The sequence below is a fragment of the Cupressus sempervirens genome, chromosome 3 (assembly GCF_028749045.1).
Source record: "Cupressus sempervirens isolate cs-2001-9-10 chromosome 3, ASM2874904v1, whole genome shotgun sequence".
Classification (NCBI taxonomy): domain Eukaryota; kingdom Viridiplantae; phylum Streptophyta; class Pinopsida; order Cupressales; family Cupressaceae; genus Cupressus; species Cupressus sempervirens.
Window position 1 is genome coordinate 1114224375 of NC_143120.1, and position 72089 is coordinate 1114296463.

General features: G+C 35.4%; 1 protein-coding gene across 1 annotated transcript; it reads right to left on the reverse strand.

Annotated features, from left to right (window-relative positions):
• Nucleotides 1-13853: 13853 nt before the first annotated feature.
• On the reverse strand, nt 13854-54473 carry LOC149570686 (pyruvate dehydrogenase E1 component subunit alpha-3, chloroplastic-like). The gene is made up of 3 exons (XM_089823230.1): nt 54206-54473; nt 14666-15446; nt 13854-14274 (listed from the first exon to the last, which is right to left on the reverse strand). Exons 1-3 carry the CDS (start codon nt 54452-54454, stop codon nt 13997-13999), a joined length of 1308 nt encoding a protein of 435 aa, XP_089679356.1. The 5' UTR covers nt 54455-54473; the 3' UTR covers nt 13854-13996.
• Nucleotides 54474-72089: the final 17616 nt, after the last annotated feature.

The window sequence follows — 72089 nt, forward strand, 5'->3', positions numbered from 1 at the left end:
CAAATGCATTACATGAGTTTGTCATTGTATACAAAAATTGGAAACTCACCCAAGGCATCATCATGGAAGATGACCAAGATGACAGGGTAGGGACTAGTATGTTTGTTTAATTAATCTTTATAGTTTTCTTATGACAATTTTTAGGCTCTGAGAGAAGATGTCCTCCAAACAATGTTTAGTTTATTTAATTGTTTCTCTAAATGTCAGGAGGTCGAGTTTTTAGGGAAACCTCCTAGCTATCTCAAACTATATATGTTGGCACATAAACTTAAGTAAAGGTTAGAAATCTAGATAAAGACAATATAGATAGATAGTAGTAAGTTTTCTTTTTTGGTTTTGGGATGGAAATGGAATCAATAATATGCTCTAAAACAATATCTATGTCTTTGAACATTGATAGTAGAAATTATAGTTCAGAAGTAATTTGTATCTATTGTGTTCAAATTCATGAAGTTGGTGTTTCTTATGGAATACTAAGTTTAAATCATGCAAAATTTCATTTGATTCGGAGTATGTTGTCATTCTATCTTTAAATGCTTTCCTAATAATTTATAAATTTGATTTGGTTCATAAGAAGTGAAGCACTTTACTTTTTAGTTATTATTGTCATATTTGCATTCTCATTGAAATAAGCCCCTTATCCAAGAATAAGGCAAGCGACCTTAAGTACTTTCAGCTTAAAAGTACCCATGTGTATATAATTTAGGTAAGATTCATTGAACATCTTAGAAGGGAGTGTACATTTTTTATTTAGAGAGAAGTGAACATTAATACTTACCCAATTGTTGTGGACTCTTCATCTCTAAAAAAGGGTTAAAGGGTCAACCTTCTTAGCATTCATAAAGGAAACAAATTTGTTCACCAACAATCTGTTGCAAAAGAATTTTTTCCTGGAATTACAAGGGGCAGTCTCATTGGTTGAGAAGTGGTAGGTCCCAATTACCAGTAAACATCATAAGAAGTCGTCTCCTCATTTTGACATGAAGCTTCACTCCTAGAAGAAAGGAGGAAAAAGAAAATCTTAGAGTTTCCCTTGTTTGTCTTGGTTGAGGGTTTCTTTCCCTCGAGGCGGATTGGGACTTCATTCTTTTATTTTTTATTTGCCAATCTCATTTGGTCTTGTTTTATGGTGTTCCTTTTTGGTACCTATTTCAAGTTGTTACAATCTCTTGGCAGTTGATCTAGTTGTTTGTGCTTAGTTGAAAATTTTCTGGTTGAGAAGTTGTAAAGGGTTTCAAGTTCCCTTAAATTTTGTTTTTACCTAAATCGAAAACATTGAGATTAAGACGCATGAACAATTATATTAAATTCCAATCCTAATGTATGAATATTGAAAATCAATCAAATCTTGTAATAGGTTTTGAGACATCCATGTTATTGGCAAATTTTTTGTTATGATATTGCCACTAGGATTCAACTGTGTCAATGAGTTTAACTTGAAAACTACACATATCAAAATCATAATTTGACTTCTAAAATGTATATCTAGCTTTTGTTTTATTATCAATTCTCTATATTAACAATAAATGTTAGTTGCAATGGTATTCATAACAAGGGAAGCATATATGTTGGCAATATCAAACTCTTTTGAGGTCATTTACAGTACTTGTCAAACAGTGTGTTATTTTAACTCTTGTTTCCTACACATTTATGAGTCTTTGATCAATAGTTGAGTTTTTGTTTACAATGTTTCTCAAAAACATTTAGCAATGTCAAATTATCATAGTTTGTCCACCTTTATTTATTCTTATATGCTTTCGCATAACCATATGATAGTGAATATAATGTATCCAAGTAAACCAGCTTTACTGTTATATTTGTTCACATTATTGTATAACAATTAATCTATTGTATTGAGTAAAATCAAATTTGCATACTTTTAAGGAGTTCACAATTGTAGTAGTGTAACATTTTTCTAACAATCTCTACATGTATTCATCATTATTTCTTCATTGATTGCACACTGTGTAATAATTTAGCAATTTAACAAGCTATGTGTAATTAATCTACACTTATCTAATGTATTCGGGTAAATCAGCTTTATTGATATATATGTTCACATAATTGTATAACAATTAATCTATTGTATTGAGTAAAATCAAACTTGCATACTTTAAGGAGCTCACAATCGTAGTGTAACATTTTCAAACAATCTCTACATGTATTCATCATTATTTCTTCATTGACTGTACCATGTGTAATAATTTGGCAATTTGACAAGCTATGTGTTTTTCTTTAAGGAATATGCATTTATCCATTGTAAAGGGACCCACATTTGCTCTCACACCATTCTCCCTTTTATGTGAAGGCTGCCTCATTAAAGATTTTAAGATGTTATTCTATTATTAAGGATTTTTTATTGTTATTCTATTTTTCCACCATTTGGAAGGGGTATTTCCAATGGGCTTAAATATTCTCTTGTTTTAGGGTGAACATATTGGACATGGGTATCTAACCACATATGAATCAATACTCATTTTTCATTTCATATAAGTTACACTTATTGGTTGGTCTTGATGTAGTACTCATACATCACCTTAAATGTGTATTTAGGTGTGATATCACAACTATTTAATAATTTTACTTGAAATATTTCGAATATTCAATTCCCCCTATCTAGCTAATATTGGTGTACACACCTTATGGTACAGAAGTGCTAGTAATATATCATTAATGCTTGATTGATGGCAATCAAGTGCCACCTTTGATCTGTCAGTCTCCTCTAAAACACTTATTTTTCTTAAGGGCTCGTTTGGTTGTTGGAATACAACCAGAATAGGAATTTAAAATCAAAATATTTTGTATTCTACATTTGGTGCGCCAAATTGGAATTGGGAATAGGAATGTGTATTCCTATTTTGGCCTGAAAATGAGCATGTGTCCATTCCCAAAAAATCCTATTATTGGAATAGGTTATTTCTATTCTTAATCTGTCTTTCCCAAATTGTATACCGTTTTCGAGTTTTTGGATGGGTGTTAGGAGGGTCAATTCCATCAATAGTGTAGTCTATGCAGACCATCGATATTCCCAAATGAATTTAACCTCGCTATCTAGTTAACATTGGTCGCAGTTACATTACAGCATGCAACGTTTCTCGTATCCCCTTCTTTTCCAAGACCTTTAAAGAAGAAGTCATTTGTATAACCCATTTTGGAGTCCTTGCAAGATAAGTCATTCACCAAAATTGCCCATGTTCATATTCATATTTGTTTAAACATGTTCATACAAAAGATTGAAAAAACAACTCAAACTCAATGCATCAAACTTTACCTTGCCCTTGCTTGTCTACGACACAAAAATCTTGCATGGACTTAGGATCTCCCATCACCCGCTCACTGCAACACCATATCAACATGGAAAAAAAAAACTAATCTCAAGTGCAAGCAACCTATCATTTTTGCAAAGAAGAGTATATCAACTAAGAGAACACAAAGAAGTGAGAATGTGATTGAATTGCAAACCAAGATTGAGCATTATATAGTTTAGATGATGTCGGCAATGACGTGTAGAGAATTCTATTATTAAACAAGGGTATATGATAACCCATTCAAACCCCATAGGAGGATGCAACAAATGAAGATAAGAAATCAAGAGATGACTACATTCATAAAGGAAAATAAAATGAGAAAAGAAACACAAATAGCATAGTCTTCTTAAATATAAAAAAAAATATTGATATAGAGATAATGGTTATCCACGAGAACATGAAATGTCCCTTTCTCTGATTTTATATGATATTTCATGCTTCTAATCAGATTTTCAAAATCAAACAACTAATATCACAAAGATCTACCAAATTTCTTAAGAAACCCCAAATCGGGTATGTCGAAAATAGTGCCAAAAGCTTCATAGCTTCACCTATTATTAATAAATCTGAAAGTGGACATTTCTACAGAAATTTGAGCTACATAACAGCCTATAAAATGACATTTCCAGATCTGTATAACATGCACACTATAGCTCCCAAACGGAGGACAAAAACAATGCTCATCGGGCTCCCGAAAATAGCACAAAATAGCCCAGAATCACCACAAAAACTTAATAATCTATCACAGAAGTATAATCATATCTAAATACATATTTTCAGCTATATTTTAACATTTAAAAGTCTGATATACAGCAGCAACCCAAACTGATATGAAATACTCAACTGGAAACACCAAACTCTTACAAAATATATACTCGAAAACCCACAAATCTGTACTGTTCAGCACAAAGGCAAACTCTGCATGAGCATGCACATGGAATGGCTTCAAATTCTTATCCTTAGCCTTCCTTGAAACCTACAAACTCCCATTCTTGGGTCTCCTTGGAAACCTGCAAACTCTCGTTCTTGGGTCTCCTTCTCCACAAGTTTGGCAGCCTCTGAAGAATAACAAAAAAATGAGCAAAAATCAAGTTCTGCAATCAGCCCAAAATGCCTCCAAACCCCTTAACAAAGGGCATAACCCTAACTCACGTCCAAGAGGGGTTAATAAAACATATTTTAATAATAATCTTCATTTATTAGTCCATTAGCTTCCAAAGATTATCCCCTTTTTCCAAAACTTCACCTTTTTGGGCCTGCTTGCCTTAGCAAAGATTATTATTTTTAATCATTTGAAAAGGGGACATGACAAGTCCTCCCCTCCCAAACATTGCTTGTCCTCAAGCAATGGCTGAACAATAAAGCAATCAATCCACCTGGATCCCAAATGTAGTCATGAACTATACTACTACCAATTAACACAGGCTCCTGCAATATTCTCTGCAATATGACCAAGAGGAATCCATAATCAAACTGACAATTATAGCTCAACCAAACTCCAAAATCACAACTTCCACAGTCAAAAACCCACGAGACACAAACTCTTAGAACATCAAAACCCAAGTAGAGTGGACTACCAACATAGTAAATACCATCAATGCATTCCACTGGCCTATACGGAATGTACAAATCCAACTCTGCAACAATGGTGAATGCTCCTGAATGAAACTGTACCAAGTATGGAGAATCCACACACTATACAACGCCTGCAATCAACACAACTCTGTAGATCACCGACCACTATCTCATAACCATAACTACCATGCACCCCTGATGGTGAAAAGCCATCACAAGATAAACAGCAAGAATTGGAACTCAAACCAAATTTTTCTGCCATCAACTCCTCAACACAAGGATCAAATGCTAACTGATGTACATACCTTGCAATATAATGTTGATAAAAAAAACCAACCTCAGTCAACAACTCACCATGAACAAGTGATACAACCCACTGTGACTGATCACCAGCTAAGTCAGGAGATGTCATAGCCAAAGGAGTAGAATCAATAACAACACCCACTGAAGCATCACTCTGAAACTCCTGCTCTAAGTCATGTATTATCAAGTTGTCAATTGTAGAACCTATCGCCATGTCGTGCCCATCACAACTCTCATCCTGAGGCGTTAAACTATCCCATAACTGATGATAAGCACTAGGAACCAAAGTACATCTCTGTATCATCATCTCATCAACATGGTCATCAAAGGTAAATTGATGAGCATACCTTACAATGTAATGCTGATAGAATGTGCCAATCTCAGTGAGTGGCTCAGACTGCAATCCAGATGTAACTAACTGCAATCGATCACTAACCAAGTTGAAACTGACTACTACCTCCAAAGACATCACCAAGGGAGTAGTATTACTAGCAGGAACCATGCCAACTATCGGCTCACCAACATCACACATGGTCTTTGATACAACATCTCTAGTCTTCATGCCATTAGTGCTAGAGGTCACCACCATGTCAACCATACCACAACAATCTTCTGCATCACCCAACTCAATTGAACCTGACTCTAGTGGGGATGAACCCGATATGCCAATGTTAGTATCAAGGATGGATGCATCCCCATCTCCACTATCTTTGACAATCTCGACCATGGACATCCTCGGATCATCGGACACCATAGCTTGTGACTGTACAGAATCTAGTAAAGACTGTAGTTGCTCTAACTCCATGGTCACCTCAGCCAAATGAAACTGTGACTCCTTGAAAGCCAACTGTGTACTCTCAAGAATCTCAGAAGTCACCTCAAGCTGCTGAGTAAGCTCACTCACCTCATCTTCCTTGGCCAACAATGCATCATATGTTGTACTGCCCCACTCCATAAGATAATCTCTATCGGCTACCAACTGCATATAATCCTGTCTCAGAATCCGGATAGCCTCCCATAAAGAGTGGAACTCTGTCAAGGAAAGATATTTGTCTCCCTGCTCATCACTAGTAGGAGAACCCCATCCATAAACGGCTAACAACTGACGAGCAGCATCAAAATGCTGGCAAGCGATAGCAATGTCTCGCTCACTAACTCTCAACTGATTAGACACATGATGGCACTAGCTTGATTGTCTCCTACAAACCTCCTTTGATGCACTGTCTAAAGGAGTATCCTCAGAGTTACTAGTCTCTAGAGTATTACCATCCATATCCTGTGAATCAACTCTAAAGCTCATATTAACATACGGAGTATCAAAAACTGTAGCACTACTGTCCAACTCCTCTGTACCCAAGGAAACTAAGTCTTCAAAACTGCCCACTGCATCCTCTTGGATGTCATCAATGCCAATATGATCCTGGGACTCATATGTACACACTCCCAAATATGAAAGATCATCAACACATTCCAGCAAGTATGGTCGACTGGATATATGAACAAAGCCCAACACCGGTGTATAAAAACTAATACCAACATCGAACAAGCTACTAGCACAAGAAAAGACAACACCGTGCAATCTGCTAATCAAATCCATGATAGCACCCAAACAAACACTGCTACCAAAAAGTGTTAAAGATCTCCAGTCAACTGAATCCCAAATGCCAATATAACAATCTCGAGGCCATATCTATAAACTAGAATCAGCTGGTAACTCAAGCAAAATCCTCACTTGAGTAATATGACCAATACCAACTAACTTCACATACCTGTCTGACACTGTCCCTGTATCCTGGATGTGAATGCAAGATGAACTCGCAACATTATCAACGACCACATATGATCTATCGTTCGCAGAAAGCTGAGTATCAGGAGTGCAAGATGAAACTAAACTCAACTCCATGTCATGCTTATCCCCATGTCTCTCCCAGTCTTGTAATGCCAATGGAGTATTCACCAAAGAAGCTCGAGTGTCCTCAAGCCTGTGAGAAAGCTTGTCAGCTTCCTCCTCCTTCATCCTCAAGGCATCTGAATAGTCTCCGACAAGGCTAAGAAGATGGTCACGATCTGATAGAAGATGTAAATAACTCAACTTCATCGTTCCCATTCCTTCCCTAATCACTTGTAACTCAACACAAAAAGACTTTTCCTGAACTCCCTTATGTCTACCCTGTAACTGAATCATCTGAATGTGATCCTCTATCATATCCCGCATCCTATCATGATGAGATAATGAAGTCACAATACTATATTTGTTCATCTTTAGCTGGCTGGACAAATCATGTGAAGTACTACCTGCCTCAACCTCATGTGACGAAGCATCTAATTGTGTCCGGTACTCTTTCTCAACAAAGTCATGAATGCTCAATGTCTGCTCATCTCTACCAGGTATCTCACCATCATGCACAACAACATCTTCATAATCATCATTTGAACCCACTACGCTGTAGTCACTACCTGTTGTAACTATACCACCCTGAATACCTGTGACATCACCCTTTGATGAGTTGTATACAATTGTCTCAATTTGAGTATCAAGTTGACCATTACTATCAATCTGCGTAATATCCTTTCTCACTACCTCCTATGGCGGAGTAGAATCTGAGACCTCAGCCTGGCTATAAGCTAGTTTCTCAAACTCCTCATGCAAGTTCTTGGTAATTGTGTCATCTGCCCTGTGAGAAAATCTGCCAAATAGAAATCTAGTCAACTTATCCACCTTAGCTGGGTCGGACAACATGTCATTCATTATACGGTGGTGCTCAACCAACTGTTCAGACATGTCATGGCTTATTTTCTTAAGTTTATCTCGAATGTCTAAATAACCATCCTTTCTACTGTTCTGACTCTGGATATCAATTGTCCAAGATCGTGTCCTCTGAGACTCTGTACTATACCTGTCCATTCTGGATAAAGTAGAGTGTAACTCCAATAGGTTATAACTTCTTCAAACACCAAGAATTAACATGCAATTGATTAGAAGTAGCATGCAACCATAGATTTCGACATGCAACTGATTAGAAGCAACATGCAACCACCAAATTCACCAAGAACTAACATGCAAATGATTAGAAGTAGCATGCAACCATAAATTTTGACATGCAACTGATTAGAAGCAACATGCAACCATAAATTATGACATGCAAGATCTGGGTAGTTGTCAAAACTGACATACAAACTTCTACAAACCCTCGGGCTGGCAAGATCATGGCTCTGATACCACTGAAATGTTTCTTTATCTGATTTTATATGATATTTCATGCCTCTAATCAAATTTTTAAAATCAAACAACTAATATCACAAAGATCCACCAAATTTCTTAAGAAACCCCAAATCGGGTATGCCTAACATAGTGCCAAAAGCTTCATAGCTTCACCTATTATTAATAAATCTGAAAGTGGACATTTCTACAAAAATTTGAGCTGCATAACAGCCTATAAAATGACATTTCCAGATCTGTATAACATGCACACAATAGCTCCCAAACGGAGGACAAAAACAATGCTCATCGGGCTCTCGAAAATAACACAAAATAGCCCAGAATCACCACAAAAACTTAATAATCTATCACAGAAGTATAATAATATCCAAATACATATTTTCAGCTCTATTTTAACATTTAAAAGTCTGATATACAGCAACAACCCAAACTGATATGAAATACTCAACTGGAAACACCAAACTCTTACAAAATATATACCCGAAAATCCACAAAACTGTACTGTTCAGCACAAAGGCAAACTCTGCATGAGCATGCACATGGAATGGCTTCAAACTCCCGTCCTTAGCCTTCCTAGAAACCTGCAAACTCTCATTCTTGGGTCTCCTTGGAAACCTGCAAACTCTCGTTCTTGGGTCTCCTTCTCCACAGGTTTGGCAACCTCTAAAGAATAACAAAGAAATGAGCAAAAATCAAGTTCTGCAATCAGCCCAAAATGCCTCCAAACCCCTTAAAAGAGGGCATAACCCTAACTCACGTCCAAGAGAGGTTAATAAAACATATTTTAATAATAATCTTCATTTATTAGTCCATTAGCTTCCAAAGATTATCCCCTTTTTCCAAAACTTCACCTTTTTGGGCCTGCCTGCCTTAGCAAAGATTATTATTTTTAATTATTTGAAAAGGGGACATGACAGAACAATTGGAGAGTCTTCAACCCTAAGAAAAATCTAAAAGGAGGCCCAAAAAGAAATGAAAGAAAAACAAACGAAAAAAAATGAACCAAAGTGAATAAGACAAACAAGGCCACTTGCTTAAGTTGGCCCAAAAAATATATAAAATTAACCTTATTCCAATTCTTGATTTGTATAACCAAACACAGGATTAACATATTCCCAATCAAATTACAGGTAAATAAAAAGTCTAAAATTACAATTTTCAATTCCCATTCACAATCCCCATTCTCATTCTCATTCCCAATTCTAATTTCCAATTCCTATGCCAGCAACCAAATGAGCCCTAAAAGAAGATGCATTATCCTCTATAAAAGGACCTACTATAGCTCTCATCATGTGGCATTTTGAATCTACAATATCTCTCTTCACATTGATTTATGTCACTCAGGTGCCACCTTTGATTTGTTAGTCACGTCTAAACCACATTTTTCTCAATAGAAGATGCACTATCCACTATAAAGATACCCACTATTGCTCTCACCATGTAGCATTTCACACCTACATTCTGTCTTTTGTGTGAAGGTAACCTTATATGCAAGGATTTTAAGATGTTAAAATATTTTTCCTCTTTGGGAAGTGTATTTGCAATGGACTTCAGCATTCTCTCCTTTTAGGAGCACATATTGGACATGGCTATTCAAGATGGCCACATATGCATCAATATTAATTTTTCATTTCACCTAAGTTGCACTTATTGATTGGTGTTGATGTAGCCTTCATACTTTGCACATTTAAGTGTAATGTTACACCTATATAACAATTTTATTTGAAATATTTGAAATATTCAATTCACCTTATCTAACAAGTAGTTGATATTGGTGCGAGTACCTAGTAATATGCCATCAATCCTTGATTGATGTCCAATCAAGTACCACTTATCTAATAAATAGCTGATATTGGTGTGAGTACCTAGCAATATGTCATCAATCCTTGGTTGATGTCCAATCAAGTGCCAACTTTGAATTGTCAATCGCACCATTGTGTTGCCTCTATTAAATAGAAAACACCTTTGCCTTCAAGAATTTGACCAACTGATCTACTAATCATCTGTTTTAACTCTTGACCTTTAATTGAACTAAATTAAGTCACCACTTGAGTTTGAATGAATGAGAGAAACTGTCAACTAATTCATTTAAATGCTATGTAAAGTTTTGATCTCTTACCTGAAATTAAGTTACCTCTTGATTGGGAGCAACTAAGAATTGAACTCGTGACCTCTTGGATTTGTTGCTAAATTCAAGCATCCAATAGTCATCCACCTATTTGGTTGATTTTAATCTTTTTCACATCCTCTATAATGAGCTGTTATTTATATTTTGCATCATTCATTTGTTTGTACTTGTAGATTCTATTACTCGTTTCTTATCTGCCAAATCTGAGTTGTGTTTGGACTATCGTTGAATCTTTAGACCAATACTTTCCTCTATTACACGTATTGTTTTTTCGTTATATCTTAGGGTGCAGTTTCTTGAACAGTTTGTAATCTGTTTCATTACAATTAGATCAGATTGAAAAGGTTAAAATTTACACCTGTCAAATCCCAAAAGATTAATAATTATTATACCAAAAAACAAAGATTATCACCAGTTCAATTAGACCCGTCAAATCTCTCGGGGCAGGAGAGCACTTTTGCTCTTGCTCCCTCTGCTGCTGCATTGCACCATAGTTCTACTGACATGCTCAGCTGCTACAGCAATCTGGCCGCTATGCTGACACTTGCCCTGGAGTATCCTTCGTTGGGGAGCCTAAAGATAGTATTGCCTAGACAGCTAAGGCATAGAAAGAACTCCCCCCTCTTCTCTTGGAGTGTGAGTTTCACCCTCTTAGTTGGGCATTTGCCTCTGTTTTATTTTGTATTGCTCAGCTTTGTATTTATTGTCAGCACTTGCTCTGCTGACTATGCCCTGTTAATGGCTTGCTAATCTTTGGTGGACCTTGCTTTCGTAATGGGTCAACCCCTTGTTATTGGCTGCTTTAATATCAAAAATATTTAATAATAATATACACAAGTCATTTAACCACAAAATTCAAGGTATATGAGAGCACTATTGAAAGCAAGGATGGTATAGCAACAAGACGAATTAAAGCACCAGAGAGGATATATGGGGACCTCCAAACTGAATTATTTATGTTGCCCCTAGAGGTGATCCAAGTTTGGTAAGGGATTTGTTCATAGGAGTTGGATTTTTTGTGTATAGAGTTCTCTGTTCCTAGAAATAAAATCTAACAACAATACAGAATGGGAAACATTATTAGCTACTTTGGTAATTGTCACCTCTCTAAGGGAGCCCGAGATTGATGTGGGCTGTGTCTCAATGACAGTGATTCAAACCTCTAAAGAAAGTTTGAATTGAAAACTTTCAGGTATGTGGAAGAAATGTAGGCTATAAAATCTTGTTTTTTGGAAACCAAATTATACTAGTTAAAAAAAATGTTATTTTTCCCTAATACTCTCACCAAACATATTTAATATGTGCAATATCACACTTTAAGAAAGAGACGATCTAAGGTGAAGTAAACATTATGCCAACATAAAAAAATGGTTTATAGGACTAGTTCAATATTTTCTTTTGTGTTTTTGTATTCATTCTTGCTGTCTTAGCAACAGATGGTACTACAAGCATCCTAAGTATCATTCCGAAGGAACCCCTGTTTGCCCAACACAAGCAGCCCATGCCTATCGGTAACAGAGTTTCCAGGCAGTACCCACAACAGAATCAAGGCCCAAGGTTCGACTTTGGAGAATACCTGGGATATACAGCTTCCTGCAAGTGATATAATGAAGAGAACTAATTACACCCCTGCAAAAGCAGCATAAAGATTTGATTAGTCACATTTTCTTTAGTTATGAATTCCATTTGGTTTCCTTCAATTATGGCTATAGGATTTGTTCATATATGGTCTCTCAGCTAGTTAATTTCAAACCATAACCAATGCCCTTATTTTCCAGATTGATGGCCATCATGGGCTTGTGTAGCCCGTCTGGATTTATTGGTTATGGATCTTAAAACTCTGACCCAACCCTAAAAGAGATACAGATCTAGGTATTAACACAACTGCTTTTACCTCTTCCTTTTGTTTTTTAAACCTCACTTAAATAAAATCTGTCAATCAAACTGTACTGTTTTTTTATGGCTTTTCCTCTCTGGAAATTGAATTCAGAATGACTTTCACAACTTTCGAGTGGTTAATGATTTTCCTTTCATGTGCACCTTAATTTTTTCATATCTGAGCTAATGTTTCGCAATCAGTTCAAGCCATTTAACGAACTTCTGGATACGTGTAAGCTCCACTTGAATTTCCCTGGATAACATAGCTTGCTTGGCATTTTGAGTATTAAATACATTAAAGTAAAATTTCTGTAATCTTCAGTCTCTTGTTTGAGTTGGCTTGATGGTGGATCATAGAGCAGGATTCAAAATGTTGATGTAAAAATCTGTTATATGGTTTTCTTCATACAGTTTCCTCTTTAACCATAAAAATCAACAATTATATCTCTGCAACCCAATCAAGCAATCCTCGATCTCTTGTTAAGTTAGCTTGACGATGGATCATAAAGTATGATTCAAGACGTAAATATTTGTTAAGACAGTTTTCTTGAAAAAAAAGTATTTACAACTGAATCAGCAAAATTGATATTGTTTCCTCTTTACCCATAAATTTGACAATTATAATATATATACAATGCAATCCAATCAAGCCAGAAGCATGAAGTAGTTCAAATCTTACAAAAAATCACATCATTTATGACAATAGAAAGTTACTTCAGTTCAAAGTCATGAAAATAACTTGTAAGCTACAGAAAATTAAGAGGGGTACAATTTACAGCTAGTGTAACAGTAAACCGTGCAAAGCTAACAATGGTTGAAAACAAACACTCTTAACTAGACATTCAATCTGAAAACTGAGACAAGCATACATTTTATACCAACATTATATGCTTATTAACATGTCACTTGAAGCCCAGAAGCATCTTAGGGAAAAAGATATCCACATTGACTATTGTGTGAAGGACTGTTAAAATTATAGTAACACGGGGATGCATCTCCCTCCTTTTTGCCCCACGTCCCGGAGACTTCAATGCACCGGGGACTTGGGGACTCTGTCCCCCCATCCTCAACGGCGCCACTAGATTCCGCCACCTCCACTAAGATGGGGGACATCCCAATGTTGACTGTTTGCAGATTCAACTATTTATGTTTAATGTTTGATGTTCCAATTCAATGCAATGTTCAAGTATTTACTCTTTTACATCTTGATATCTTATATTGCAATACATATTTTCATCACTAGCATTTTAAGTACCATATGCATATATATATACCCCCCTTCTATCCCCCGTCGCCGTCCCCCTGTCCCCCCCAAATTAAGGCCCCTCTGTCCCCCCGTCCCGGAAACTTGTCCCCCCGTTCCACCATCCCCCCAACCCCCAGGGCGGTGTAACTATGGTTAAAAATTAGTCAGAGTGAGACCAACAAATTTACAAGTTAATAGGTAAAGAATACATCAAATAAAATGAATCTTAAGTAAATAGAATGTTACAGTGATCTTGTTATCTTGTGGATTTGGGTGTCTGAGAAGCTTCCAGATTACCTTCAAAATTTGAAGAAAGAAAGGAATATCTAATTGCAATTTTAAACTTGCACTGTGCCAGCAGTAAATCCAGGATCTTCACATCTGTATCTACCATCCGGTCCTATTCCAAAGCCTTTTGGATCTGCAAACACATTCTCAAGAAGCTGACCACGTTGTGGAAGAGGGCTTGCATCTGCAAATTCCACTGCATCTTCAACAATCTCATCAATCTTCTTTTCAATCGCTTTCAAATCTAATTCATTGACCAGATTATTCTCTACAAGGTATTTTCTTAAAGATACTATTGGATCCCTTGCCGCATAGTGAGCCTTCTCCGCTGCAATAGCAAAGGAAAACATGTCACATATGCATAACCAGCTACATATCAATAACTGTAGGGTGCCTCCTCTTGCTGACTTGAAAATAAAAAACAGTGGATGGTTACAGTTAAGTATCACTAAGGATGTTCGAGAGCACAGTAATCTGCTATTTGATTACTTAAGAGACTAATGCAGTAAATCTGCAAAAAAATAAGACTCAAATTGGATATGTAATTTTGTCATGCCATAGTTTCTGCTGTGATTGCCATGGATATCAGTAAGAGAATCTGTTTTGTTAATAAAACAAATGTTAAAAGGAAAAGTTCTAGTGTAAATCTACAAGGTGCATATTCCATTTATTGTAGCAAAGGCACAGTTGAAAATTGAAATAGACCAAACCAATCATACCAGGATCACGAAGTTCATCCGGGTCAGCCAATGAGTGACCTCTAAATCTGTATGTCTCACATTCAACAAGTGTTGGACCATCACCACTCCTTGCTCTGGCAATAGCTTCCTTAGCCACTTCTCTTACCTTCAACACATCCATCCCATCAACATGAACACCTGGCATCCCAAAAGCAGGTCCTTTCTTCCAAATCTCCGGAACTGAAGTTGCCCTAACGTGGGACATTCCAATAGCCCACAAATTGTTCTCCACAACAAAAATAATTGGAAGTTTCCAAAGAGCAGCCATGTTCAGGCATTCAAAGAACTGTCCATTATTGCAAGTCCCATCTCCAAAGAAGGCAACTGTAACTGCATCAGCATTGTCATCCTTGAGCACTTCACGCTTATATTTGGTGCTGAAAGCAGCTCCAGTAGCAACAGGAATTCCTTCTCCAATAAATGCAAAGCCACCAAGAAGGCCATGTTCTTTAGAAAACATGTGCATAGAACCTCCTTGACCTCTACAACACCCTGTTGTCTTTCCAAAGAGTTCACTCATGACAGCACGTGCAGGCACACCCTTGCTGAGTGCATGGACATGGTCTCTGTAAGTGCTGCAAACATAATCCTTAGCCTTTAGGAGCTTGATAAATCCTGATGAAACAGCCTCCTGCCCATTATACAAATGCACAAACCCAAACATTTTCCCCCTGTAATACATCTGGGCACACATGTCTTCAAAAGATCTTCCCAGCACCATGTCTTCATATAGTTCCAAACCCTCCTCCCGGGTGACCAGCTGGAAGAAATCATTACACATTCTCGATAAAGACAGAAGTTTTTTATACAAAATTCAGAACACTAAATAAATAAATTTTACGAAAATATCTGCATATCGAACAATGCAATAATATACTGCAATCGACATTGAAATTTAACCTGATGGCAACATGGTAGATATTTATCAGACCATCAAGATTTCTCTAAAAATGCATATCTGACTTTGAAACTGGATATATTTATGCAATATTTGTTGAATTCAGACGAAAGGATATCTGTCTAAACCCAGATATTTATTTTATAACATGACCGTTTTTCTAAGTTACCCGAGTTACCAGAACAGGGGGATGGGTAAACAGGTTTCCAGGAGAGATTTGTTTTGGCCATCTTAGGGGAGGGTGAAGATGGAAGAGGGGATGGCTGTTTAAAAATTAGGGAAAGTTTAAAACTTACTAGGACATCTGAATTTTCAAATGTATCCATATGAAAAAATGATAGATCTAGACACATTCATCATATTTCATGGAATGTCGGTGTTTCTGAAATAAGCATGCAGAGATTTAAAACTCGCTTAGCCTGTAAAAGGAGACAGCTTGAATGACAGTAGTAATTCTAATATAACTTTCTACGTAGATCCCTCTAACAGAAAATGCCACAGATGAACTAGTTTAGTACGCCAAACGCCACATTCATAGATAGCTGTAAATTTTATTAAAATTTAGTTTGTGTCAAATCGCCTTTTGTATAAACCAACAAAACAAGTTTTAAAATTTCTAAAAATAAAAATATTTCACAAAATAAAGAGGATTTTATTATGTGTGATGATGCACAGGAAGGTATCATAGGCAATGCTAGACAAACAACAATTTCAGCCAGTAAATGTTACAAACGCAATCTAATTCAAAATGCATAAACCATGTCTTGTTATTCAGTGGCTTATTTTTTTATTTGGTGTTGTTTTTTGCCAGGGATGGCCAACCATTCCTGGGACGTCAGGGGACTTCTCTAGCACCCCTAGCCATCCCCAGGATGGTCAGCTGTCCCTGGTAAAGGTTGATGTCATCTCCAAGGACCAGAGATTTCCTTTTTTGTACCTATTCAAAGACAGCTACGAAACATTTCCTGTTGTCCCCCATCCCCGTTGCGGTGCGGTCCCCATTTCCAGGATACTGCTATTTGGGATTGGAAACCCAATCCAGGTAACACTGCTATTTTCAATTAAGAAAACTGGAAGCATATGGAAACCTGTGTCTTATTCAGATCAATGTTTGTGAATGTAATTCTAGATACTGCATTGTGTATTTTTCACACGTCAAGAATTTTTACGATCAGCTTTAGAAGATCAATCATAACCTAATGTTGAAATATCAATTCTATTTCAACTGCCCATCTAGGATTCCCTCAAGATAAGTTATGGTTCAGGAACAGGAAAGAAAGATCCATAAACAAGGGTGACTACTCCACGCCGCTGCTCATCAACAACAGATAATCCAAGCACAATGTTCCGATGTGCAACACAAATACTAGTAGAACAGATGGAATTTTTCTTGATCCAATTAATGGTAACAATCAAAATAACCCTGCACAAATCTGCAACCCAACACCTTCTACAACCATCGAATACTACTGCAATGGTTCTATAACCCAATTTCAAGACATCGAGTGTATTTCAACTGTCCATCTAAGATTCTGTCAAAGATATAATAGGGGTCAGAAACAGGAAAGAGTGGTCCATAAACAAGGGTGAATACTCAACACTTATGCTCATCAACAAAAGATAATCCTAGCAGAGTCACACCAAGCCCAATGGTTCAACAGATACTAGTAGAATGGATGGAATTTTCTTAATCCAATTAATGGAAACAATCCTAATAATCTTGCAAAAATCTGCAACCCCTCACATGCTACAACCATTGCATACTAGTGCAAACTCAAATGGAAGCCAAATAATGCTCAAAATAACTTGCAATGATATAAACAAGCTAAAAAATATACAAGAAGGAACCATGGCAACATTGTTTGACCTAAAGAAAATATGGGAAGAAAACTCCAGTAATGAATTCACTAGAATACAGTTTTGTAACAGTCCCTCCAATTGAGCCAAATGAAAGTGTCAAAGTGTCAATACATAACACAAAGCATCAACTAATCCTCTTCATTATCCAAATTCCAGTTCCCTAGCAGCCCAGAAAGTGTAAATGACTCATATGTCCCTTTGTGAGTTGCAGGTCCACAGGGTCAGATTCCAGTTCCCTGCTGGCAAATTAGGGTTCACCTATTTTGTCAAAGACTTTATCCAGATTTTCCCCAGGCCGTAACTTCTGCACCTGGATTAAACATTAGGTGCTTGTTCTTTTATAAAAAAATTCAAAGGCTGTCTAACACGCTTATCAAATCCAACATTTGATTCCATATCCACATTCATTTTGCCTATTCAACAAAGATATCTCTCAGAGGTCCTGAATGAGCTGAATCAATGTCGGAAGTTGTCTCAACTGCTGATAAAGATTCCAAGATATCCCATACCATCCCAAAACCTCCATAAGCATAAAACAAATAGTCCACTATCCTCTATGACAGAGACTTGACAACACAAATTACAGTTGGGCTTCTTGACAACAATCTATAAGGTAAAATGACATGAAACTGAAGATCCAAATATGAAAGAAAGAATCATGAATTGTGATACGAAATGTTGATGCTAAAAGATTTACAAAATCAAATCCAAAAACTTTGATTCAAATGGATTCAGGAGATCTGATAGCTTCGAGAAAGAATCGATTTTAAGGAATTTTGCCCCCAGGGGCAGATCTCAATCTCAGCAAAAATTATGTGACCTATGACCCACCGAGGGAAACAATTGAGATCATAATAATATTGATGGTATAAATTGTTAAAACGTTGGCCCCATGACAGGCCTGTTGAGCATTAATGCTTGATGTAGTTGTATGGGGGAGTTTGTCAGATTATTAGAGAGATGTTTGAGTGCTTATATGTTGCATTCATGACAGTGTTTGTCATGGATGTCAACATATCAGTTTTCTCATATCAGTTTTCTCAATAGTTCAGCCAAAGTTGTCAAGGAAGATCTGTTCGGTAAAGTTCATCGTCATAGAGTTATGTTATGCGCAGTTAGAGGTATATTCAGGAACCTGTCCTGATGCTATCTCTATGTCTGTGGAACAAGTTATAAAGATTTGCGTGAGTTACAGAAAGTTTGGTGGAGACTATTCTTAGAGCAAGTTTCTGGTTGACAGTTTCTGGTAATTGGATTGTACCTTTTCAGTGAGGTTGAGAATCATTAACTGGGCTTGGATTATGGCTGAAGACATGTTGGGGATGCTTTGGTTAACGTGGCAGAATCAGATGTTCATTCTGTGAGGATTTGTGAAGACTATCCAAAATGTTGTTCCCAAGAAGCCGACTATTGATAAAATCTTTATGGGAAGTGTTAATTGTAATGTAACGTGTATTGTAATATCTTAATGTGGTCCTATATTATTTAGTATAAAGTGGGAAAGCCTCAAAGCATACTGAATCAAGTATTAGGACTTGGTATAAACAAAAGGTTGTTTTCTTGGTTGTAATTATCTATGAGATCATTATGTTCTACGAGATTTGGATGCAAATTATGAGCAAAGATTGATGTTGAGAATGTACTATGAGCTTCAAAGGAACTGTATTAGCAAAGAATTTGTTGTTTAGTCAATTTAGAACTTGGATATGTTAGCCTGAAGATTGTTTAGTGAAGACAATTTGAGGCTATTTGAACAATGGGTTTAGTTGTCCTCCTTTCAACTCCTAACAGGGTTGGAATCTCTTGACAGGGATTCAAAGTCTCCTAACAAGGACTCGTATGTATTGATTGTATTTCATTGGCTCCTAAAAGTGTCTACCCTTTCACAAGAAACTTTTATATTAGTACATCATCTTGTGGGCATCATTCCCATCGAGGTTTTCCCTTTGATCAAGGGTTTCCCTAGTGAACATATCTAGTGTGATTGTACATGTTTATTTTTCTATGGTTGTTGCATCTATTGATTACATGTTTCAAAATCAATAAAGATATTGAGAGTTGTTTTAAATATATAACTTATTTTTTTACATTGACAGAAGAAAAAGATATGGTTTGTAAATTGAAGAAAACATTATATGGACTGAAACAAGCACCTAGAGTCTGATATGCAAGATTGGATAAACATTTGACTAATTTGGGATTTGTGAAAGGTAATGGTGATAGTATATTGTACTTAAAAAAAAACGAAGATGGTGTGTTGATTGTTGTAGTATTTGTGGATGGCATTATTTTTGGAAGTAATGATGAAGCTAGCAAGACATTTTTAGAAGAGATGAAAGAATTTGAGATGAGTATGGTGAGACGAAATATGTCTTGGGATTGCAGATTGTTCATAATAAAGATGAGATTTTTATATCACAAGGTAAGTATCTTAAGGATTTGTTGAAAAGATTTGGATTGGAAAATTGTAAACCTATTGGAACACCTATGGTGACAAGATGTAAATTATCGAGCAAAGATGAATCCCCTAGTGCAGAACAAACGAGATACTGATCTATGATTGGTGGATTGTAGTATTTGATAATACTAGACTTGATATAGCTAATGCAGTTGGGATTGTGGCAAGATTTCAGGTAGAACCTAAAGAGGCATACCCTGTAGCAGTAAAAAGAATTTCCATATACTTGAAAGGAACTCTAGATTATAGGTTATGGTATGACAAATCGCATGATTTCACATTGTGTGCCTACACTGATACTGATTGGGCAAGAAGTGTGGATGATAGAAAACACACCATCGATGAAGCATTATTTTTAGGAGGAAGATTGGTTTTTTTGCTAAGCAAGAAATGAGATTGCATTTCACAAAGTATAGCAGAGGTAGAGTATATAGCAGCAACAAACAATTGTAATCAGATAATTTGGATGAAGTAGATGTTGAAAGACATTGGAATTGAATTTACTGAGCATGTTGTCATACATTGTGATAACACAAGCACAGTGAGCATGTCAAAGAATCCAGTGTTACATTCAAAGATAAATCACATTTCAATTGAGTATCACTTATTGAGAGAAAATGTAGCAGAGAAAGAAATCAAATTGGAATATGTTAGCACAAAGGAGTAGATAGCAAACATATTTACAAAACCTTTAGCTAAGGATACATTTGAATACTTGAGAGGTATGCTTGGGGTGATTCCCCAACCTTCTTCAGAGTAGTTGATGCAGAGATTGCATCAGTTCAATATGATCAGAGCACTATTTTTTTGTCTGGATTGGATGCTAGATGCTTCTCCTATGGGGGAGTATCTGTGTTTGAGATGAGTTATCAAGGACGCTTGGAATTGCTATTCAATAGTGCCTTTAGACACTTGTGAGCTTTTAGAGATTGTTTTGGAAATGATTGTGTTGGCATAATGGCACCTTTGCCATTGATGTCAATGGGGGAGAGAGTAATACATGAAAAACATTCTTTTTGGCCAAAGATGTGAGTAATACATGAAAAATATTGATGATTATTGATGTCAATGGGGAGAATAGCACACGAACATTTTCTTTGATGTTTAGGGAGAGAAGCATTGATGTCTATGTATGGAGAAGATTACACCTTCTTCATGCATATTGATCAATGGGAGAGATGTACTTTATGGTTGTGATTAGAACATGAAATACTCTTTAAAACCCATCTGAGAGAGTGATGTATGTTTATATTTATGGGCAGCATGAATGGGGGAGTAAAGGAAGCTTAGGAAATTATATATTTTTGTGTCCATGGTACTTAATGTTTTTCATCTATGTTGTCATCGATGCCAAAGGAGGAGATTGTTGAGCATGAGTGCTTGATGCAATTGTATGGGGGAGTTTGTCAGATTGATAGAGAGATCTTTGAGTGCTTATATGTTGCGTTCATGAAAGTGTTTGTCATTGATGTCAACATATCAATTTTTTGGATAGTTTACCCAAAGTTGCAAAGGAAGATCCATTTGGCGAAGTTTGTGGTCAAAGAGTTATATTCTTCACAATTAGAGGTATATTCGAGAACCTGCCTGTCCTGATGCTATGTCTATGTTCGTAGAACAAGGTATGAAGATTTGCATGAGCTATAGAAAAATTTTTGGAGACTATTCTCAGAGCGAGTTTCTGGTTCACAGCCAGTAATTGCATTGTGTCTTTTCAGTGAGGCTAAGAATCATTACGCGGGCCTGGATTATGGTTGAAGACATGTTGAGGATGCATTAGTTAAAGTGGCAGAATCAAATGTTCATTCTATGAGGATTTGTGAAGATTGTTGACAAGAGGCTTGGTAAGAACATCTGTTGTTTGCTCATTTGTACTTATGTACTCCAATTTGATAACATCTCAATCTACCATATCCCTAATGTAATGATAAGGTATCTCAATATGCTTAAATCGATTGTGAAAAATTGAATTTGCTGAAAGCTTGATACAACTTTGATTATTGCAGTGAATGATAGTTGGCTTCAAAGGTTTCTTGAACAACCCAACTAGCAACTTTCACAACCAAACTATTTCTCTTGCTCCCATGGACGATGCTATATATTCTGCTCCAGTGAAGCTTAAGGCAATTGAAGATTGTTTTCTGCTAAACCAAGAAATCATTGCAGATCCAAGACTGAAACAACATCTTGTAGTACTCTTACATTCAGTAGAGTTGTTGGCCCAGTCAGAATCTGAATATCCATGAGGATTGATTTCAACTTGATCATATTTGAGTCCCATACCAACTGAACCTCTTAGGTATCGTAAGATGTGCTTAGCTGCCATACGATGTATCTTCTTTGGCTCACACATGAATTGACTTAACGTATTAGTTGCATAACAGATATCAGGACGAGTATTAACCAAGTACATTAGTGATCCGATGATCTGCCTGTAGTAAGTAGAATCAGTAGGTTCAGATTCAAATGCGTCATTCTTTTGTTTATGTAAGTTAGCTTCCATAGGAGCAATAACTAGTTTACAATCCATCATTCCAAACTTAGTCAAAATATCAACAGTGTATTTTCCTTGATTTAAAAAAATGTAGTTCTCCTTTTGCCAGACTTTTAGACCTAGGAAGTAATGAAGAAGTCCTAGATCTTTCATATCAAATTATGTTGTTAGTTCCTGTTTGCATTTAGCTATGAGATGCTCTTCACCTATTATTAGCAAGTCATCAACATATAATACAAGAATAATCATATCATCCCCATTTATTTTGAAATATATGTTAGGATCAACTTCATTCTTGGAATACCCTATTTTTGTGAGATAGTTGTCTATTCTTTCATACCATGCCCTGGGTGCTTGTTTAAGGCCATATAGAGTTTTCTTTAATTTACACACATGAGAATATTTTATCACAAGTGATGAATCCTTTTGGTGGCTCAATATACTTCTTCAATTTCACCATTTAGGAATGTTGTTTTGATATCCATTTCATGTATCCTCCACCCTTTGGATGCTGCAATTGCTATGATAGTCCTAACAGATGTGTACCAAGCGACTGGAGCAAATGTTTCTTCATAATCAATTTCTTCCTTCTGCAAGAATCCACAAGCTACAAATCTAGCTTTGTATTTTTCAATGTTGTCATCCGGTGCATGCTTGATTTTGTATAGCCATTTAGAAGAGACAATTTATTCTTCGCTCTCGGTACAACATCCCATATGTCATTTTTAGTATTGATTGATATTCTTCAATCATTGCATCTTTCCAAGATTTGCTTGATAAGGCTTTTTTGACATTTGAAGACTCTGTTTTGATGAGTTCAAAGAGTAGTGCTACATAGCATGATTGATTTCTTGTTCTCTTGCTTTCTCTAACTACTTCATCAGGTTCTATATGATTTTCTTCTATCATTTTTCTAGCCCAAAATGGTCTCTTTTAATTGTTAGGATTTTCAGTATTCTCTTAATTTGGAATACTAGGTGTAATATGTTCAGTATCATTCTCCCTCTCATTCTCTATTGAAAAATCCTCATCTAGTTCAGTACTAGGTTCTGCATATAATTCATCAATGTTCTTTGAAAGATTAAAGGCAATGTCTTCTTCAAATTTTAAATCTCTACCGACTTCAATGGTTCTTTGACCAGGGACATAGATCATGTAACCTTTGGTTGATTCACTATATCTGATGAGTACACCCTTCTATCCAAATGGTTCTAATTTTTTTCTCTTCTATTTAGGAATATGAATATAAACAAGACACCCAAATATTCTTAGATGGCTTAAGTCTGGTTTTATGCCTGCAAATACTTCTTCAAGAGTTGTATTTTCCAATATTTAGTGAAGACATCTATTTTGAATATAAACTGCAATATTAGAAGCTTCAGCCCGCAAGAGGTATGAAGATTTTGGTCATGCATCATAGCTCTGGTTAATTCAATAATGGATCTATTTTTTCGTTCTGCGACTCCATTCTGTTGAGGATTATATGGTACAAAAAACTCCCTCTTAATCCCAATAGTAATGCAAAAATCTTTAAAGATTTCTGAGATGTATTCACCTCCATTAAATGATCTGAGGTTTTGATTTTCTTTCCAGACTGATTTTCAACTAGGGCTTTGAATTCTTTGAATTTAGCTAACACTTCAATTGATTCCTTTTTTTTAAGGAAGTAGATCCAAGTTCTCATAGAATAGTCATCTATAAAGATCACATAATAGAGACATCCATTCAGGGAAAGTACAGATACAGGACCACATATGTTACATCTCAATTTTCAACCCAATTTAAAATGTTTATATAGCCGTTGAGGTTCACATGAAGTCAGTTGACAATTAAATTTGTTATGATCCTAGGAGATGGTAAGATAGTTAGTCGTTATGATTTCATATGAAGAAAACATGCTAGTTGATTATTTATCATGAATTCATGAAATTGAAAAGGTGGTTAGCCGTTATGATTATTTATGATTAATAACTTGTTATGGTAATATGATTTAACTGCAGGGAATTCCCTTATAGGGAGCACGTCAAAGGAGTGGAAGCATTGTCAGAAAGCAATCGGGCATAGAGGGGCATCACCATTACTGAGCAAATAGGTACAAGCCTTGAACCACCTAGGCTAAGGATAACGACTAGACAAGTAAGAGTGTACATTAGACGACCATGAGCTAACTTGTTAAATCACATATCATTTAATAGTAAAAGAGATTACTAAGCATGAATTGAACGAGTTTGTACCTTTGTAATTGTGTTGTCAGTTGGAGCCTTCTGATGTATAATCATGTCTTATCATATTGACATCATGATACCTACATATCTATACATGTGCATACATGTATATTCGTACATGCGTAAACCAACTTTATATATGTAAGGATGTATATGCATACTTGATATTTGGTGCATACGAAAGAAATATATGGTTGGGGTTTACACATGTACACATATATGCATACATACATATATAGGATCTATAGATACCACGATGCTAAATACTAAGACTATTATTTCTTTGACCTTGACGGTGGTCTAATATTATTTCATGCGTGTCAACCTTTCATATTCTATTTTATTTCCATCGGGCCTTATAAGTTGAGATGGCCATTTTAATTATTTATGCCAATGACTCCTTATTGGTATTGTAACTCCTCCAACGCCACCTTCTTGTTCTTTTTATAACCCAGTATGGATTGATTATTTAGTTTTGAGACTCTTGCTGCCGTGGAGATAGATACACCTCAACCTGCTCTCGATTGGAGATCAATCATTTTTAAATCTCTTACTCTGATTTCGCATGAAACGGGATTGCAGTCCTATCTTAGCATTTGTGATCTTGATATGGAATGAAATTATTCTCTCAGGTTGTAGAGTGACGAGGCATCCTCGTCTTGTATGGTGGATTTGACCACAAACCAGACACCCAGTAACGAGCTAAGCATGACCCACAATACGAGTTCAATTCCTGATGGCATCATTTATGGTTCTTTGATATGGTAAATTATTTATTCATTCATGGTTTTTGATGAGCCTTAATCTTTGCCGCAACTTCATATATTTCCTAGATCACGTGTTTAACCTATTGTCAACACTAGCATATGTAAACTTGTATGTCGGACTGGGATGCTTCCCTATTATTTTCATTTATTAAATATGCATGGAATTAGATGGGTATCGGTACATTTGAGTTACGTATCGCTGTAGTCTAGGTCAATTGTATTCGTATGCAAAGGCTTTCTTTCATTTTGGCTATACACACATACTTACATCAACAATGGTGATTCACTTAGTCTTCTCCTCTCTTAACCCGGTTTTCTTTATCCCATATCATGCTAGTAACCTATATTGTTTTTCCTATTATAGAGCTCTCATAATGATGAAGAATAAATAAGTGATACTATGGTTTGTTATGAGAAAGATATGTGGCCATTAGCTGCTACCATTTGTTCTAAGGTATAAATTGTGGTTCTCGTCTTCATGACAATAGCATTTAATCTCTATTCTTTTCTTTATCATATGGATTATAGTGCATGACTTACATGATCCCACTCCACTACCTTTCAAAGCACTGTCATTAGCGGACTGCTACTGGAAAGTAATATAAGTTTCATCTGTAATGCTTTGGACTGGATTTGGGCATAATTGAGATGACTGTATTTTATAAACAATGATCAAATTACTCAAGAATTCATCCATGAGGACCAGCATGGTCGAGATGAAGGATGAGAATAAAAATACTCCTGCACAATAAAGTAAACATAAATCAGAAATGAATAATCGCATCTAAACATCTAAGTCAACTAATAGTAGTCCATTGTTTAGTTCTTGATACCAGGATGCTCAATCGTTGGTTAAGTTGCTTCATGTTTATTTCCGAGTAGGGAGGGCCTTTCTCATTAGAGATTGTGTGGGGATAAGTTATGGTCCGAGGTTGGGTGGTTAAGCCCCTGACAATGTTCCCCCTCCACAAGATATCTAGACATGCATGTGATAAAGATAAGTTGAGCATTCAAACATTTATCGATAATAAGTATTTTTACTTTTATGATATTATGATGGATTAATTTACATCGTTGAATTCAGTTATCTCCTTTGATGTAAGCAACCTTTCTCGTCAATGTAATTGGTAATCATTAGATTGGTTGACCTTCCAACTGAATATGGAATATATCTATAGGTTTGATATTTCAGTCTTTCATTTATATGAATAATGATTATGAACATATCTTCTAATTTTATGTTATTGCCACAGTTAGCAATGGGAAGAAAAGAAATGATATAGTGGTATCTGACACCCTAAATGATACAATGGCACCAATGCTCTAAATGATCCAATGGTATTTGATGTCCTAATTGATACAATGGTATCTGATGCCCTAAATGATCCAATGGTATCTGATGCCCTAAGTGATACAATGGTATCTGACGCCCAAAATGATACAGTGATATCTGATGCCCTAAATGATCCAATGGTATTTGATATCCTAATTGATACAATGGTATCTGATGCCCTAAATGATCCAATGGTATTTGATGTCCTAATTGATACAATGGTATCTAATGCCATAAATGATCCAATGGTATTTGATGCCCTGATTAATAAAACGGTATGTGATGCCCTAATTGATATAGTGGTATTTAATGGTAATCATCATTTGATATTGATATAGTGGTATTTGTGGACTAACCTGGGTGTTTGTAGAAGCATCCCTAGATTGATTTCGGACTCAAATTCCTTGGTATGTAGTTTTTAATTTCCATGGTAAATTCATTGATTGTGTTTTCAATTATTAGTTATGAAATTTTGTTTAACTGATTTTAACTATTAATCTCATTCATATGAACGTAACTGATTTAACTATCTTCCTATGAATATGAAGTAATAACTGTATTTTTTTTAATATGTTTGTTGTTAATTAAGACTCGGAAAAACCATTTGTTACAACATAGATCAATATGAATAAGTTCAAGTACAGAATTTGACTTGTGCACACTTTTGGAAAAGGATTTTTCTGTGTTTTTACCTAAGGCACATCTTTTGCAAATGCCTAAATGATCAGGTTTGAGGTTAGGTAACCCTGTTACAATTTTTCCTATTGATGATAAAGCACAGAAATGAAGGTGACCTAGTCTTCTATGCCATATTTCATTTGTGTTTGATATTTCATGATTTAGAGCTAAATTTTGATGGTTACAAAATTCATATAAACTTCCATCTCTAGATCCAATGGATATAGCTTTCTTGATATTTGAATTCTTTGACCAAGATAGAACTTTATCTTCTTGGAAGGTGATTCAATACCCTTCATTAGCAAGACCGGAGATAGAGACCAAATTACTTTTCATACCAAGTACAAATAAAACATTCTTAAGTTGAAGAGTAATACCTGAATTTAGTTGAATTGAACATGATCCAATACCTTTAACTGGGTGTGTAGAGTTGTCTCCAATGGTTACTTCTTCAGAGGAGTACCCTTCGAAGCTTTCAAATTTATCTCTAAAGCCTGTGATATGACGTGATGCTCCACTGCCTATGATCCAAGTATTTTTGTTGGGTTTAATTCACTTAAGAGTGCTAGATAAAATGCAAAGTTTTCTTCTTTTTCATCTTGTTCCTCCTTGATTTTTGTTAGAGCTGCTTGAATTCTCTTTTGTTTTGGATAGAAGTTTGTGACCAAATTTGTCACATTTGAAACATTGTACGTTTGACCAATCTCATTTCTTGTATGATTTGTTGAATTCCTTTCTATTTCATTTGAATTTACCTTTCTTTTCTTTATTGTTGGTATTAGCTTGAAGAACTTGAATGTCTCCCTCTTGATTTAAGCTGATTCCTCTCGAAACTAATAGGAAGATCAGGTTCAAAGCTTAGACCACGAATAAAAGTTTTCCAAGATAGTAGTAGTCCTTTGAAGGCTATAATGCTAAGTTCTTTGTCATCTACTTAACTTCCAATAGTCACAAGATGATCATTCAACTCGAAAATTCTTAACAAATAAGACGTAATTGATTCTCCATTGTTCATTTTGATATATAGAAGATCTTGCTTCAATGTTAGCAATCTACTAGTTTTGTTAATTTCGAAAGTATTCTTAATTGTATGAATAAGTTCAAGTACAGAATTTGATTTGTGTACACTTTTGGAAAAGGATTTTTTTGTGTTTTAACCTTGGGCACATCCTTTGCAAATGCCTAAATGATCAGGTTTGAAGCTAGGTAACCCTGTTACAATTTTTTCTATTGATGATAAAGCGCAGAAATAAAGGTGACCTAGTCTTCTATGTCATATTTCATTTGTGTTTGATATTTCATGATTTTGAGCTAAGTTTTGTTGGTTACAAAGTTCATATAAACTTCCATCTCTAGATCCAATGGATATAACTTTCTTGATATTTGAATTCTTTGACCAAGATAGAACTTTATCTTCTTGGAAGGTGATTCAATACCCTTCATTAGCAAGACCGAAGATAGAGACCAAATTTCTTTTCATACTAGGTACAAATAAAACATTCTTAAGTTGAAGAGTAATACCTGAATTTAGTTGAATTGAATATGATCCAATACCTATAACCGGGTGTGTAGAGTTGTCTTGAATGGTTAGTTCTTCAGAGGAGTATCCTTTGAAGCTTTCAAATTTATCTCTAAAGCCTGTGATATGACGTGATGCTCCACTGTCTATAATCCAAGTATTTTTGTTGGAGTTTAATTCACTTGAGAGTGCTAGATAAAATGCGAAGTTTTCTTCTTTTTCATCTTTTTCCTCTTTGATTTCTGCTAGAGCTGCTTGAATTCTCCTTTGTTTTGGACAGAAGTTTGTGACCAAATTTGTCACATTTGAAACATTGTACTTTTGACCAATCCCATTTCTTGTATGATTTATTGAATACCTTTCTATTTCGTTTCAATTTACCTTTCTTTTCTTTATTGTTGGTATTAGCTTAAAGCACTTGAATGTCTCCCTCTTGATTTACACTGATTACTCTAGAAACTAATCTTGACTCTTCTTGAGTGCATTCATTTTTAATTAGTTTAAATTTAGGAAGATCAAGTTGAGAGCTTAGACCACGAATAAAAGTTTCTCAAGATAGTGGTAGTCCTTTGAAGACTATAATGCTAAGTTCTTTGTCATCCACTTGACTTCCAATAGTCGCAAGTTGATCTTTCAACTTGGAAATTCTTAAGAAATAAGACGTAATTGATTCTCCATTATTCATTTTGATATATAGAAGATCTTGCTTCAATGTTAGCAATCAACTAGTTTTGTTAATTTCGAAAGTATTCTTAATTGTACAAAACATCTCCAAAGTTTTTTTAAGACTAGATATAGAGGGGAGAATGTGATCCTTCACAGAATCTATAATAATTTTCATGGTTTTGTTGTTGTGCCTCTTCCATGTTTTATCTGGATCATTTTCTAGTATTGGTTTATTTGACTCTATATATTCTTCTAAATCCATCTCTCGTAGTACAATCATAACTCGAATTTTCCATAACGCAAAATTTTAAGCTCCTTCAAGTCTATCCTCTAACCTTACATGATTCACCATTTTGAATTGAAGATATTTAAAATCTGATATTAATAATTCTGAGATTGAGTTTCTCTATCAAGATGGCTCTGATACCATGTTAATGTAAAGGACCTCTGATAGAGACTCTAATTGCTTTTATTATTTCAATCTAATAGATAATATCTAAATATCTATTATATTAATTACAGACTGAAAGTCTGGTATAATAGTCAATAAATAATGTCAGATTGAATATATTATATAAACGTCTGATATAATTATCAGACCGAGTGAGTATAGACTCTTATAATGAATCGATATAATAACCTGAAGTAGTGTTGACCACAGATGAATACTTATATCACTGCCCAATGAATACTTAGATCACTGCCACTTTGATTGGTGTCCTTGATCATCCGCGGATTTCGAAAAGCTTGAACATATTACAGACTAACCGATTCTTAGTGTCGATTATCTTTTGCTTATGATATTACACTTTTTGTGTAATTTTATACATACATACATACATATATATATATATATATATATATTAGTAAATAAACATATATATCTAAACATGATATAACAAATATGAATGGCTTCTCTAACATAGACTTAATCATATATGTGTGTGTTTGTGTGTGTGTGTGTGAGAGAGAGAGAGAGTATAAGAGAGTCATATATTAAAACACTTCTCCTGATGCTATATATTTAACACTATTGATTACATATTTCAAAATCAATAAAGATATTGAGAGTTGTTTTAAATATATAACTGATTCACCCCCCACACCCCCCCCCCCCCCCCCCCCCCAAGTTATCTTGGTGGACTTTACTTTCTAACAAGGCCCATCCTCAATTGAATGTTCTCTTCATTCAATTGAGTGATACACACTTGTGACCATGTCATATTCCTAGCTAGCAGACTGACTTGATCAGTTATTCTCGTTGTCAGTTTCATGATTCATGTGACAGGATTGAATCAACCAAGTCCGCTTTTCCAATTGGGATGAGTGCAAGTGGTAAATCAATCGCATGTTCTTAGTGATTCTGAATCTAAAAGATACATCCACTAATAAACTCGATCAATTCCCCATCCAAGCTTGAATGCAACATACCTCAATCAATAAGACAAGTTACAAGTCCTTAATAAAATTGCAAAATGGACAGTATGAACAGGATGAAATGCCTGGGTGATTTAACAGATTAGGAACTTAACAATGGTACCATCTGAATCAATGCATAAAATCCTGGGTTCAACTGTCAACTGAATGGGAAGAGTATAACAGCAGAGTCCCAAGCAACCACTTAGTTTCTTTTAGCAGGCAGTGCCCAAATTTTACAGGAGATATTTTTGAGGCCAGTGGATTCATATTATTTGCCTTGTTTTAATTAATTACCAAAATGTGATAAATGTATATGTAGCAAAATTTGAAGGTATAATGTAGAAGACAATGATGAAAAGGAGGGAAGACAAAATGTGCAGCCATATGACATATCTGTTGTGTACCCTACGATGTTACCAACATATTCAAACTCCACCCCCTGCTGCAAACATTTCAGGGTTCCATGCACAGGTTTGAAACATTTCCCAGCCATCCCCAGTGTGCTTAAAAATCAGTGTCCCAAAAATGTCAATTTTTTAACACAGTGCCCAGAACCATCAAGAGACAGCTAGTCATCCTCAAGAGGGAGTGTCTATACATCCTTTAATGTTTCTAGGTGTTTCTTTTAAAACATGACATTTCAAACAAGGGATGCAGAGACATCCCCAAAACTCTCCTAGGGATGAATGTCCCATATAGCTCAGTCAAGAAGAAAGTAATATAAAACTACCATGACTGATAAGTAATGAATCCATTGCTCTGGAGAAGCAGTGACGACCCATATTCACCAAGTAGATCGAATTCAATTTATGATAGCCTAATTACCTTAGTCCCTTGAGCAATGTACTTCTTCCACAACAGAGATTCCATTGACGTAAAGGGAAATGGAAAGTGGTCCAAGTTTTCCTTTCGACCGACAATGGTACATATCAATATGCATAACAGATTAACTGAGGAACTCAACAAGCAAAGATAAATGCAAGTAATTACTGCAAATTGGTGAAAACGCAGATCAAGAAAGGCCTGAAAACAGTAAGCAGATATCTGAATGATGGCGTATCTTTTACTGGGTTTCCTAATGCAAAGTTTTTCAGTTGACAGATCAATTATCACAGTGGAGCGCAGGTCCTGTGTCCTTGGGAAGGAAAGGAGTTGAAAAGCAATGATACTATACACTCTTGGGGCACACAAGAGAAGGGATCATTTTTTGTATCACACTTCCGTAAAACTTCCTCTGTGGATAATAGTGGAAGCCATCAAAGTTTTGAAGCAGCTTCGTGGCAATGATCCAATTGCATTTTACAGAATTGATTCATCTCTGGGAATACAACTTCATTAGTTTAAGAAGTCTGTGGATTACTTGTCCCACAAGGAAGATAATGTGGTGTTCGAGTTTATTTACTTCCATCAGGAAACCATGGTGGAATGAGCATGTAATGAATGAGATTGAACAGATTCTTTTGCACAAGCATGGAGGAGTGCCACCCTGGGGTAAGAATCAGGTTTATACGTTAAAAAAAGCCGCCAAACAAATGGTGAATCTGGAAAAGTTTTTAAAAGTGAATGTTGTTCATGGATGCACTTTGGATGGGTTCTGTGCTTGCAAGGAAGATCATCATTCTGCTCCAGACAAAGGATTTGTGTGTGGATTCAACAAAATTTGGAAGAAAGCTCGTGTCTGCATAGAACCATGATGCCGATAAAACTCCCCGTCATGGAAAATCAAATTATATTGGAGGCAAAGTAGTAAGAAAAGATGTTTAGTCAATTTCACCCTTTCTGCAACTTCGATTCTAGGACCTTCATGCTAAACCTCTCCCATGAGCACTTTATCTAGGGGTGCCTCTTTACTGGGTGCAATCCATCCAGCAGGATCTGAAAGTTTGGACATATGTGAATGGATGTATTTTCTATACTCAAGTATCGAGCAATGAATCTATTGTCATCAGCAACTTCAACACCAAACCAGTTTGTGTTAGTTTCATGGCAAATAATCCTACAAAGGGATGAGCCAAAATTTGGAAGAAATTATGTGTTTTACAAGAACAGGAATTCTCAATTCTCCGCATCCATTATTACCTACGATAGTCTATTCGGAAGGTTGACACAGAAGTTCAACAGAAAAAAAAATCCATAAAAGTCAATATGTTCAACATGAAGATCAAGGCTTTGTGCAGAGAAGGGAATCTTGAAAATGCAAAGGAGTTTTTAGATGATATGAGACCCAGTTTCTCGTGATACTTTCATTTATAATACTTGTTGCCTTGGTTCTCTAACAGATCATGGCAAAATTTCATCTTATTGAGCCCAACGGAAATTAAGTGCGCTAAATTCAAGTTTTAAAAGAGCCTGCAATCTATTGCCTTTTTAATGATTTTGTGGTTTATGTGTCTCCGACTCGTCTCAAGCTCCATCCAACACTTCGAATTTTCGAATTCCACTACCCGAGTCTCAATATATCACAGATTAATGAAATCTGTCAAAATACATGTTTTTCATCTGCATCATTAACCTTAACCTTCAAGAGGTTAAGGTTCGCGGTACAAAACACGTGTTTTGATCTAAAATATTAACCTCTTAGGCCAAAAAGTGTTAAGATAAACTTCTCAAACACACGTTCCATACCATTAACCTTAACCTCTCACCTAAAAAGGTTAAGATTGGAAGTCCAAAACACGTATTTAGAAGATGAATCTTAACCTCTTTGCCCCAAAATGAGAGGTTAAGAATCCAAAGGTCAATTAACCTTATTAAATGTTTCTTATTCTTGCAGCCATGCTACAATAGAAATTACTATTTAGAAGATGAATCTTAACCTCTTTACCCAAAAATGAGAGGTTAAGAATCCAAAGGTACATGATTTGGCCCTATGGAATGTGTGGCAAAACAATTTCTCCAATAGTTGAATAGGCCCTTGGTATACGGCCTTCCCTTGCGTTTAGAGGGGCAGCTCCCTCGTAAGATGTAATTTTTGATTTTCAAATAATGATGTATTCAAACTTGAAGATTAAAAAGAGAAAGCTACTAACGACGAATGCACCAAACGACTTCACAGCTTTCTTGAATTAACATAAATTGATAATGAAGATAACCAAGAACTACACTTGAAGATAATCATTATTACCATGCTGATTCATGATTCATAAACATTGGCACAATACCGTGAAAACATTCAAAACAAAAAGAATCAACAGTTTTATGCTACGACAATCCAAATTTTAGAAAAAGAACCTAAACACATTTCTCATTTTATTTTCTTGCACCAAGATAAGATAAGATAATAATATTAATTTCCAACGAAAGACCACCAATAGGTCTATGGGACTCGAAGGTTACAACCAGAAAGCTGAAAACAGCAGGAGCACCAAACGGTGTCCGAGAAAAGCATACAACAAAAGCAAAGAAGAAGAAAAGAGACAGAACGAGACGCAGAGAGAGAGGCCAAGACAAAGACTAGGAGTCCTTTCTTGGCGAAAAGAAATCAGTCACAGAAGGATACGACTGTGAGTGGCTAGGAGCTCTAATATGTCTCTGCGAGCTCGTAGAGGAGTGTTGCTGATGTAAGAACCCGATACGGGGTCTAACAGACCTGGAATGACCAAAAGAACTGGAAGAACTAGATGGCCTTTTCACACCATGCAAAGGAGATAAGGGTGTGAAAAGCAGTAATGAGCTGAGTCAAAGTATGCCGGTGAGGAAGAAGTGACTGTAAAGTGCTATCACAGAGCAGAGTGGCCTCCTGAATATAGAGTGCAAGACACCACTGGTCACAATAACTGAAAAAGTCAGAAAGAGAAAAACAATCTCGGAATAGACAATAAAATCTCCCTCTGATCTCATAATAGATAGGGCAACAGAAGATAAAGTGAGTCTCTCTCTCGACCTCAACTAAAGTACATAGCTTACAGATCCACTCTCCACTGTCAATATGATGGTTTGTTTGAGCCCGAAGATGGTGAGAACCAACTTTGAAGGACCCCAGGGAGATATGCAGGGCATGAGACCATTGTCGAGATAGGTAACTAGGACGAACAATAATCCCATCACAAATATCCAAAAAGTGCTCTTCATAGATTGTCGTCCTCGAACGCAACCCACCAGGCGGGTTAAGCCAAGTAGTGATAATGAATCGTCTGTAAATATCAAGTCTGACATGCTCATTTTACTCCTGTCGTGAGGAGAGAAGATGAGCAGGGGCATTCAACAAGAACTGATAAGGAGGAAGATGGTCAATATCTATCCCAATCAATCTCAGCAGAGAAGAAGCTTGTGCATACCAGCAACAAGCATGAGAACAAGTATCAGAACTTGCAGTAGCAGCATAAGAGCAATATGTCAAGTAGGAGTATCTATCACATTCACTAGCCGAATCCGCAAAGCAACGCAGACGATGAATGAGCCAAATCAGATCAAATATGGTAGCAAGACTAAAAGGATGAGCACCGAACTCAGCAAGAATGATACTATGAGGAGTGAACTTGTGGCATCTAATGATGCGCCGTAAGAGCAAAGTTTGAACCCACTCGATCAAGGCCCAGTCAGAACTAAGGAGAGACGGACCCCAAACCACAGAGCCATAAAGAACCATCGGCTGAACAAGGGAGTCCAAGAGGGATAACTTGGATGAGGTATCTTGAAAGTGGTGTCTGAAATACTATTTCTCAAACATAGCAAGAGAACCCATACCCCTACTAACACTGGATTGAATCGCCGGTCTCATATTGAAGCGAAGTCCTAAAAACTTCACCTCCAAATACATATATGAGGAAGTGATCTCAATCTCCTGTCCCTGAAAAAAGAAGTGAAGATGAGAAGTCTTCAAGCAATTAAAGATCATAACCCGAGTCTTACCCAGGTTAACCTGGGCTGTCACTGATCACAAAAGGAAGCCAAACCATCAAGAAGCCTCTCTATACTCTTTGGAGAAGAAGCAAGAAGAACCACATCATCCGTGAAAAGAAGAACGGAGATCAAAACCCGGTGTAAGTAACAACCGTCAGCTGGGAGCGAAGACTTCAAAAGGAAGTCCTCAAGCTCATCAATATATAAACCAAACAAAGTAGGGGAGAGATGACAGCCCTGTTTGACCCCAATGGTACTATGGATCGGAATTGAGAATCCCTCCGGGGTCTTGAATCTACCAACCATAGTCTCATATAATCTCATAATAGCCATAAGTAACATCTCAGAAATCCCAATTGCCCGAAGCCTGTCAAAAAGAGCCACCTGAGGAATAGAATCAAAAGCCTTGCGAAAATCAACAAAGCAACAGTAAACTTTCACCGATTTGAATTATCAGGCCGGAATATTCTGTAGATTTTAACATATGCATATGTGTCAAGGGCCCTATATAAAGAAAGTCTCTTCTAGGAAGGACCTTAAAGGGAGCACTTCATAGAAGATGGAGAAGTAACCGAGGATCTAAGCATCCTCAAGAGGGTTATTGATCCTGATGTGGAGATGTCTTTAAGGTTAGGTTAAGATATAGGGTAGAATAGTGAAATATATTTTATTATTGTATAAATTCTAACATTGGTTTTGCAGATATTACATTTGATGGCATAGATAAAAGCACCAATGAACCTCTACAAATATCTACTTTCCCTGTGGAAATAGAGACCTTTACATTTGATGACATTGATGAGCTCGTGATTAAACGATCGATTGAAGAAAAAGCTAAAACTCAGCTTCAAGGAGAAGAAGATGAATCCTCTAGCCTTCATTCTTTATCATGCGTGCTACAAGAATATCAACCTTTCACATTTCATGAAAGATGTCTTGGAGAAGAATCAATGATTCAAAAGGACATAGATATCATTGAACATATTGAAAACGAATACTATATGGATATGACAACAAGTTCCTCTAATCCAATGGAAGTGCAATTAAAATCCTATGGATCATTTAAAGGTCAAAGAAATCCTCTTTTTGAGCATTATCATCAAATAAGAAATCCTATGTCAAAGAGCTTCTATGAGAAGAATAACCATGATAAAAGAAGTAACGAGTTAGCAGGGGATCTCATGGAGGAATCTGGTGAAGGAAACTCTTATGATGTTTTTAACCCAAGTTTGTGCTCAAAAGCTTTGGATGGTAATTTCCTCTATGGAGAAAGTGTTTACTTTAATCCTTTGTTTTTAGACAAAGGCATTTCTATTGATGCTTCTCAAGTATGTATTCAAAGAAAAGATTCAATGGCTATAGCTCCACATGTTGCTTCATGTCACAAATTATATGAAGGCAATCCAATACAAGGTTTAATCTCTTCTTGTCTTAACCACCAGAAGGTCTTTCAGATAGAGAATTTGATATTAATGGAAGGGAGCTTGAAGTTATGGCAAACAATGTTGAAAATGGTATCAATGTAACTTGAAAGTGCCTAAAGATTCATGATGATCTTGTGGAAGATGAGGGAAAGAGCAGCAAAAATATTTATGATCCTAAATTAGTAGAATGTTTCACATTGCAAAGCACACAAACCATGGATAATAACGTTGAAAGTCATCATGTGCACAAAGGCGATGATAAAAAGGATGACACTCTTTTAAAAGCATTTCCTTTGCGTGAATATCAACATATGATCAATTCTCCCAATCAGATGGATTTATTAGAGGATGTGTACACCAAGAAGGAAAAGGTGATTGTTCCTTCTTATGAATATGATCTAATGGAAAAAGAGGAACAAATGCATCATGGGAAGATCCAATCTGACAAGGATGTGCATCCAAATTGGAATAATTTCATAGAGAATACAAACACGATCATCCCAATGGAAAAGAAAGAGTGTCTAGTGTTGAAATCAGCTCAGGACTTCATGATGACCAATCACTAAAAATTCAAGTAGAGAGCTTGCTGAATAGAGGAAAAATCAGATATGCATTCAGAAACTTGAGGGCCTTATATTTCAACTCTTTCTAAAGGAAGTCATCAATGACATGCGACAGGAAGAAGAGTTGATTTTGAAGTCAGAGCTTTTTGATGAATCCTGGTTGTTTGAATACATTCCTTTGTCCAGAGATGTGGAGCATACAAGGAATCTCGGGATTAGAATTCAAGAAGCAAGCTTATATTTGAGTCCACAGGAATCTGAAAGTTTCCACATGTTAGCTCGCCATGGTATTTATTTTCCCCAGCCAGTGAATGGATTTGTATGATTATACTTTGAGTCACTAGAGGTAGGGATAACTGCCTTGTACATAGTCTATTTAGGAGTTTTTGTTGTGCTTTTTGTCAGTCTCTCTTGTGCCTTTCAATTTCATTGTGTCTAGTTTTCCTTTCAGTTGTCCCATTTTTGCTGTCAATTCAAGTCCTTTGCAAAGTTGTTTTAAAGGTGACTCTATAGCCTTTTGATAAGGCATTGTTTTTCCTACCTCTGGGTTCATTCTACATCCTTCACAGTCCTTGTCCCTAGATAGAGCCAACTTTTCCCTTGGTTCTCAAATAGTCAAATCATGGCAAAATTTCATCTTATTGAGCCCAAAGGAAATCAAGTGTGCTAAATTCAAGTTTTAAAAGAGCCTGCAATCTATTGCCTTTTTAATGATTTTGTGGTTTTTGTGTCTTTGACTCGTCTCAAGCTCCGTCCAACACTTCCAATTTTTGAATTCCGCTACTTGAGTCTCAGTATATCGCAGGTTAATGAAATGTGTCAAAATACATGTTTTTCATTTGCATCATTAACCTTAAGAGGTTAAGGTTCGGGGTACAAAACACGTATTTTGATCCAAAATCTTAACCTCCTAGGCCAATAAGAGTTAAGATAAACTTCTCAAACACACATTCCGTACCATTAACCTTAACCTCTCACCTAAAAAGGTTAAGATTGGGAGTCCAAAACACGTATTTAGAAGATGAATCTTAAACTCTTTGCCCCAAAATGAGAGATTAAGAATCCAAAGGCCAATTAACCTTATTAAATGTTTGTTATTCTTGTGGCCATGCTACAATAGAAATTACGGAGATCTATAGGAGCTGGAGAAAGTTTGACATAATATCTCATCGAGCATATAAAAGCAAGAGACAAAGACAAAATACACATTCCTTATCCGCTACATGAGCCCAATGCAGATGTCTCTAGCAGGTGAACCATTTGACATCTAGAAGGCGACATCTATGCAAGTATGAAGACTAAGCATCAATCAAGTTAATGGAAATATGTTGCTGATATCACAGCTCAAAATATAAAGTTTCATGGTGTGGACATCTCTCAAAGCTTAATGATAAGTTCAAATAAAAGTTGGCAATTGATTGAAAAGATCATGGAGTTGTTAAATGAATGATATACCATCATATTCAAAACAGGAAGCCTAGGGTCTCAAATTCGAATGCACCAAAGTGATTAAAGCATGTGGCAATGACATGGGAACCAGTCCAAGTACAAAAGAAAGAATTGGTGAAGATTGTGTGTGAATTGTTTGTCATATGGCAGACAAAGTATAAGATGCAGCATCTCAAAGAAGGCATGTTAACTGTTTGGTAAAATCCTTGTGCACCGATCTGATCTTAGGCAAAGTATGTGGGCTGTTTTGACCAAGGTCTTAATCTTCCCAGCCCGCACAAAAGAGATCCTAGCAAACACAAAGTGCATGGTCTGTTTAATCAACCTTCCTTTATCTCCCAGCCTGCAGCACTCAATGGGGACATAAAACGTATGCAAAGCATGGCATAGACAAGGCACACAATTTGTTAGTCAAAATGCCCATATAACTATGCACTCCAACTTTTGAAGGATTAAAGGAATAAAGGCCTCTCTTTTATTGGATTGGTGGTCATTGTGATTAAATAGTGCACTGTTATACTCTGCCATCATTTTCCCCATCTTCAAAAACTATCAAAGTGACATGGATGTAGAGTCACGATAAGTTATTTTCACGGTTTGAAAGACAACGGCTCTAATATTGGGAATTTGTGTGAAACCTCGTGCCTTCTCATGCATGTAAAACATAGATGAAAGGCCAAGTGAACAACCTCGCCGTCACCATGCATCTGGTATGGGCATCTCTCAAGGCACGATGAAGATGTATTTTTGTTGAAGAAAATAACTCATAGTTATAGTAAAGGAAGGCAGGTGAAATGTTTGACTATATACCTCAGTGAATGGCATCTAATGGGTGGCACAGGTTGGCAGAATTTTGAGGCAAACTTCAGTATTATGCCACTAATCTTCATCTTAGTCACCAGATTCCATGAGGGTCTGTGATGAATCACGCCACATATTTGATATAATACTTAAGAGGGGATTTGTGCCTTCATCATTGCAATAGAACAACACCAAAATTGTTAAACAAACAGGTTGAAAAGAGGTCTAAAATTTGATTTTGGACAAATATGATCATCACATAGAAATGTGACATCATTCGTTTTTTTTAAAAATGATCTCTCAAGATATTGCATTGGAGGGATGATCATTAGTTTCTAGTGCCAATATAAGAGATGGGTGCATTCGCGTTTGGCTGACACGATGGAGTTAAATGCAACTCTTAGTGTCAGTATGAGAGATGGGTATTGCTACTCATTTGGTCAACTCTACTTAAATAAATTTATCACTTATAGTGGAGGTGGAAGACATTATCAGTCACTCACAAGAATTGGATTCATTCACTATGCAAAAGTGAAAGTGACTTCGGATTGCTCTTAAGTTGTCAAGGAGACATCACCTTCATTAAAGCAGCTTATATCATAAAGGATGTTAATGAGCATCTTGAGATAAGTATTGGTTGTCATTACCTCTTGAATACTAATTTTCTTTGCATGTTGTAGTCAATCTCTTAACTATATCCATGCATGTAATATAAGAGTTATTTGCTTTATTATGCTCTTGTTTTATTCCTTGATCCCCAAGGATAATTCTTTGTAAAGAAGAAAAAGAAGAACAAAAAGAAGCTTGCCATATTTAAGGGGATGCAAATTGTTCAATGATATAACAATGGCAATTTTACATTGTGAGGGGGGGGATAATAAACGATGTTCCATTCCCAGAACCATCTTTAGAGAGATGTTCAATTCTCAAATAATCTAAGAAGGAAAAGAAGCTTGGTACTTTACATATGCTACCAAATATTGTGCACAATCCAATCTTATGACACTAGCTCCAAATAAGTTTTGATCTAGAATTTATTAGTCATCTAATGATCATGCTGGATAAAGTCGAGCGCTTGAAGCAAATATCTTTAATGATTGGCATTATGAAGTATCCTTCTAGAGGGAGTTTGACAATTCAATGGAGGCAACCTTGGGCAAAGAGAGAGAGTAGATAGAAGATATGCTACACGACTTGCTACCAAAAGGTCAAAAGGATGATATCAGATTCAGAGGGAGTCTAACACTTCATCCGAGACAACCTTGTACTAAGAGGTCAGAAAAGTTGATATTAGACACAGAGGGAGTTTTGACACTTTATTAGAAGTAACCTTGACAAGGAGGTCAAAAGGTTAGTGTTTCTTCATGAAGAAGAAGTTCCAAGTGAAATCCTTCGTAATACATTCTTCTCTATGAGAAATAAGTTTGAGGTGAAAACCTTATTCTTTGATATGGTTCATCGTGGATGTCATGACAACACCACATGGCAATATCTGTGGTGACTTCATGTAAACTTTTGATGACATCTATGTATGGGTCTGCCCCCTATATACATCATGAGGAAGTGACAACTTCCAAATGATTATCACTTGTATTTGTAGAAGTGATTGGAAGCTGTCGATCTTACAATAACTTAAATCATGATATAAATTTTATGTACATGTTGAAATAGATCATGAAAGGCCATATCTTGTAAACCAACAACAAAGTGTTAGATGTCATTCAATTGATGGTCTATGAGTTGTTCGTGTAGATACATGATAGGTATTTGGTGAATGCCATGCCTTCATATTCTGATAGGCCATTACCTTATTGAGTACTTGGTGTATATCATTTATTGATGTTTTGATAGGCCATTACTCTGAGTAATTGGTAAATATCATGTGTTGATATTCTGATAGGCTAATACTCATATGATATCATATAATGGAAGTCTTCTAATTAATGATTTCCTTGAAATGTCATTTTAAATATTGCCAATGGTGTACTATTTACTTTTGTGTTTATCCTTCTAATAAGAGGGAGTGTTAATGTATAGCTTACTCGGATAATAATAATAAAATTGAGATATATATGTTGATTTAATAATTTACTTATATATATATATAAGACTCAGAATCAAATATATATATATAATATGCGCAATTAATATATTAAACTAGAGACCAATTAAACTATGTCATTAGTGGTTGACTCTAATCGACTAAGTCAGTTGATGGTCGGTGTTTAATATTGGTTTTTGTTTTTTGTCACCATATGTGGCGACTTGGAGTCACGCCTCCTAGGTCATGACTCCTCTCTATGAGTCATACCTATCGTGTGTGACTCTCAGTCACATATAAACCTCTAGCATCCTCTCGATATTTGATACAGTGAACACATAAATTACATCCAGTCTTCAGCATATCATATACAAGAAATAAATCATGCTCTCATCATCAATTCAGAACTAATTCAGTCTGTCAGAAATAAATTGAACAAATCAGATAGGTAAAGTTAACAAAACAAAGGCCTTACTCATTTTGCCACTTTATATTTTGTGAATAAGATGGCAAAGAATGAAAACAGCTGTAAGAAGAGAAGATAATAACAATGACATGAAGAGACGAGAACATCAAAACTAAATCTTGTGATGTAAGTTTACTAACCACTGTTTATAAATTATTAGCACAAATTCTTTTGCATTTTTCTTACATTCTTTATATGTTTCAAACACTTCAAGAGTTCTGTTTTGGGTATTTTTAAAAAATTATATTTGCACTTGCAGCTGCATTTTGAATTTAATAAAAAAACTAAGTTGCCATATTCGTCCCTGCAACCTCAAAATCGGTAGTCGGTTCTGTCCAAATTCACGTTCAGTTCGAATTCTATGCACATTCACTTACAGACTAGCAAATCCGCTCCACATTTGCTAGGAAGGACTCTGGTTGACTACAGTGCAATTTTGCAGTGAATGTTGGCAAAACACGTGGACTCCATCTAGAACCCTAAAGGAATGACCAATGACTTTAGTCATCGTTGACTTTTCAACTACTTTTTTTACATTTTTTAATTAAAACCCTAATATGACAAAGTGTTTTGCATTACTTTTGCATTTTACATAAGAGTTTAGACATTATTTTTGTCGTTTTGCATTATTGTGTCGTTTTCCTTCTACATCTAAAAGGCAAAACGATTATCGTGCATCTAGAAATCCAGAAGGGCAAAAAACATTATTGTGGTTATTGTGCGGGGCATAAACGTTATCGTGCATCCAAAAGACAAGTTACAAACTTACAGATATCATTTTTTATTCTCAATAGACCATTCAGGGCACAAGCAGAGGCTTTGTACACATGTATATACTAAGTCTGCATACAATACTTTCACTTTCAAAGTTAATTATCTGTCATTTAGGAGTCTAACTATAATGAAATATTGTTTAATATTAAGATTCAAGAAACGCCATATTATATTGTTTTATTAAATTATTTATTAGTTTTTTTATGGAATCTCAACTCTCATACATAGAATCCAAAAAGAAATAATAATATGAATATAATGTATATGTTGCAGTTTTGTTCTCATCTTAGTATTAGTAATATTATTATTGTCTACATTAAATTTTTTTGTTATCTATTGTTTGTAGATTCTATCATTCTAAGAATGGCTAAAAGTGTTTCTGGCACCAGAAACCCCCACTTCAAAATTGAAAAAATGCTCCCCATCATGGAAATATGTGGAAATGGGTCAACCAATGTCAGGTGGAGGAGGTTATGTGTTGATTTGCAGCCATTACAAAGAGGAATCGAGTAGCTCTTATAATAGAGTGAAAGCACATTTGTGCTTTATTCCTTAGAAAGGCATTAAATTTTGTACACTAAAGCCAAGAGTGGATGGAGTGCTACCTAAAACCCTCCTTCCAAACCACACTATGAACAAATACATTCAAGAATAAAAGAAAGCAGATGAAGTTGCACGGAGGGTAAATGCTTCTCATCCATTGCAAAGTGGTAGGCCTTCAAAAAAAGGGAAAATGTCATCTATGTCTTCAACTTCCATTACCAATGAGCCACCAGTAAAGGGTTGTCCATTCTTACATTCTCCTCAACAACAAATTGTAAGTAAGAAAGCAATGGGACCATTGGAAGCATCATTTCAAATTGAAGCTAGAGACATTGTCGATCAAGCCATAGAGAGATGTGCATATGGATTATCATTTAATGTTGTTCACTCACCATATTGGCAGTACATGATGAAAGCAGTTAATGAGGCTCCAAAGGGGTTCGAGGGCCCCAGTTATGAGAAGATACCCACAACTTTACTTGATGATGAGGTGGCTCGTGTAGAGGCTGCCATGCTGCCCATCAAGGATTCATGGACCAAAGTAGGTGTCACGGTGGAAAGATGTGAGGAACCGTCCTTTGGTGAATGTTATTGCAATGTCTACAAGAAGTGCAATGTTCTTGAGAGCTGTGCATTGTGAAGGTCAGGTCCTTTCATTGCAAACATTCTCATCCAAGCCATTAAGCAAGTTGGCCCTCAAAATGTTGTTCAAGTAGTAATCGACAATGCCAAGAACTGTAGGGCTACTAGATTATGGGTTGAGGAGTGGTACGAACACATTTTTTGGACACCTTGTTTTGTGCACTCACTCAACCTAATGCTGCGAAAAATTGGCACTAAGGTTGAGTGGATAAAAAAATTGTATTAAAAGGCACAAGATATCCAAATGTTTGTCACAAACCACCATATGACGCAAGCCATATTTAGACAGTTCTTGAATTGGAGCTCTTTAAGGTAAGTTCAATTGTTTAATATTTATACATGTTTAAAATTTACATTTAGAAATCTAGTCACATTAGTTTAGTAAACTTTTTATGTTTTTAAATTCAAATAGATTACTTGATTTTAAATTTTTAATCTACTATTGTTTTGAGACGGCTTGTCAAAGTTAAAGAGGCATTCTCTAAAATGGTAACAAGTGCTAATTGGAGCGTATGGAAGCAACTTACTAGTGAAAGGGCAATTGTCATTAAGGCAAGGATACTACAAGGCTCTTGTTGGGCTCGTGTTGACTACCTTCTGAAGTTAATTGAGCCTATATTGAGCATGATTCGATACACTGACATGGATAGGCCTTGCTTGGATGAGGTATATGATGGCATTGACTCCATGATTGAGAATATTAGAACCATCATAAATGAGAAAGAGCAAGATCCTAATGAAAAGTTCTTCAAGGAGCCACAAGTAATCATTGTAGAGAGATGGAACAAAATGACTACCCCTTTGCATCTACTTGCCTTTGCATTGAGCCCCAAGTTCTATAGCCAAGTTGTCCTCAAGGAGAGTACCACTAGAGTTGCCCCATACAGAGATCCTGAAGTTGCTCAAGGGTACAAGGCAGCCTCCAAAGACTCCTTCCCGAGCACCTACTCTAAATATATGAGTTTCGCAAGCACCAATGATTGTGGTCTTGATGCTCTTTAAGACAAGAACAATGTTGATGCTCATAAATGGTGGTACTTCCATTGAGAAATGTACCAGCACTTGCAGCCCGCTGCCATCAAAAATTTATCACAGGTAAGTTCTTTAATCTTAAGATTCTAATTTGTAATTTCTTGTTCATTAATATTCAAAACTCTTCACTCTATAATTTCAAATTTGTAAATCTTGATAAGTTGCTAATTCATCATCATCTGAGAGGAATTAGAGCACATACTCCTTCATCCATTCAATAAAACGCAACCGACTAAACTCCAAAAACATAGATAGCATGGTCTTTGTGCATTCAAACTTGAGGCTCACAACTCATAAAGAGAATACCTACAAAAACGGGGAGGCAAAACAATGGGATAATGAGCCAGAGTCTACAGAGTTGGAAGCCCACTTTGATGCACTCAAAATTGATCATGGTGAACATGATAATAAGATACATAGTGATGTTGAAGCTGATCCTAAGGCTACAGTAGAGACTACTGATGGTAGTGGCACTAATTGTGCTTCTAATCTGCAACTTCCTAATGATAATGAGCGCTTTGATCATTTTTTATCACATGACTGATAGTGATTACTAATTAGTAATATTGACATTATTGTTTTTGAATTGAAACATTAATATAGTGGTGTATTTTGAAATTTTGTCATGCTATTTGAACTAAGTCGTGAATATATATGGTGGTGTATGTTGCGAAATTGTTTTAATATTAGCATAGTGGTGTATAAACTTATTCGTTGCAACATATGTTTACATATATACAAATTTTTGAGGAAAAAAAAAATTTGTATGAACGAACCCAATCCCAGCACAAGAAAATCTCAAGAGAATGTCGAACGCACATACAAACTAGAATCCCAACCGGCAACTTAGTAAAAAATAAACAACAATTAGGGTAGTTAGATGAGAAGGTTCATATTCAATAAAGAGGTCATAGAAGTACAACTCAAGGTTCTTCTTGAAGTGGAACAGTTGAAGTGATTGTGAATTAAAACAAAATAAACGAATGTGTGTCTTCTCTTCTAAAAATTTGTGTAGAAGGCCTATTTTGATTCAATACTAAAATACCCCTTTTGAAACATGTAAAATCCTCAGACAAAGTCAAAAAAAATGTCTAAGGCAAATTGAGTTTGGCTATATCATTCTACAACATGGATTGTACGGGTAGCTACACAAAAGATTTATTATTATATGTTGTGAATGAGTCCTAGCTAAGAAGACAAAAGTGACTATGTCGTACATGGGGAATAAGGCAAGAAAGAATAGAATACTGGTCTAGAAAACACAACCTAGTGTGTCACTGTTCACCCAAAATATAGATGCAGCAAGTCAAAATGGGAAGGATTCTATCAAAGAAAATAAAATGGCTATTAGTGTTACAAGGATGTTATATATGCAATCATAGGAAGTGATGGACACTTCATTTGCAAAAAACTTCTTTGCCTTTAAAGACAGGAATTAATGCCAATATTGGTTTATATTCTGAATATTGTTTCAGCCAACCTCATCATAGTGAGGTAATTGGGACATTCTGCAGCATCATTGTAATGTCCCCGCTTTTGGCAGATCTATGCAGTTGATGGAGTTAGCTCATCATAGCGACCCTCATGAGCTGACAGGGTGTTTTGGAGGTCCCAACTGTAGATTTACTATTTTTAGTAGGTCTATTTTGGCTGTGCAATGGGTGGCTTCGGCAGTTGGTCGTCACCTGCAATAAATTAAGTTAATAATTGCATGAGCTCTTATTTATTTATTAATTAATAAGTTGCATTATTATAATAATGTTTATATTATTATAATAATGACATTAAGTGATATTTCAAAAAAAGTGTGTTGGAAAGTTTCTAGTGTTAAGTTCTTTTGGGAAACTTCCACAATTTCTGAAGTGGAGTTTTTTAAGAAACTTTGGGCCAACGAAAGATTATAAATGAGAGCTCATTTCATGGAGAAAAGCATGCTTGGATATTTTATTTGCTTTTGACGCCTTTGTGGGTTTTTCTGAGTTCTAATTTTTTGTGCCCTTGCTGAAGTATAAGAGTCAGTATTTCATCTGCAGCTGAGGTATTGCAGTTGTTATTTTCCCTTCTGTTTTTACTGTGGCTGGGATTTTTAAGTGGTTTATGAGTTTCTCTCTCCTACCGTATCTACTGTGACTAAGGAGTCATCATTTGCTGAAATTTGTATTGGATCTGTTGTAAGAAGTTCTGATTTCAATTGATAAATCTGAAGCTAGAATTTGGTGGAATTAAATGCTCAAATCCCACTCTTGGCCTGTGATCTGGAAAAATAATTGCTGTTGTTCATTTAAAGCAGCGTTGGCCATTGATAGTGGCCTGCGATCACTCCAAATAGACCTGCACCATTTCTTTTTGGCCTGCGAACCACATTCAAGCTTGCACGTGAATGATACAGCCCTGCGTTTGGGATTTAGAGGTGGGCAGCTGAGCCTGGATATCAGCGTCTGCATTTTTGGGAGGAGCTGTCTTAAATCTGATATTGCCAAGTGTATCTCCAGCTATCATTCTATAAACATTGGCCAACGTGGATGTGGAAGGGCTGTGATCAGCCTGAAGAGAGGTTGCTGATCGATTCAAGGTGGAATTCTTAACACTAAGTCAAGTTATTCAATTGCTTAAATCAGGTTCCAATTGTTATTCCAGTGTTGATACTTGTGCTTCAGATGAAGCATTAAAATTTGCGAATGTAGTAAGTGCTGAAGGTTTTGAGAAATAAGTGAAGTTGTTGAAATTTAAAATACATTGAGCTGGTTTTTCATTAGACATATAGTTGGCTCTTCCTTCTGAAAATTATTTGCAATTAAGAAACTGTTTCATTTGGCAACTACATAGCTTGAAATCGCAACCGTTAATTGTCTTGTTGGAGAGCTAGCTTGCAAACTGTTTGACAAAATGTCAAACAACTGATTAGCAAAGAATATTAAGGTTTGTCAAGGTTATGACCGGCCAGGGTTAATACAATCATTAATTGTTATTTATTTACATTTGTAAGTGTGTAGCATTGGTTAATTTGTATTCTCTTCCAATATGCGTCATCAATTGAAATGCACATTAGATACATGATGCATGAGCCTATTATTCATTTACACATGTAAGTGTATGCTAGCTTGTCAAATATTCAGACAGTGGATATGATTCCATATTGCAGATGCCTGTTGGCCACATTGGGATAGATCCTTTGTAATGGGTCCAGATCCTCCAAACGAGTAGCATGGGGAAGTTTGATGCTCCGTGGCAAGATGGATATCACCTCACCAATGCTCTGTTGTTTCTACTTCAGAATACGAACTATGTAAATGGAAATTTAGTGATGCAAGTGTTAATGTTTTTATCTATCTTGAGACCTACTAATGAGAAGAGTAAATGAGACTTACTTATTTACTTATGTTGTCATTTATAGTTCTAAAGTTTGCTTCAAGGTGTGTATGCACCTACGTCTGAAGCATTTAATCACTTAACTTATGCCAACATATTGTAAATGGACTTGTGTTAATGGTATTGGTTGTAGAATCATGTTATAAGTTTTTTTTTTTAATTATTAAAGTTTTGACTAATGTGAATCTGGATTACATTTACATTAATCAATTAATGTCTATACTTTAAAGGTATGTATTGGTCAGATATTACACATACCATCCCATTTTGTGTGATATGTTCCCCCTACTTCAAACAAATATTGAAATTTTTATCGCTTTTAGTGCCCAATATGCTTCCATTAAAGAACTTGAATGAGGACAAGCTACTTTATATTCATGGATGGGTAGATCAATATTAGACATCAACAACTCATCAATATAATTATCACATGTTAAGGTAGCTTTTCCGTTGTTAGTGTTAAAGATTGTTCAAGAAAGAGGAAGGATGGACACTAAAAAAATTATATTTTGAAAGGCACAATAGAAGAGGTTAGGTTACTCCAATGTTGTACAAATGGTCCCCAATTCTACACTGTATGTAGATCAGTATATGGTTAATTGTGCATACAAGCACTTCTTTTGGACAACATATTGTGCAGATATGGGGTTGCAAATGTTCACTTGCAATCACCATACCATGCTCTCTTCAGGACTTAGATATGTTGATTCGTACTCATCTAGTCTCAGAAAAATTTAAAAGACATTTAACAACACACTTGGGCAAATGAAGCAAGCCATTCATAACAAAGATCCTAATTGGATTAATATGAAGAGCATATGAAGTCCATTGTCATGCAGCAATGAAATACCATGAACACAAGTTTTATACAACCATCCATACTTTAAATCCAAAATGATGTGCACCAGAGTCTAGGAAAGTACTTCCTAATAATTGAGAGGTGAAAGAAGGGATCATGAAGGCCCTTGGAAAGATGGATAACAATGAGGAGACAGCTTTACTTCACAAGTGGTGGCGTGTCTTTATCAAACTCCATGGTCCAACATTCAAAAAACTAAAAGTGAATGCTAATAAACCTGTATTAGTTTATATAAGACATATTGGATGGTGGACATGGCATGGCAAGCATCCACTAGAGTTGAAGATGCTTGCCATTCACCTCCTTTCAAAGATTGTCAATTGCTCTACTATAGAAAGGATCGGTCCACATATAACTTCATTCAATCAATCAAGAAAAATTGGCTGACCTCTCCACAAATAAAGAAGTTTGTGGCTGTGTATAGTGCATTGTGACTTCATAATCAACAAACTCATAAGTATTCTAGCCACATATCGGGATTTTGAACTCAAGGACAGCACACAAATTTGATGAGGACACAATGAGGGACTAGTAGGAACTCCATTGAATGAGGCAAATCCCTCATAGTGTCAATGACTCATACTTAGACTCCAATTAATGCAATGTTAGCTGAAGCTGATTACTGATTAGGGGCAGCTGCAGATTATTTTTTATTATTTTGTTGTTAAGATTTGTAGTATTTGACATTTATTGTATTTTGTATATAATATTTAAGCACATTTACAATTAAGGCAATAAAATGCTGTTAACTTGTATGCTGAGTCTCTTATGGAATCCCAATTCAGCTCTAATGTTATACAATAAGGCAATTAAAGCAATTAATTGTTATTAACTTGTATCCTGAATCTCATATGAATTCCTGCTTCAGATCTAATCAATGTTCTATAATGATTTTGATCAATCCCAAATCAATGTTATCATTCTGATACTTGAAATTTCCTATATCCTATTTTCCCTACTTTTTTAATAGCTGTCCCAACTGGCCCACAAAAAATAACCTCTCGAAAAATCCATCCCAAAATTGTGTCTAGCTTTCCCATCTTATTAACTTGATGGAATATAAAAGTGTGATTAAGCAGCAGCTGCATTATTCAGCCAAACCTAAATATGAGACCATAACTACCGTGCATATTAAAAAACTGAATGGAACCCCCTAGACCATGAAAAATCAAGTACTAAGAAGCTGTGTGGAACCATGCCATGAGCTGTAGAAAGATAGAAAGGAATTAGATAGGTTCGTGTGAACCACTACTCATGAAACATGGATCAATGAGTTTGACTCAAAAACTAAACAGATAAATCCTGATAGCAGTATCACAACTTGACCTGCTGTGGAAAATATGTCCTACTTATCAATTGACGAGCTTAAGGGACTTTCTAATTACTGGTTCATAAGGCACAACACTTGGTGAAGGTTTTGCAAATGGGGTTGCAAGCAGAGTGGATTTAACCATGGAGGAAACTCCGTAGTTAAGCATACTCGAGCTGGAGAAGTACTGGGATGGGTGACCTCCCAAGAAGTCTCGGTGCTTCACCTCTATGAGCGTCACCTAGATCCAATGAGTGCTAAATGTTCCATTCATTCTCATGAGAGATGGGTTCATGTGAAACACTACTCATGAAACATGGGTCAATGAGTTTGACTCAAATACTACACAACTAATGCAATGTCAGCTGAAGCTGATTACTGATTAGGGGTAGCTGCAGATTTTCTTAAATTTTATTTTGTTGTTAAGATTTGTGGCACTTGACATTTGTTGTATTTTGTATATAATATTTATGCATGTTGACAATTAAGGCAATGAAATGTTGTTAAATTGTATGCTGAGTCTCATCTGGAATCCCAGTTCAGCTCTAATGTTATATGATAAGGCAATTAAAGCAATGAATTGTTATTAACGTGTATCCTGAGTCTCATGTGAATTCCCACTTCAGTTCTAATCAATGTTCTATAATGACTTTGATCAATGCCAAATCAATGTTATCATTTCAATATTTGAAATTTCCTATATTTATTTTCCCTACTTTTTTAACAGCTGTCCCTAAAGGCCCATAAAAAATAACCTCTCGAAAAATCCATCCCAAAATAGTGTCCTCGCTTTCCCATCTTATTAACTTGATGGAATATAAATGTGTGATTAAGCAGCTGCCACATTATTCAGCCCAACCTACATATGTATGAGTCTGAGACCATAACTAAAAAGGTTTGAACTTATGCACTGTGCTTATTAGAAAACTGAATGGAACCCCCAGGCCTTGAAAAATCAAGTATTAAGAGGCTGTGAAGAACCATGCCATGAGCTATAGAAAGATAGAAGGAATTAGATGGGTGAACCACTACTCATGAAACATGGGTCAATGAGTTTGACTCAAACACTACACACTTAATGCAATGTTAACTGAAGTTGATTACTGATTAGGGGCAGCTGCAGATTTTCTTTTTTTTTATTTTGTTGTTAAGATTTCTAGCATTTGACATTTGTTGTATTTTGTATATAATATTTATGCACGTTGACAATTAAGGCAATGAAATGTTGTTAACTTGTATGTTGAATCTCATCTGGAATCCCAATTCAACTCTAATGTTATATAATAAGGTGGTTAAAGCAATGAATTGTTATTAACTTGTATCCTGAGTCTCGTATGATTTCTGCTTCAGTTCTAATCAATGCTTAATCAATGTTCTATAATGATTTTGATCAATGCCAAATCAATGTTATCATTTCACCACTTGAAATTTCCTATATTTACTTTCCCTACATTTTTAATAGCCGCCCCTACTGGCCCATAAAAAACAACCTCTCGAAAAATCCATCCCAACATTGTCTCCTCACTTTCCCATCTTATTAACTTGATGGAGTATAAATGTGTGCAGTGTGATTAAGCAGTAGCTGCATTATTCAGCCCAACCTACATATGTACGAGAACATGCTTAAGAAGATTCCAACTTATGCTCTGTGTTTATTAAAAACCTGAATGGAACCCCCTAGAACTTGAAAAATCAAGTATTAAGAGGCTGTCACGAGCCGTAGAAAGATAGAAAGGAACTAGATGTGTTCATGTGAACCGCTACTCATGAAACATGGGTCAATGAGTTTGACTCAGAAACTACACAGTTAAATCCTGATAGCAATATCACAATTTGACCTGCTGTGGAAAATATCTCCTACTTATCAATTGATGAGCTTAAGGGGCATTCTAATGAATGGTTCATAAGCACATCACTTGCTGAAGGTTTTGCAAATGGGTTTGCAAGCATAGTGGGATTAGCCATAGAGGAAACTCCGTACTTAAGCATGCTCAAGTTAAAGTAGTACTGGGATAGGTGACCTCCTAGGAAGTCCCGGTGCTACACCTCTGTGAGCATCACCTAGATCCAATGAGTGCTAAGTGTTCCATTCATTCTCATGAGAGATGGGTTTGTATGAACCACTACTCATGAAACATGTGTCAATGAGTTTGACTATAAAACTACTCAGTTAAATCCTGATATTACAATATCACAGGAATTAATACCTCTCAATTATAGCTTATATGACAGAAGACACCCTCATCTCACTAAAGGTGTGTGAAAAAGTAACTTACAAAACACATCAGCACAATTATAGAAAATATATTTCAGGAAAACAACTTCCGATGTCTAATTTGCATTGATATTGAGTTCTGCCATTCATCCCTGGACGTAGTGAAGTTCAATGGAAGTTACAAGCCCTAAGTCAATTTTTTCCAAATTAATAACCTTTGGTTGTGGCATTTAAAATGTACGTAAATCATACCATCAAGGATAGCTGATGCAGAGGTCAGCAAAAGACGCAAGGTGCAAGTTTAGACACCAACTGTGGTATGCAATTTCATGTTAAATGTAAACTGAGTAAATTAGTGCATCCTATCACAATACGTCTAAACGTCTAAGACATGGGTGCAAGCCCTGTGTACTTTGAATATAAAATATTTTTAAAGAGCTGTGACATGCAAAAAATATGTGAAACATAAGCTTGAACAGGTTACAGAAGACCGTATAACATCTGAAAGATACAAGAATCACGCAATTGAAAGTTACGGTATCAAATCATGGGTGCAGCCTTGCAAGATGAACTTAAAACAATAGATAACAAACGCGAATGACAAGTGAAGAAAAAAAGTATAAATCGAAGAAAATGAAACGTTCAATTTTGTATGCAACCTGAAGAGAACTGTAAGATTCTACGCTCAAGAATCTGACATGCAGAAAAGAAAAAGATACTTGTGCCCATAAAAAAACATGTCAATTGTAAAATTGAGAAAATGGCATCATCCCTCATTAATCATAGAATCTAAATCAAGCATATCACCGAAGATGGATACTTAGCTGACTGTAATGGTGGAGAAAAACATTTTTAAGAAGAATTCATACTTACAAGATCTTTCTTTGCGTCGATGTTGTCTCGAACAAGCTCTGAAGGCGACGCAACAGCATAGACCCCTATGTGTTTTCGTGCGCCCACTTTGGTCAATCTGTGTTGTGAATGGATCAAATTGGAACCCTTGAAACCATTTTTCTCTCTTGCCAATCTACAACCCTTGCTCGGCTTCGCACAGAAAGCTAAGGGCGCTTTGGTAACACAGATCGACGGCCCTGCAATTCGACATGTCGACATTGTAGTCATTATCTCTCTCTCCCCCTCTCTCTATCTGCTGCAAATTGACAATTGATATACCCGAGAAAGGGCGGTTGGGTGTGTTCAGCTGTTTAGTTTTGTGACACGAAAGAGAGCGTTCATAAAAGCACGTTTTGTGACTTGCTCAGGCAGTTTGTGACGCGTTTTATTAATCAAAAGAATTGGGAAAAATTCTTGTGCGTTGATGGGCGGATAGGAAATTGTGGGTGAGCGACATTAACTACACCATGGAGAGCAAGCTTGGTTTTTTCCGTTTCTTGTCTAAGAAAGCCCGCACACATTGGCAATGGACGACCTCATCCTAACAATTACATTATAAGCAAGGGGTCGAACACGCAAATTCCGCTACAGTGGAGCCAGATATAAGATTGATGGTTTGTACGAGAGTAAATTCTCAGACGAGGGTCAAAAAAATCTCAGAGCAATGCTCTTTAGGTATCGATCCTAAAAATTTATGTCTTAATATTACTATTAAATTTTCAAGAAAAATTCTGAAAAGTAAATCTTACTGTTATGTTTTTATTAATGTAAGAATTATATAAAGATGATAAAATTGAAAAAATTTCAATGTGTACATGAATCTTATGTCAATTCATGTGAAAGAGTACATCACATAACCATTTTTGTTTCTTTCCTAACTATTGTTTAGGACAATAAGTTTTCATTTCCTAGAGCTTAACCAATCTATTTAAACAACATTAAAATGTCTAAGGCAGGGGTCCCATGAGGGGGGCTACAGGTCTATTTTTTAGGTACAGGAGGTTCCATGAGAATTTTTTTGAGGGGCTACAGGTTTAATTAGAATCTTTTCCTTCATAATAGAAGCCCCACTTTTTTAGGAAGCAAATGAAAATGGGGTGGGGTTGGAAATAGCACCACCAACTTAGGGAAAAATCTAGCCATTTGTCAAAAACTGAGACTTTAAAACTAAAAAAGTCTTTTATCATAAAATAAATTTTAGAAAATTTTTCCTTAAATTTGGGAGCTGAAACTCAAATTACAAAATCCATAGGACGGCTCAGCTTACAAATTTCCTAAAAAATCTCAGCGAGTGCAGCTCTATTTTTAAGGAAGCTGGCTTCCATGGGACCCCAACCTAAGAGATTTATTTCCATAAGTGTAGGCTAGCATAACTATTTTATGATTGTTCATATATCAAAGAAATCCTATTTCCTTTCCTTTCATTGATATAATGGAATCTTACAAATAGTAGTTACAATAGAATTAGCAACATTTCTAGTGATAAATGTGCAACTGCAATAAAATAGAATAGCAAATACATGATTACAACTCTCATTTTTTTTCATAAACCAGTTAGTAGACTCCATGTAATACTTGTCAATGAAACACCAAGAGGGTACACTTAATGGGGAGACTATCCCATTTACAATACACAACAATGGTTGAACTTTTGGCATGAGATAACAATAATATCCACATTCTTCTCTTCCAATCTTCAAGAATCCCATAAGAGCCTGCAATGTAACTACACATGTACCCATGGAAATGTTATCCTCCTAACCATAGGCCTTTTTGAGGCCACCCCCGAGTGAGGAGAACTTTCACTAGATAGGGAAAAGCATATACATTACAATCACTTACACAAACAAACTTACATACTAATTTAAACAACACATTCACATCAATACAATCACACAACTCCCAACCAAGGCTTGCACTTAAGATCTCTATAGATCCACTCAAGGGGAAGGTGGAAATGAACACATAGGGAGACTTGTATTAGAAATAAGAAACAATGAGGAGGGGGGTGAATCAGTATTTTAAAAACTTTAACCCAAAATTGGATATTATTAATAACCTTATAACTTGCATATAAAAGTAAACTAATTATGTTGAACAATAAACATAACCATGCAATAATAGAACTCATAACACCATATTTTGTTAATTAGGGAAATCCTAGTGGGGATGATACCCACAAAATGATCCACTAATCAAAAGTATTTAATTGCATATATTGACCTTGTTAGGAGTCTATTACATATGTATAATGTCTCGGTCCTTGTTAGAGGAATTAGACCTTGTTAGAATCCTCAACCATGTTAAGAGTTGTTATATACAAATGTATGCAAGATGATCCCACCGCCCAAACATGCAATATACAATGTGGTTCCTTAATAAAGAGATATGTACAGAAACCTCTTTCACACTACTACTAATATCTTCAATATCTAATATCGCCTTTGGTGCTCAAAACAAAACTTTAGTTCACATTCTTCTTATCATATGTTAGAATTTTCATATCACATATATTCCACACTCAAACTTCGCATTTCTACTATTTCCTTTATACCTTTACAATTACAATATTATTGCCTAGTCGACCTTCATGCTTTTACACATTTTACAAAATGTATTATTATAATTCATAGACTTAGGGTTAACATCTAGGATATCATCCCTAATTAGTTATTTTATAAACAAAATAATTTCCTTAACTCAAAATACCCATTTCTTTGTTATGTTATGTTTTGCATGTATATTGGTGTAACTGGTTATATACCCAAAACTTTGTTCATATTGTTTGTACTAACCTATGCTCTTGCATACATCATCATCATAGTTTGTACAATCTCTCCTCAAGTGCACAAGTGCCAATATGACTTCTATGAAGCTTGCCAACCAAAACTATATATGTTTTGTCAGATAATCTAAGTGATACTTAGACAATTGTCTAAGTATAAACTTCATAACTTATTCCTCAAGGTATATCTTCTTCATACTGAAGATATGTTGCCATAAGTGAAAACATCCATTGTATACCTTAGCCAAATTTCCAACAATCTCCCCCTTGGCATTGATGGCAACATATGGAAAAATTGGCTAAGTCCCAAAAATTTACAATTACAAAACTTTATACGATTGTTATAATCAAAGTTCACAAAATTTAAAAACTTGTGGATCATTACATTTTAACCATATTTCTTTATATCTCCTAATTACTTTATAATTCCCCCTTTTAGTATAGTTCTAGTTGTTGCATTACTCTGTTTAAAGGATTAATGGGAAACAAGATACTTCAGGGCAGCGGGGGGGTGGCGAGGGAATTAGGATCTTAAACTTATAGTGATAAAACCAAATTACTGATTTCACACCTAAAACATCTCATATCTTTAACTGAAAAGCATAAAACATAAAACATAATCATCCATGAAAACTTCAAAACATTAAACAATAATTTGGTAACCCATAAACACTTCAATGGAAAGATAAAATTGGGGTGGAGATAAAACCCACAAATCTTCATTGTTGCAACAATAAAGTTAATCTGTTAAGGTTACAAAGTTTGATTATAAGATATGATCTACCTTGTGAGAGGTTTTCCCTATTAAAAGCTTTAGAGAATGTGTAGGTCTCACCTTGTTAAAGGATTTTACACTTACAATGAAGTAAAGACTTTATTAGTAAGTTTACATAGATCTGTTAAGATCATTCTGTTAAGAGATTTACCCTAACTCAATTAACTTTAACTGACTCAGTACCCAACCCTCAATTATCTCTATAAGATGGTCTTAGGTCTCCTATTTACAATGTCTTTGATCTAATCTACTAATCTTATATCTTTGTTCAATCCTTCACTACTTTGATTGCCCTTTGTCTGATCTTCTTTCAGAATTAGTCTTTCTCTTCACACACGCACAGACACACTCACTCCTTCATTTTTCATTCATACTGATTCTAGGGTTAGAATCCTTCTTAAATAGATGTTTAGTGAAAGTTCTAGATCTTGATCGACTATATACAATTCATCATCTTTTGTCATTTCTATCTGATTTTTTGATTGGTTGAATTGCATACCTCAGGATCACTACCTTTTGTAACAACATGTGATCATCTCCTTAGTTGGCTCTACAAATATTAAATGTCATATAGAAGTCAGCCAAAATGATTTACATATGTGTTTGTGTTAGAAATAGATAATATTAAGAGGGGGGGTGAATCAGTATTCTACAATCTCTTTTGTCCACAACTAAATATTGTTAATTACTTTATAACTTGCATATGAAAGTAAGCTAACAATGATGAACAATAAATATAACCATGTACAAAGAGAACTCGTAACACCATTATTTGTTAACTAGGGAAACCCTAGCCAAGGGAAAACTCTAGTGGGGATGATACCCACTAGATGATCCACTAAACAAAAGAATCTTGTTAAGGATATTGATCTTGTTAGGAGTCTATGAAGTATATATAGTGTCTCGAGTCCTTTTTAGAGGACCAAGTGTTGTTAGAATCATCAACCCTATTAAGAGTTGATAGATCAAATACAATGTATGCAAGAAGAGCCTACTACCGTAATATGCAATTTATACAATTAAGTTCTTCACAAGAGTAGATATACATACAATACTTTCTCACTATTTTAACTTGCACTTACTATGATCATACATCATATCTCGCATCACATAAGGCTCATATATCTTTTAAGTTGTATATATAATAGTTCGCATGTCGCACATCACACACATATTGCACATATGTTACACACTTATTTGTGCAAGTTAAGATCTTTACATATACCTCGCACATTAGTAAATCTCTACTCAGTTGGCCTTCATGTCTTCACACGCTTGATATAATAAAATAAATTGTGGATTAATATCCACAAAGTCGGCTCATCATGACTTAGCAATTATTTTTTCACCAAAACAATTTCTTAAGCCATACAACTCATTTTTCTGATATGCTCTGTTCTACTCTGTCAAATACCCATACTAGTATTTTAACTATAACTGTTGGCAATTGGCTAATAGTGATATGTAATTATTGTCATTTATGGCAACACATGATGTACATGTTGATAGGAAATCTTGAAAATAAAGATACTTAGTGTTTGGTAATCAGAAAATTGTCTAAGTATGGAATTTGGTTTACAGTAGTGTATTGTTTTGTTTATAACTTTTTGTTGATGTCATATTATGACTAGCAAAGTCAAATAGAGATAGTATACATGTTGGTGATGATGTGTATAACCTTGGAAGTCAGTACAGACTGTACATAACAGAGATAATCATATTTTAGCAATACAGGATAGCGAAATTGAAGGAAATAATTGTTTTGTTTACAAAGCAATTACTTGTCCAATTAGGGCTGACATCCTAGATGTTTACTCTAAGTTGGAAAAGTGAATTGTGGTCTTAGCCGACCCAACAACAATTTGTGTAAGGCATGGTATCTATGCAAAGGACATCTTGTGATAAGATTGTGATTGTGATTGCAAGTGTTATCTTGTAATTGTGATTATATGTGAACTTTTGTGAAAGTGATATATGCAAAGTTTTATATTAGCTATTTGGTGATCTGAGATCAAGATGAAGATCAGAGATCAGTCAAGGAAGAAGATACAATACTCTTATTCAATCTGATTACTTGTTGGAGCAGTAAGCTCTTCTTGTAATTGGAAGTACATGTTTGGGTAGTGGGCTCATCTTTCATTTATTGTACTACAACTCCTAACAGGGACTCCTTATACTAAATTTTCTCATTGACTCCTGACAGGGTCCATCCTCTAACAAGGAACTTATATATCAGTATATTATCTAGTGGGTATTATCCCCACCAAGGTTTTCCCTTGGCCAGGGTTTCCCTAGTTAACAAAATATGGTGTTATGAGTTATCTTTGTGCATTGTTATTGTTACTATTCAACATTACTTTATTGCTTTGTTATGCATGGTTTAAAGTAAGAAATAATATCTAGTTAGTGACTAAAGTTTGTAGATTACTGATTCACCCCCCCACCCCTCCCCTCTCAGTAATCCCTATTTCTAATAGTAACTTGTGTCCTACTGTCCATACACATCCACACAGTGCATACTCAATACAACATTGTCATAAAGCTATCCTCAACTTTGCATGAGCTAACTCAAAGTGAGTCATCTGTACACATCACATATCTCTTTGTACTACAACAAACTATCTAACACTTAGACAATTTTCTATCTTTGAACATATAAATAAAATGTTGAATATATGTTGCCATAAATGCCAACTATCCAGACATATAACTAACCATATTGCCAACAATCTCCCCCTTTGGCATTGTTAGAAACATTTGGAAAAATTGGCTAAGTCTCAAAATGATGTCATACATAACAAAACAAATAAAAGTAACTACACAAAATTGCCTTCAAAACATAATAATTTTATTCATGTTTTGATGGATCATTATATTCCTTATCACTCCTTACATTGATACATAAGTATACTCCCCCTCATATACATATACAATTACTTGCATATAATATTTCTCCCCTTTTCGTACAATTTTCCTTACATATTACTCCCCCTTTGACATCAATAACAAAGGTGTCAAAAACTGTATACAAAAACTTTGTGGCGTGCTGCTAATCAACTTTATATTCTAGAAAAGCAATATGTATATACAAATTTCAGTCTTTCCACTTCCTTCTTCCAGTTTTCCTTCATTGTATCCTAAATACTAATTAGTGTGCATAGTGCATAGGATGCCACTTCAACTGCACTCAATTCAGTATAAGAAAACTTATCATAGGAAGCCTTTGTTGCAAGACATTCCTCTAGTTGCTTCTGGAAAATGTTGATCTTAGGTGACAAGATTTCTCTAAGAGTAGAGAACCTTTTTACTACCTTTTACTTATCAGACTCCAAACCTTTAATTACATTATGGATCTTCTCCACTTATGTACCACAATCTTCAACGTTGGCCTCGAGGAGCTGTAACTTTACAATGAGTGTGTCAAGATCACTCATCTAACTCTTTATCTTATCTTCAGAATATTTTAGGTACTTCTATGATAGTGCACATTGTCAATACAACTTCTTACCTTCATCAATGTGTTTCCTCAACTCCTTGATGCATAGATCAAGTGCCTTCAAATCATTCCTTACATTTATGCACACTATATCAAAAGGCATTGCATCATGCTTTGCTTGAGCTTGCACTAAAGCTACCGTAGATATGTTGTCAATTCCTCATCAAAGATCTTCACCAATTCCTTAGCCTTTGATTGCAAGTTTGGATTAGCTACAATTATAGTAACTATCTTTTGCACCCTATCCAAGACTTATGATAATGTCTTCTCTAAAGACTTAACAAATTTGTTCTTTTGGAGCAATTTGCTTAAAGAACTCATCAGTCCCTTTTGATCATCATCCTTATCAGATGGTACTACTATTGTTGTTGCTACTACTACTAGAGTTACTATTGGAATGAGTGTAACTACTTTCAATTCAACAATCTTCTTTTCTTTCTCAACCTTCTTCCTCTCTTCTTCTAGTCTCTTAGCTTCTTTCTTTGAATTTTCTTTTGCTTTCTTCCTTTCCTCTTCGTCTTTTTCCTTATTTATTTCCTCTTCCTCTTTCTTATTTTTCTTTTCCTCTTCTTCTTGCTTTTTATTTTCTTCTTCTATCCTCTTATCCTCTTCTTTTTGTTTCCTTTGTGCATCTTTCCTTTCTTGTCTTTTTATCTCTATTTCTTTCTTCCTTTCTTCTCTCTGTTTCTTCTCTTCTCTTCTCTTCTCTTCTCTTTTCCTCTTCTCTTCTCTTCTCTTCTTCTTTCCTCTTCTCCTTATCTTGTTTCTTATTCTTCTTCATCATCAGAGCTGGTGTAAGCTATGATATTTCTAACAATGGATGTGCCAAATGCTACAAATGGGTTCTCCTTTGCATCCACTGCTATATCTATATTATCCACTTGCATGAATTTAGTACCCATAATTGTGTGCGGTGGTGAGGGTGTTTTTTGTGTTTCCTTGACTTCTTCCTCATCACTAGAAGGTGTACTTTCTTATACATACACTAGGCTCACAAGTTTAGAATGTACACTCACCTCTGGTACTAAGGTCATATATTTCACAATGGCCTCCTCTATTTCCTTGAATTTGTCAACATGTTCCTTATTTGCTTCTGTTTGACTATTGTCACTATCATTTTCATTCCTTCTATCATTTCTACTATTGTTCCTTCTATTATTTGGATTTCTATTTAAGTTCCTTATTTCCATTCTACAATAGCTTTTTGTGTGTCCAAAGTTATTGCATAACTGACATACAGGTGGGTTACTCCACTGATTGGTTCCATTCTGACTATCAGATGCTTTGCAATTCCTTGCAATGTGTCCTAGATTGTTACACTTGTAACATACATACAAACTATTTCTTTTCACCATTAGGTCAAGTTCTCCATCACTAGATCTACTATGTAATCTTCCTCTTTAATTGCCTATAGGGTTAGTATTCCTAGGCATTCTACTATTTCCACTATTACCATCAAATTTAGGTTGATTACATTCTACTACTTTATGTCCATAACCATGACAATTATAACAATAGAAATTAGTAATAGATTTAAAAGACTTACCTATGCAATCTCTTTTCATACGTCCAACTTCATTACATATGAAACATCTACCTCTGAATTCGTGTCTAACTTCCTTGGGTGATTCATCAGTTTTCTTAGGTTGATCAACTTTCTCTGTTATCTTAGGTTCATCATATTTCTCTGACAAATCAACCATCTCAACTTCTTTAGATGTTTGGATCTTATTCTGATCAGTTTCTTTAGGGATTTCTACAACTAGATCTGGTTCTTTCCTAATTTCAACTTTCTTGGCTGACTTTTCTCCAATAAGGTATCCAAGACCCATCTTGTCATAAGAGGGTCTTTGATAAAATATATGTTCATCAATTTTCTCATAACTCGTATAAAATTTCTCTAACTGTTGTTTAGCTTGTGTGAACTCTCCTTTTACAATAGTGTTGTATTTTTCCAACTTAACATGCTCTATCTTAATATTATCTAATTCAAATTGTCACTTGACTCAACCGGGATCTAAGGTTTGAATTCTAAGATTTCAAATTAATTTCACTCTTACTATCATTTTTCTTAAGGCTTAATTTAAGTTCAATAATTTTCAACTCATGTTTCAAGATATGATTTTCTTTCTTGAGATTTTCTACTTCATCATTGTCACTAGTTTGCACATTTGATTATTTACTAGATTTCATATCATTAATCTTGTCTTTCATGTTTTCCAATGTACACTTTTACATCTTCATACCTATCTTTCAAGTTATCTCTTTCTTCTCTAAGAAGGTCAATCTATTCAAGAGATTCTTAAATATTTATCTTTAACTATTCCATATCCATAGGGATCTTACTCAAGTTGTTAACCCTCTTTAGAGTAACTATGCTATGATACCAATTGTCAAAAATAGATAATACTATGGGGTGGGGGGTGGGGGTGTTGAATCAATATTCTACAATCTTTTATCCACAACTAAATATTGTTAATTACTTTATAACTTGCATATGAAAGTAAACTAACAATGTTGACCATTAAATATAACCATGCGCAAAGAGAAATCATAACACCATTATTTGTTAACTAGGGAAACCCTAGCCAAGGAAAAACCTCGGTGGGGATGATATCCACTACATGATCCAATAAACAAAAGAATCATGTTAAGGATATTGATCCTGTTAAGAGTCTATGAAGTACATATAGTGCTTGAGTCCTTGTTAAAGGACTAGGTCATGTTACAAGACTCAACCCTGTTAGAATTTACTTCAACCCTATTAGGAGTTGGTAGATCAAATACAATGTATGCAAGAAGAGCCCACTACCCTAACATGCAATTTATACAATTAAGTTCTTCACAAGAGTAGATATACATACAATAATTTCTCACTATTGTAACTCGCACTTGCTCTAATCATACATCAGATCTCACATCACATAAAGCTCATATATCTTTCAAGTTGTTCATATAATAGTTTGCATGTCATACACATCACACACATATTGCACATATGCTATACAATTATCTATGCAAGATAAGATCTTTACTTATACCTCGCACATTAGTAAATCTCTACTCAGTCAACCTTCATGTCTTCACACACTTGATATAATATAAAATAACTTATGGATTAATATCCACAAAGTTAACTCATCATGACTTAGTAATTATTTTGTCACCAAAATAATTCCTTAAGATGTACAACTCATATTTCTAATATGCTTTGTTCTTCTTTGTCAAATACCCGTACTAGTATTTTAACTATAACTCACGTTGTAATGTCTGTACACATCTGCACACTGGCATATGTCATCACGGCACTGTCATTAAGCTATCCTCAACTACATGTGAGCTAACTCAAAGTGAGTCGTCCGTACACATCACATCTATCTTTGTACTACTATAAATTTTCTAACACTTAGACAATTTTCTAACTCTAAATGCATAAATGAAATGTTGAATATATGTCACCATAAATAACAACTATCTAGACATCTAATTGACCATGTTGCCAACAGTTTGTGCCATTACAAACTCATATGACAAAACTGAACTTCTCGGAACTTGAATGTTATGACGCTTGCTCGACAATCGTTAACTTTTCAATGTGCTCGGTTCCAATTATATTGCTCAGTGCATACATGTGCTCAATCTCAATTGAGTACTTGACAATCACTATCCTTATCAATATGAGCTTTGTATACTCAGCCTTTACTAGATGACTCAGTCACAATGATGACCGTGTAATTTTTCCTAATATATGACTAAGTGTTTGGACACTAATAGACAACATAGGCTTAGAGATCAACAATGTTCCCCTTTGACATTAGTGGAAAAAACATTTTATCATGAATAATCATTTCCTTCAAAATGAATACTCCCTCATAGACCATAGCTTAGATGCTCATTTGATCATCTGCTGTCTTCTAATGCTACACTATTCAATTCTGGTGCCTTGTGTTTTATTTCACTTCCCTTTTGATTATTTATTACACAATATATTTCCCCCTTATTTTTTTCATGAATGGCTTAGGGCTGTTGGGGCTAATTTGTGCCTATCAAAGAATTGTTTATGACTTTCCACAATATGGGCATAGCCTTTATTCCCTCTCTCCTTAACTTGTTCCAAAATTTGAAAGTGAATTTCTAGATCAATAGCTAGATTAATATATCTTGCAATATGGAACAAATGTGTATCTTTCTTCAAAATGTTATTGGCAATATATACCTCCTTCTGAATAATCTCTATATATGGTAGTAACTAAAGTTGAATCCATGTCAACTAATTCTTGATTTTTTTATCTTTAGCAATGAGCTCAGCTAAACTCTTTTGACTGAACGTCAATTCATTATATGAGGATGAACTTGAACTTGTGTTCTTGCCCAATGTAATTACACTTGTTGTCATGTCTGCATGTAGCATTTCAAATGAGTGTTTAGTATCAAGTGTAAAGGAATCTGTATCACACAATTTCATATATAATGAATGAATGGTTTGCAAAATTATTTCTAGTTGTGTGACCAATATAGAAAGCTTATCTTGTCTATATACAAGTTCCCATGAGACTTTCTCTATCACTTTATGCTCAACTCTTCTTTCAGACCACTGTAACAATTTATCATTGGTATATGTATCTAAATCTTATCAACTAAATACACTAGCTGATCCAAAATTGGACGTTGATTATTCAAATATGCAATCTCAAATGTATCTACAAAAATGTCTTTGATAGTGTGTAATACCTACTTCCTCTTTTGTTCTCTTCTCAGTTGTTCTTGTTTTTCCTTGTGGCTTAGCGAAGTTTGTACCTCTTGCATTTGCTCGAGTGTCAAGTTGTTAAAATCATACATAGGTAATGTTATTATCTCATCAAGACTCATTGAATCATCTGCCTCACCTAATTAAGTCACATCTTGAGACCCTGCAGGTGTATCACTTGGTAGTGATAGTTGCTGTTGTTTACCCTTGTCACTCAATATCTCGATCTGTGTTGCTGCACTTGTATAGGAATCACCTGTTGTATAGGTGTCTCAGTTGTGGGTTCTATAACCTTTGCACTTGATAATTAAATAAGATCTTGAGTGGCCTCTTTCTCTTTCTATGTTACTTCTTTTGCTTTTGACTCTATTCTATGTTACTTCTTCTACTTTTGACTTTGTGAATGTATCCTTTACAACATTTGCCTCTGCTTGTAAAATAGGCATACAAGTAAGTGGTGTAAACAAAATTAAAGCCTTATTGAGTTTCTTGGCACTTGTATCCTCTATAATTGATGTCATATCAAAATCAACCTTCTTATTGTCAAGCTTTATATAAGCTACAATTTGTAACAAAATTGGGTTAGTGCAAGGATAAATTTGATCTAACATTAAATTTTGAATGTCTTATTCTGTTAGTTAGAATTTAGTGGAGGGCTGTCAGTGTCATCTTCAATGGTGACAATATCTCTTTGTTCACATTGACTGACTAGTTGTTGAATCTCCTCGGTTAGCTTGGCAACTTCTTTCTTGTAGGCATCTTCAAATTCTACTACATCCCTACTTTCCCTCACTTCCAAAGATGGAGTAAGCAATCTAAATGCTTCCTTCCATACCTGAATGCTATCTTGCTCAACTTTATGAGGTTTATTCTTCAAAATATTATGTGCCCTATCTCTCGATATAAACTTCTTTAGAAAATCCTTAAGGGATATAGACATATGAGTCTTCCCTAAATATGACATAGCTTGTGCCAATATTGTCTCTCTTATTTGTTTCTCGGTGGTCAGTGCCCACTTCCATTTTGCATCAACCCTTTGTTCAAATCTGTTAGGAATCCATCTCCCAAATACAAGGGTGTACATCTAAACTTGATCATCATGTCATTCATAGCTTCTTCAAGATTAACTTGATCAACATTATTCAAAGAATTGTAACTAATATATTTGAATCCTATTAAATTTTCTAATTTTTGTAACTTTTCACATACTTGATCTACAGTCACTGGAGGGAGTCTCTTTACTATTTGAAGTTTGCTAGGTTCACTAGACTTGGTCTTTTCATCATCTTCCTCCTACTCTTGTGCTATAATCTATTTTCTCCTCGGCTTCTCTTATGTTACTTGCTTTGATATTCCAGTTGGTTTCATCTTCTTCGATGGAATTCCTTTGAATTTCTTGGTAAGAGGGTGAGATGTCTTTGACCTAGTGATAATCACCTTGCCCTTCAACTTCCAAGATGTCACCACCCCTTGCACATCCTTCTTTAGGTTGGCCTTTACCTTAGGCTCAACAATAACAACCTTTTTATGTTTTGTTTCGTTAGGCTTTGCAACAACAAGTTCCTTTCCTTTGCCTTCCTTAACCTCTATAGGTTGTCTAGACCCTTCTCCTTCATCTTTATTTCCACCCTCGACACTCTTCCTTTTTCTTTTCTTTTTTGCTTTGGGTGTGATAGATTGAGCAGTCAGCTTGGCAATTACTATTTCACACATGTCAAATTTCTCAGCACCTACATCTACCTCTTCATCCATAAGTATAGTCACTATTGCAATGATCTCATCTACATTTCCTTCATAAGCCATCGACCTTAGCCATGCTACCCTCGGCAAAACTGCTTATGCATAATCAAAATTTGTACCTACAACAAAACATATTTCATCGTAATACTTATCTACTATAGACTTGAGTATCCACATCACATTCCTCATCTTCATTTTGAACTCTTCAAAATAATTATCCATTATTGCTTCAAAATTTTCTCCCAATTTGCTAATTAAATCACTTATTTTCTCCATGGCAAGTTGCCTCCTATCCCATGCAATTGTTCCAATAGTAGGAAAAGAATTTTAAGCATAGAAAAATATTCAAACTAATACGGATCCAAACTTACAAGAGGCATTCTTTGCTTTCCTTATTGCCTCTAAATTCTTTGTAAGTTGGTGAAGTTGCAGCTCAACAAGGTCATAGGTATGATCTTTCTTCACAATCTTGTAGCCCAAATCCACTACTACACATGGTACATTTTTTAACCTGCTAGATTGATTAAACTTGTGTGCAATCATACAAAAAACAAATTCAACTAATGGGTCCTCAATTCCATCAATTGACATTCCTTGACCATTCCACTTTGCTTTGATCATATTTTCAATTTTGTTCTTTGTTGCACACCTTATACTTTTTAGTCAATCCAAGGTAAGGTACCCAGTTACCCTGTAAATGATGGCCTTGTTTATCTTGATCGACCAACCTTCTAACCATATTTTCATGTCATGAATGTGGCTAAGCACAATTTTTATCCATTTGACCTCAAAAACCTTTGGAAATCCTAGGGCATGGGTAAGCCCTTTCTCAACAATGATCTTATGTTCATCCTTCAAAACTCTATCAACACATAGTTTCTCATAAGCTACTATAATCTCAAAGTCTCCAATTTCTCTAACTTTGCAAAGGTAGCATGATCTTACATCTTGAACAGTCAATACTTTAGGTGGAATTGATGATATAGCTCCAACATTATCAACAATGTTTTCAAGGTTTACATAATTTTAGAAATTAGGTAGAGAAATTTGATCATTTCTTACAATTAGTGCACTGTTTTCCTTTAACATTTTTATTTTGAATGTCATTATAAACTAGGGTTTTGTCATAAAACTCCTTACAATATATCCACTAAATAAACAAGTCGGCACTGAGAGCAATACTTACTTTATTTGACAAATTCATTGGTATTCTACTATGATTCTCTCACACTGGTCATTGAAATCACCTTAAAATCTCTTATGAGCTCTTTTGATCACCTGGGGAATGAAAATGAATGCCTAAAATTGATATATACCTTCAAATTTTTGTTCTAGGTCTGTAATTGATGCCTCGTACTTGGTTGGTATCTGACAACTAGCTTGTTCTCCATACTTGCTCAGTCAAGTTTACCTCACTCAGCCAACACTAATTGATTTGGTCAATGCACCAACTTCCTTGATCACTTGGCCTATACTACAAACCTCAATCAATATAGATTGTATCACTAATGCTTGGTACTTTAAGTAATTGTTGGTTAACAGTTTGTCTCTCTTGCTAACTTGGCTTTACCTTGACTCTAGATGCCCAAAATTTGAGAAAAAAAAAGGATGTTACCAACAAATGAGTTAGTGTATGTGTTATATCATTGACCTTTGAATTGTATAGTATAACTCCCTTATATGCAATATATGCAATGAATTATGTTTTTAATAGATCATTGGAATATGGGGTATGCTCTTAACCTGAGAGCAGAAAAGTATAAACCAGGATGTTCATAACTACAAACACCTCAAGCAGAAAAATATCTGGCCAACTTATAACTCCTAGTGGAATAAATATCACAAGATACCTTGAAATTCTTCTAACATCTACTCCTACTTTTAAGTGTAGATTTACCATCTAAATGCAAAAGAGGAATAAAGAGATATGCACATGAGGGCAAATGGAATTGCTTTCACTATCAGCCTTGAATGAAATAGAATCCAACCAATAACTAATAGATTCATATACATTTATCTTTCATTTCCCAATGAAACTATCTAACATGATATGAAATGAACAAGAGAGGAAGTAGAATCATATATGAGGAAAGTAAATGGAATCACTTCTACTGCAACTATCAAAATGAAATGGAATCCACTTGATTATCACAGGATCACATATAATTGTCCTTCAAATCGTAATGCAGAACTAATCTATGCATGGACAAAAAAAATCACAAGCAAATAGTGTAAATGGAATTATAGACCAATTCACCATCAAGTTTGTCGACATTTGTATTATCAAATGAGGTTACATTTATAGCTATTTGTTATCCTTTGTAATTCTGGTAGAGCAATAGTCATAAATAGAAAATAAAACGAGGATGAAATATGACATTATCCAATAATATGACCAAGTGGCATCTTCTCCATCGACAATTCTAAATCAAAGATATTCTTGAAAATACTGTTGGAAATATAAGAGGAGTAACTACGAGGGGATGGGTGAATTAGTTACCACAAAAATAAATCCTAGATCCCTTAGATGTCAATACAAAACAAACTCTAAAAATTGAATACTATTGATGCTTGGTAAACAAAGAAATGATGTAACTTGGTAAACATTATAATTGCTCCATAAAAATTAACATGCATATCTTTAGATATTATCTATGATTACCATTACTTTAACTTAGTTGTAAAACACATAAAGGAAATAACATGAACACAATTGACACCAAGATTTAACATGGAAACCCAATTTGAGAAAAACCACCAATTACAACTAGTTATTGTTTTCACTCTTCTGAAGTGAGCCCTGTTAGGAGCCAACCCTATTAAAGGTTAAAAAACACACTGTTAGGTATGATCCTATTAGAGGATTTAATCACCTTGCTAGGAGTGGCCTTGTTAGAAGTTTTAAGACATTTCAATAGAACTGCCACCTTGTGAGAGGTTTTACAAATAGTTGTTAAGCCAACTCTGTTAAGAGATTTAGATCACTGCTGCAATGGTTAGAGAGTAACAATGGGATGACCTGATTTGAATGCAACTGAATTGTTGATTATAGATCTTGATTTTGGCTTGTACTTGATCCTTCTTGATTGAATATATCTTGTCTGCTCCACAAGGATATTCTACTTATCCTTCAAATTTGCTTCTTCTTGGCATCATCAAATATTCAATTCATTCACACTTCCATGTTTTCACATCCTTAACTTGACCTTATACTTATATCTTTCATACAGTCAAGTCGACTAAAATACAACTTAGAATAACTTATATTCATCTTCTCAGTTAGCTAGAACCGATAGATAATCAATTAAACTCAATATGCCAAAACAAGAAAATCCTTCATTAGCCGACCCAACTCAGTAGACACTAACTCAAAAATAATTTTCTTGTGTTAACCAAGTGAAGCTCGATCAACACTAAATATTCACAAAGTTCCTTTGGTAACCGAGTGAGCTCTGTTAATAATGGTTCCATCCAACTTTCCTTCATTAACTAAGTGAGCTCAGCTAACATTCATCTTCTGCACATTTTCTTTTGTCTCCCGAGTGAACTTGGTAGATACTATCTTCTAAACTTGGCAAACCTTGAAATGCTCGGTAGCCACAAAAAACTGTCTTCACTGCTTGAGAGCTCGGCATACACTAACTAAAACTGATATGATATTTGTGTAACATCAAAGACAATACACAATTAATCAATTATGTCCAACAATCTCCCTCTTTGCCATTGATGACAACACAACATGTCATAATGCAATGAAATTTTAGAGCAAGAATAAAGTAAGGAACATATCCTTAGTTTCATTTTGATTCTCATCCATGAGAACTCCCTCTGTCAATGTGAACTCTTTCTGCCTTTAGTTTCTCCTTCTATCAGAAAACTTCTATACACTTCTCTCTCTTACAACAAACTTCTCCTTTTTATTAAAATTTCTATGACAATAAACTTCTCCCTCTTTGACAACACATGCCAAAGACAATAACTCTATTATTATCAATGCACCTAAAGTATTGATTCATTTGCAATATGCCCTTGCCAATTCTGCATCAACTAATTAATCTTCAACATGCTCTAGTTGATGCATTTCTAAACTTCATTTAGTGAGCTTCAGATAGGGGAGTGACCCCTAGCTTACCTCTTAGATACATAAATACATCTTTAGGTAATGGCTTGGTGAATATGTCTGCAATTTGTTCTTTTGTATTAACATATTCCAATCTGACTTCTTTATCTTGCACCAATTCTCTTAAGAAGTGATATTTTATAGCAATGTGCTTTGTTTTGGTATGCATCATTGGATTCTTTGATATATTGATTGCACTG

Bases quoted from the DNA above. Each gene is read 5' to 3' on its own strand.
- LOC149570686 (XM_089823230.1), bottom strand. From the start codon at position 54,454: ATGACTACAATGTCGACATGTCGAATTGCAGGGCCGTCGATCTGTGTT. The intron at 15,447-54,205 runs GTAAGTATGAAT...GATTTCTTCCAG, and splicing joins TCGACGCAAAGAAAGATCTT to CTGGTCACCCGGGAGGAGGG. The intron at 14,275-14,665 runs GTATGATTGGTT...TTGCTATTGCAG, and splicing joins GGATGAACTTCGTGATCCTG to CGGAGAAGGCTCACTATGCG.